Source organism: Thunnus albacares, chromosome 13 (genome assembly GCF_914725855.1).
Source record: "Thunnus albacares chromosome 13, fThuAlb1.1, whole genome shotgun sequence".
In the NCBI taxonomy this organism is placed as follows: domain Eukaryota; kingdom Metazoa; phylum Chordata; class Actinopteri; order Scombriformes; family Scombridae; genus Thunnus; species Thunnus albacares.
In genome coordinates, this window is record NC_058118.1 from 30,795,237 (window position 1) to 30,858,221 (window position 62,985).

The 62,985-nt window shown below is 39.6% G+C and overlaps 9 protein-coding genes across 9 annotated transcripts in view; 7 read left to right on the forward strand and 2 right to left on the reverse strand.

Annotated features, from left to right (window-relative positions):
• Window positions 1-252, reverse strand: part of LOC122995712 (odorant receptor 131-2-like) — a 2,157-nt gene extending 1,905 nt beyond the window's left edge. Inside the window, exon 1 of the mRNA XM_044371052.1 lies at window positions 1-252. This exon is cut by the window's left edge and continues 1,905 nt beyond it. The gene's annotated coding sequence lies outside the window, so the exon portion shown is untranslated.
• Window positions 253-2,076: 1,824 nt separating this feature from the next.
• On the reverse strand, window positions 2,077-3,057 carry LOC122995842 (odorant receptor 131-2-like). Its single transcript, XM_044371222.1, has one exon. The coding sequence runs from the start codon at window positions 3,055-3,057 to the stop codon at window positions 2,077-2,079; it is 981 nt and encodes a 326-aa protein (XP_044227157.1).
• Window positions 3,058-17,557: 14,500 nt separating this feature from the next.
• On the forward strand, window positions 17,558-18,445 carry LOC122995843 (odorant receptor 131-2-like). Its single transcript, XM_044371223.1, has one exon. It carries the CDS (start codon window positions 17,558-17,560, stop codon window positions 18,443-18,445), a length of 888 nt encoding a protein of 295 aa, XP_044227158.1.
• Window positions 18,446-21,639: 3,194 nt separating this feature from the next.
• On the forward strand, window positions 21,640-22,527 carry LOC122995844 (odorant receptor 131-2-like). The gene has a single exon (XM_044371224.1). It carries the CDS (start codon window positions 21,640-21,642, stop codon window positions 22,525-22,527), a length of 888 nt encoding a protein of 295 aa, XP_044227159.1.
• An 8,046-nt stretch (window positions 22,528-30,573) lies between these two features.
• Window positions 30,574-31,563, forward strand: LOC122995848 (odorant receptor 131-2-like). Its single transcript, XM_044371230.1, has one exon. It carries the CDS (start codon window positions 30,574-30,576, stop codon window positions 31,561-31,563), a length of 990 nt encoding a protein of 329 aa, XP_044227165.1.
• A 7,206-nt stretch (window positions 31,564-38,769) lies between these two features.
• On the forward strand, window positions 38,770-39,750 carry LOC122995849 (odorant receptor 131-2-like). The gene has a single exon (XM_044371231.1). The coding sequence runs from the start codon at window positions 38,770-38,772 to the stop codon at window positions 39,748-39,750; it is 981 nt and encodes a 326-aa protein (XP_044227166.1).
• A 9,214-nt stretch (window positions 39,751-48,964) lies between these two features.
• LOC122995851 (odorant receptor 131-2-like) lies at window positions 48,965-49,954 on the forward strand. The gene has a single exon (XM_044371233.1). It carries the CDS (start codon window positions 48,965-48,967, stop codon window positions 49,952-49,954), a length of 990 nt encoding a protein of 329 aa, XP_044227168.1.
• Window positions 49,955-51,890: 1,936 nt separating this feature from the next.
• LOC122995852 (odorant receptor 131-2-like) lies at window positions 51,891-52,874 on the forward strand. Its single transcript, XM_044371234.1, has one exon. It carries the CDS (start codon window positions 51,894-51,896, stop codon window positions 52,872-52,874), a length of 981 nt encoding a protein of 326 aa, XP_044227169.1. The 5' UTR covers window positions 51,891-51,893.
• A 6,721-nt stretch (window positions 52,875-59,595) lies between these two features.
• Window positions 59,596-60,585, forward strand: LOC122995854 (odorant receptor 131-2-like). The gene has a single exon (XM_044371235.1). It carries the CDS (start codon window positions 59,596-59,598, stop codon window positions 60,583-60,585), a length of 990 nt encoding a protein of 329 aa, XP_044227170.1.
• The last annotated feature ends 2,400 nt before the right edge of the window (window positions 60,586-62,985 follow it).

The following is a 62,985-nucleotide window of genomic DNA, read 5'->3' on the forward strand; positions in this document are numbered from 1 at the left end:
CTGTCCTGAAGGTCTATTTCCTGCAAAATAAGAACACAAACAGATGTCCAAATTTAGTGTATTCTGAACAGTGTTGGGCAAGTTACTTTAAAAAAAAAAAATTAATTAGTGATTACACATTACTCATTGTAAAAGCAATTATATTAATTTACTCATTGCTCAGCAGTAACAGTAACATGTTATATTACTCATCAGTTAACTTTTGTTACTCAGCCATCAACTCCATCAAAATTGCCTTTAAACAGCTCCGAATCCTCCACAGCTACACGCTGCACTTTTTGTATTAATTTTAATTGTTTAACAAGCAGGCAGGAGACAGTTTGGAAGGATTTACTGACCATCCAACAGCTAGTGTTAGCGTAGCCTCAGTAACGGTGTTTCCATTAATGTATTTTTATGCACATTTTGAAGTATTGTATTAGAAAAGGTTGATGAAAATGTCAAAATTCAAAAATAAAACTTCCTTAATTTCGGAAAAAAAAGTTTTTGGCCTGCTTTGTTGGTCTTTGCCTTTTACAACAGAGTTAATGCGCTAAATGGGAAATGGAAACACCTTTGCTGAAGTAACTCTGATGTAGCAAACATGTAACTCACATGAGTGACCAGCTGTTTCTGCTTGTTGGCATCTTCCCGGATATTATTATAAAGATCTCCAGACATGCTTTCAGATGTATTAAAATATTCTAATTTGTACTATACTAATACTAATAATTGGTGTCTCTTATGGTTTTTCCATAAATAAAGTTCAGATATTAGGGATGCATGATATTGGATTTTTTGCCGATATCCTATATGCCGATATTTCCAACTCATTGTGGCCGATTGCCGATACCGATATATGCACATGTTTTTTTCCAGCTGGCTGAGGAGACTATTATGCATGCAGGCATAAATTGTACTAAGTATGATCAAGAAAGACAATATATGAAGGAAGAATTTAGGAAGACTGGAGTTCAGGAGCTCAGTGTTAAAACTTTAATGAACCTGCCAAGTGGGAGCAGCAGTAGAGTTTTCTTAATCTCACATCTCTACACATACAAGGAATTTGCCTTGGTGTTGTGGTGCATAACAGTCAAAAAGTAGAAGGTAAAGAGAAAAATACCACTACCATGAAAGATAGGTGATACAACTATATAAATAAAAACATACAGTTTAAATGTGAAATATTGTAAATATTGTAAAAATATATTCTAAGTGAAAAGAGCTATGGAATTGTACAAGATATTGACTGGCAATGTGTAAAAGTTCACATAATAAAAACAGCATAAACAGGTAAAATTGCAGTAAATCAAAAAAGTATCGTCACTATAATCTTATAAAATAGTGTCAATCCTATCCTGATGTGCACTGGAATACTTTTTTGATTTACAGTAATTTGCCCTGCAGCTGGCACCCACGTGAGAGGCACTCCTGTGCACGGGTTATCGTCTTTACAAATAAGTTAATGTAACACATCTTAAAAAAAATCTGACAGGGAAGCTGACCAGGAACAGAAATTAACCACTGAGCCAGCAAAGATCCCTGACAGAGAAACTGAAATACACTTGAAATTGAAATGCATTAAAACACAAATGATCTCTGACACAGTCTCAACTAAATTTACAGTTTCACAAAAGATGTATTACAGGACCTTTTATCTAAAATACATTATTTCGAACAATTGTTAATAGTTTTGTGTTTACCACTATCTATCAATCCATCAGGATTGTAGAGAGCAGACACTGGCAGAGACCAGATGGTTACCTTTTTTCCCTCAACCTGCACTATATGTGTCATTAAATGTGGCAACAATCTGCAATGTTCTAAGTCTGTGAAATGGTATTTTCCCCTGTTCTGTGTCCGTTCGAAGGCCGTGAAGTGATGTTTGTCTTTGTCCTGACAGGTTGACCGTGATAGAAATAAGTTCTAGAGTCTTGTGTCATATTTGACAATATGAATGTTTTTTTTAAAAATATAATAAAAATATTTTTCAATTATGAATAATGTAATCTGAAAAGCTTTAATTATTTCAAGCCATATCATCTACTAGATTTGAATAAATTCAGATTGATACCAACATACGTTGATGTAGTGTATCTACTGAGAGAGAACGCTGACCTCAGCTTTGGCTGGGATGACTGAGAGTTTCAGTCGACAGCATAGATGGTACATAAGGACAGGTCTGATGGTCTGATCTCTGAGCCCATAGATAAGAGAACTCAGACATCTGGGGAAGAGGATAATACACACATAAATAACAATCTGGATACGCACAATTATTAACCTGCTTCCTATTTCTGAAATAGCTACAAGCAGTGGATTGTGCATAGTTGAGGAGAGACTGAGGCCCAGCTGCACCAGGTGCAGCAGCAGTGTGTTACGAGCTTTACGGGCCGAAGCTTCATTTGTGGAGGCTGACCTGGCTGCTACTATCACACCAATATAGGAGGAAGTGATTGCCACACCAGCTGAAACAAACAGAAAACTAGTGTAGGCTTTGTCATAATAATCAGACAATGCACCAAGCCTCATAGCTATGTCAGAGCAATAGTCTTTCATCTGCAGGCTCTCCAGATCTTCAAATGGAAAATTTAGTAGTAAAAGAACACGAGTGAGGACATTTAATGAACAAAAGGCCCAAATTACAACAATAGCCACACCTGTGTTTCTGATAGTGATGATGGTAGCATGCCTCAGTGGGTAGCACACAGCTACATATCTCTCCAGAGACATCAACACCAGTGTGAGAGGAGAGATTTCATTTGTGAGATAAGCAAGCATAGTAAGAACACCACATACAGGATATGACATCCTTAATCTAAAAGCAGCAATGATGTACAGTAACTGGCTCTGTGCCAGCAATACAGTGTCTGCAAAAAGTAGGTTATACAGAAGAATGTAACGGGAGGTCTCACGAAATACTGGTTTACTCCTCAAAGTGAATAACATGATCCCATTAATGGAAAGAAACACACAGCATGGCAGGGTTGTCAGAATGGAGAACATCACTATACCAAGTAGCCCCTGATACTGTGGTCCAACAGTGATATTGGTCTGATACTGATTTGCATATGACATCTTAGAGAAACAGGTGAGACATGAACAATGTCTTGTTGATGTAACTGTAAAAGCAAACAACAAAGCAACAAATCTTCTCCAGTTTGTATTCCTAAAACAGTGAACAGTCCTCTTTAGAGCTAAACCCCAAATCATCCACATATATGCTTTTCAGTGCAGAAAGTTTGCAGGTTTGAGTCCATGCTTGTCTCCATGTGGGCAGAGCTGTTCTGCAAGGTTTCCCTACCCTCACATATTGTTTATGAACTCTGTTCTCATACCAAGGTCATGTGACACCATCACATGTCAGCAGATCAGTAGTGGAAGAGAAAAGCTTACTACAGCAGACTAATGACTAATGGAGAATCAGGTATATACAGTGTATATTTCTGTCTCCTCACCTTGTTTCTATCTGGTCAGCCATCATACTGGAGATGAAGAGAGGAAGACCAAATTCTGTCTAAACCTTCCCAACAGATCCACAATGACACTCCTCTCTTCACCCTTAATATTTAAAAATACTGTTAGAGACATAGTACCATGTTAAAGAACATAATCAAAATAAGTTTGTGATGCAGGCAACTATAAGCCTACTTTAGGCTAAATGTGGAGCTGTAGGTAAATATAAATATATGATCAGACATTCTGGTTCTTATCTACAATCCTTTTATGCAATGTTTTAGTGCAAAAATGCACCTTTGTATTGTTTTTCTAGAAATTGCTAATGAAGCACAACCACTTTTCAACTTTCTCCGCAGCCACTTCCTCGAGTCTGTCCTGGGCCAGATGTTATGTACAGTATAATCTCAACGTAATGTGGACCTTCCCCGGCATCTCCTCTCAATCTCCACATGGTGTAATCCAGGAGGCTGTTTGAATGTCTCCTTTGTTTTTTGGTCTAGAGTAAAGTCAGAAGAGCTGTATTAGAGGATGTCAGGGAATGAGCCGGCACATATGAGGTTAAAAGGTCTGAGATGTAGATGGGGATCTGGGCTTTAAAATAAGCACAATTTTCAAATCTATCCTAAAACTAACTGGCAATCAGTGCAAATATGCTAGAATGGGTGTGATATGCTCTTGTTTTTTTGGAACCAGTTAAAATCCTGGTGGGAAAGCGTTCCCGTGTCTTCCATCTCTGCTCCATCCACACTGGGTGTTTAGGTTCAGGAGTTCCTGAACATTTTCCTTCCACCGTCCATCTCCAGTCAGGGTCGATAGTTCTCCGCCCCTCCCTTAGTCCCCAATAGTTTTCCAGAACGTCTTTGAGGCCAAACAAACATGGCCTCCAACAACCACATGTTTTCACATAAGTGAGGGCCATGAGTGCTGGGACCAGAAAGACTGTACAGTTGAACAGACTAGCTGATGACAAACACTCTGTTTAGCAAGGCCACAAAGGAGCTAATCTAATGTTAGCTCGCTAATGTTGAACTAAACTGAATCTGCATTAAAAGACCATACCAGTATTTTTCAATCAATCAATAGCTTGTTTCCATCAACATGTTTTTAGGCTTTTTTATTTTGAAGTATTGCATTAGAAAAAGTTGTTGGGAACAGTTAATTAGAAAAAACGTCCTCAATTTTGTAAAAAAAAAAATTATGCAGGTTTTTTGCCTTTTTCAAAAAAGAGTTAATGCACTAAATGGGAGATGGAAACACCTTCGCTGAGTAAGTTCTGACGTAGTGAACATTTAACTCACATGACTGATGTTTCATCTGTATGAGCGTGATTCCGATGTTTTCTACACTGTGCATGTTGACACTTTGAAATAAAGATTAAGAAAAACTTATGTTTCCGCCCCAATGAAGAGATGAAAAATGACGGCAGATAAAAACAATCGATCAGTGTGGAGCGATGAGGAGACTAACGCTCCCAAAATTACTACTTGAAACAAAAGAAATATCATATTTCCATCATGTTTTTTACGTTATTATTCACTGTTTGAGGTTTGACTGGTGCTTGTGTTTCTTGTTGAGCCCTGTTCTTCTGCAGTGGTATAACTGGAACCTGATTGGAGGATTAGCACCGCCTGCTGCTTATCTTGATGAACCAACTCCTAATATTCACATGACAGTGGTGGATGTAAATGCGCATAAATTGGCATTTTCTTTTGCTGATTTTCTGAAATTTCGGTTAAAATTTCCAATACATTTGGATGGAATCCCAGCTAATCAATCTTTGTTATACCCAAGTTTAGGTTTGGTCGCTGCAAATCAATTCACAGTTGTGAGTGATCACCTTTATCCTATGATGAAACATTTCTATCCAGATGGGAGTGGTCTCTTCCAGGATGACAATTCCCCAATTTATACGAGGGGTCACTGAATGGTTTGATGAGTATGAAAATGATGTTAATCATATGCTATGGCCTTCACAGTCACCAGATCTCAACCCAACTGAGCACCTATGGGAGACTTTGGACCGTGTTAGACAGCGCTCTTCACCACCATCATCAAAACACCAAATGAGGGAACATCTTTTGGAAGAATGGTGTTCATCCCTTCAGTAGAGCTCAGGGACTGTAGAATCAATGCCAAGGCACATTGAAGCTGTTCTGGCAGCACGTGGCGGCCCAACACCTTACTAAGAAACTTTATGTTGGTTTTTCCTTTAATTTGTCACCCGTCTGCACCTTCCTACCTTGGAAGAATCTCCTCAACCTACCTTGGATTATATAACACCCAAAGTCTAAAACCTTTCTGCAGTCCTTACAACGGTAATCTACCCTAAAACAACCAGATGGAAGTAATTCAGTTGATCTGGGCAAGCCAGAATAGCTTCAGCCTTCCTAAGAATATGTTTATTATAGATATCAGAGAGCTGAACCTGCCACACAAAGTAATTTTACTGGACACATTGACAAGACTGTTTAATCTATTTTTGTTGGCTAAGGTAACCATACCACACCACAATGCAAACAGAGCAGATTGAACGCAACTTTGATCGAGAGTTAACTTTTCTATGAAAATACAGACGCAGTTAAGCTTTCTCATAAACCTAATCAACATGTGATTAAAAATGTATGACAGTTAATGCTGGACTAGGAGGAGATTTCCTGAAATCAACAATCATGTCCTTTGTTTTGAATTTTGGACCCCATATATTTTTATTTTGCATTGCTGTGTAAAATATATCTAACTATGCAAACGGGAGAAGGAACATTCTCAGGTAGTGGCAACTTTAGATTCATAAAAACACACAAAAATCTTGTCAAGTGCGCCTTGAAATGGGCAAGCACAGTTTTAACTTTACAAATTTTAAGTTTAGACATTCAATGAAGATCGAAAATAAGTTTTCTCTATTTACTTTGTTTTAACTTGTTCAACTTTGCCATAATTTTTCTCCACAGAGGAACCCCATCATCCCCTTTCCATTAAGATTCCTGATCAACCCTCACAGGAATCATTAACCATGACAATATTTACTGAAAACATTAATTAGTAAGGCTTTGAATATTTAATGTGTCTAAATTAGCTATCAGGGGACCAGGTCAGATGGGAGGGATTTCTCTTTGTGACACTGCAGAAAAACAACATTTACACTCAAGAAATCAGCAAAAGTAATTTATTTACATTTATTTAAATGAAAATATTTGAAACTATCACTTTGATCGATTTAAGTACTCAAACTCAAACAGATTCCAAACTTTAGTTAGGAATATGTCTTCCCAAGAAATACAGAATCAATTGTTTCAGTAACCTCCCTAAAATGACATGTTTATGTTCAAGTGACAGTGCATTAACATCAGTTCTTTCTGTTATTTTCCTTCATGCTTTTTATATACTTTTTTACTTCTGTCTCTGGATAACCATAATTTTACAGCGCAAATCAAAACATTCTCAGCTCAGGTGAACAAGTCTTTCTGTCACCTAGACAGAATCCACGTCTACTTGCCTCCATTCCCATCTTTCCATATGACATTGTGACACCTCTAAAATTAAGTTTGGGTCAGTGTGGAAATGATTTAAACTCAAGAACAGGTCTTGAACTCTTGTGTCTCAGCCAAACACCCACCTCCTGAGTGAAACGTGCTTGAGAGTGACACTGTGACCTGACAACATCAAACAGTAGGGGCTGATCATTTTTGTCTTAAAAAGACATTTAAAAAGAAAGTCTAGCACAAGGTCTCGTCCATGTCATTCTTAATACATAAAGATATATGTGATCTCATAACTTAAGTGTCAGATATTGATAGTACAAAGAGAACAATAAGGGTCTTTCGCAAACACCTTTTCTGGGGACATTTCTAAGATTAACCGAGGCAGCTCCATTAGTACAAACTGGGCCTATTTCAAGCATCATTTCCCCAAAACTTGCAACTGACTTGGATTGCCATCTTTTGATGCATTCTAGAAAAGAGCAAGAGCCTTACGCTTTGAGAGACTTTTTTCAGAGCCCCTGCAAACCTCATATTTGCAATTTGAATGTTCAAAGACTTTTGCATGAGTAATAGTCATAATTGCAATTGCTCAAATGAATCTCTACAATGCACTTTTATGACTCATTCTAGAGGACGCAGAAAACTCAGCTTAAGCTCTGAAACCTTAAAGTGCTCGCTACACCAACCAAAAATTGACCTCACAAATTCCCTGTAACCCTAGGCCCCCAAGATAGTTTTGTTCAACTTTGGAGAAGGAGGTAGCAAGATTTATGTCTATTTAATTAACAATTTAATTAACAGCGGGAATAACTCTGTAATGACTTTAGACAACTACTTTTCGAAAATACCCAACTCCATTCTCAGAACCACGAAGTAACTGACCAAGACTGTTCACCACAATGAGGAGCAAAATGAGGACGCTTTCTACAGGCAATGGACAGAATAACTGATAATGCAGATGCAATGTATGCTTGGTTGTTGTACCTGAGGTTACAGAAGGAATGGATCTTGTGAATTTTTTCAGGCAGTGGTTACCTGATCTTACAATAACAACCAAGACAGGAAGCATCAAGTTGGACCGTGCACACTGCTTCCTAGCCCAAAAAACGGTCCCAAACAACACCCCCGACCGATCATTATGAAGTTTCACAACATCACCAACAAACAATGTGTCACGAATGCAGTTCATTGTTTTGCTGCAGGAACGGACCATCCCACACACTGGACCAAGGATTTCTTTCTTCAGTGATTGCTCAGCAGCAGTCGTCAAGAAACGCAAAGCCTTGATGTGATCAATCAATCAATCAATTTTATTTAAAGTGCAGAATCACCATGCAACATGGTCCCAATACACTTTACAGTTAAAAATGACAACATACAGCAATCAGTTTACAACAATAACAATTAAAAGTGAAACAACCATATTAAAGACATCAATGTTAAATAGATATTGAAAGGTGATAGGCTTGGCTAAGTTGTAGTGAATGCACTTTACAGTAACTGATGCAACACTTAAGATGTCGGTCAACAGCACAGAGAGGAGGTTTTGAACACTGGAGAGCATTTGTGGACTTGCTTGTATTTTGTTTTGTTTTTATGTTTTTACACAGCTCAGTGTATTTTTCAGTGTATTTTTGGGTCTGTACTTGGAATATAGAAGGGATTCATAATCCCATAGAATGTATGAAAATACTTATCTTCTTGAAAAAGAAAATATAGAAATTGCACTGGTGCAAGAAACTCATCTTGATGACATGGAACAAAACAAGTTACAACAGGGGATATTTGGACAAGTATTCTTTGTGTCATTTACAACCAGAATTAGGGGTGTTGCTATTAGGTGGACTCTGCCTTTAAAGGTGCTTAATTGTGTTAAACATAAAATACATACAAGGGCAAGGTATTCTAATAATAAATGTTTATCATCCACCAGCTTACCCATCAGATTTTCTTACTAAAGTGCTCTTGGACCTTGCAGAAATGACAGATGACACAGTTATTTGGGGTGATGATTTTAATTGTATATTAAATTCACTTATATATAGATTTCATCATGGCACTATGGCTCCTTCCCCCCAAGCAAATGTTCTTCATGCTATTTGTGAAAATCTTGGATTTGATGAATGGAGAAGTCTTCACCCCTGTAACAAAGGGTATACTTTCTTTTCTGCACCACATGGGTGCCAGACTAGAGTCAATTATTTTTTTCAACCCAGAACTGAATTACACTCAGTTTTGTCTTGTAGTATAGGCAGTATAATCATCTCTGACAATGCCTGTGTGTTTATGGATGTAAAACTGCCAGTGGAGACTTAACACAGTTATTCTTAAAGATAATACTTTTACATCTTATTTTTCCACTGAATTGAAGGCATTTTTGTCCATTAATTTACAATCAATGGATAATCCCTCACTTTTATAGGAAACTTGCAAAGCCTATGCAAGAGGGTTGATCATATCATAATCTGCCACCAGGAGGCACCAACAAATGGAAAAACAAAAGTCTTTAGAGGGTAAGACAGAGTGTCAGATAAAGAAAAAGCTTACATTACCTCTCCATCACCTACTTTATGGAAAGAAATATCTGCTCTCAGATCAGTTATAAATTGTGTCTTTACTAAAGATACAGAGAAAAAAATTAAGTATACCAAACATCGCTTTTATGAATATGGAGATAAGATAGGGAAAGGTCTTGCATACCTTGCTAAAAAAAAAAAAGTAGAGTCCCAGTCTATAGCAGCTATTGTTAATGCTGAGGGCAACAGAGTATATGAAAATAGGTTGATAGATGACCACTTCATTAAATTTTACACAAATTTGTACTCTTCTGAAGAGAAGTGATGTACCTCAATTATTGGAAGACTTATTTGCTCAGATCAAGCTCCCAATAATATCAGAAGAACAGAAAAGTCTTCTCAATGGCCCCATTAGAGGAGATTAAGTAATTAATGCCATGAGGAATCTCAGAGTGGAAAGTAACTTGCTTTTAGAGCCATTACTTGATATGTTTAATCATTCATTCTCTACTGCAGAATTACTACAGACTCTTAAGGAGGCTGATATATCACTTATATTTAAAAAAAGGGAAACACCCTGAGTCTTGTTCCTCCTATAGACTGATAGCTATTTTAAATGTAGACCAAAAGTTGCTTTCTAAAATTCTAGCTACTCATTTATAGCACCTTTTGCCTATACTAATTAAAGATCAGACTGGTTTTTTTTTACATTTTTTTTTTTATAAAAGGCCAAAATTCAACTAACAATGTTAGATCTCTCTTTAATGTTATTCAGGCCTTAGAACAAAAATCTGTAGATGATCTAATGCTTTATGCTCTGCAAAACACATTATGTTCTGCAAACATTGATGCATAGATACTTTTTATGACAGAAATTCAAAAAAATTAAATGAAAAATATCATGTGCACAAGTTTGGGCACCATAAAGTCCCTGAAGTCTTTTTTTACAAGGTCTCAGACCTTAATCAACCCGTTAGGCCTGAGGCATGTCAACAACTGTCATTAGGAAATGTGAGCTGCTGCCAGTTTCAAAGCTTTACAAATACTCTACTACTCAAATAGTACTGTTCAAACCTTGAGCAAACATTCAGCACCCATGAGTTCCTCTAAGCATTTGTGTAAGACGCTGAAAATGAAAGTTATTGATGCCCACACTGCAGGGGAAGGCTGCAAGAAGATAGCAAAGCCTTGTCAGCTTGCAGTTTCCACAGTGTGAAATGTAATTAAGAGATGGTAGTTTAGGGCAACTGTAGAGGTCAAGATGAGATCTGGAAGATCAAGAAAACTCTAGGAGAGAACTGTTGATATGCTGGTCAGAGAGGCAAATTAAAACCCACATTTGACTGCAAAAAACCTGCAGGAAGATTTAGCAGACTCAGGAGTGGTGGTGCAGCAATGCACAAACAAGACCTTCATGGAAGAGTCAGTAGAAGAAAACCTTACTTGTGTCCTCATCGTAAAATCCAACATCAGAAGTGAAACTGAACATCTACAGAGGCCTGATGCCTTTTGACAACAAGTGCTGTGCTGTTTAAATAAAACTCTCTCTCTCAATCAGAAAAAGTATGTTTGGAGAAAAAAACGGAGCAGCATTTCATTAAGTATTAAGTTGTATTTGTGCTGGTTCCTTTGGAATATCTTACAAGTATTCTACACACCAAAACAGATCAGTTCTACAAAGTCTGGCAGCCCTATCTGAATTATCTTGGACCTGATTTTTCTTCCATTATTTTACAAGAAGTCTCTTGTAACCTGCGACTTACTTGCAATATATGCTACTTCCTGTAACCTCCTGTATGTTTGTGAACGAAACTGTTTTTGTTTGTTTGCATGTTTTATTATTGCTTATATGTTTGTCTTATTATTATTATTATTGTTCTTGTTGAAAAACATGAAAATCCATTAAATGTACTGTTAAAAAACTATGCTCTACTATATGTTGGCAAACAGGGAGAATGAACAGTCTGAGGCTGTGGCAACAGAGAAATTGCTCTTTGTTATAGTCACACTTTAGCCTGAAATGTGAAATGACACAGTTGTTTATTTACAACTTTGTGCGAACTTATACTTATTTACAAGTTCAGTCATTTAAGATTCAAGTTAACTTTGAGGATAGACATTGAAAAGTTTTCTTCATTCACTTTGGACTTACACATCACCCCCTCTCCATTGAGATTACTGATAAACACCCATAGGAGGCATTAATTATGTCAATATTTACTGAAAACATTAATGAGTAAGGGTTTGAATATTTAATGTGTCTAAATGAGTTATCAGGGGAGCAGGTCAGATGTGGGGATTTCTCTCTATGATACCTCAGAGTCTTTCAGCAAACTAAAAACATCATTGCTGTAACAACAATAACACACCTCATTACTTGGTTAGAAGAAATCCAACTTTTACTGACTTGCATCTAATTACTGTTTTACACTTTGTTGTAGGCATTAGATATTAAAGTGGAACCATATGAAACCTCATATAAAATATAATAGACAACCAACAATAAAGTTTTTAGATTGTAGGGATACAACACATGGCCATCAGAAGTCAAATCCAAATTTGGAGGAAGTGAAAGAACTTAAATGGTATACTGAGGTAGCTGTCAATCAAACAAGCATGTTATTCATATTCAGGGTGGTGTGAAGAGAACTTGTGAATTGTGAATTAGTTTCTGAAAGTGCACAAGTGTTTGGCTGAAACTACAAAACTAAATGGCTCAAGTGTTTTCCTTATAACAGAAGCGATAAAACAAAACCTACAGACAGGAGAGGTTGTGGCATGGCATGGTGTGGCGTGGCGTGGCGTGGCGTGGCGTGGTGTGGCAAGTTAAGACTGCAGTGAAATAAATCAATAATTAGTGGAAAGTGCCAAGCTAACATATTGGTAACTCCAGAAATAACATTGTAGCAATATTATGCCAACATCGCTTTCAGAAACTATATCATTGTGTTGCTGTCCGCCGCAATTCAACAAAGATGTTGTACAACAACTCATCCCTCATATTAAGAAGTATGGTGGGGAATCAGCATTGAAAAAGCTAAAATCAAATGCAATGGGACAATAAATATTGGACACTGCCATCTGTACAATAACTTCATATTGCCACACTACCGTGAGCTTCAAAAATGAAACAAAGGACAAGGGAAGCAGCAAAAAACCACAGCGGGAAGGCTTGTAAATTCAAACCAGCTTACTGTCACTCTGAGTCTGCTGCTGTGCAGGGACGTTCATCATTGCTCTGGTCCACCCTCTGCTAGAGTGGTGAAGTGTCCGTGCATTTACTGTGGAAAGACAATGAGAGCGAACGCAGAGGCGGTTGCCTGTGATCTGTGCGACGAATTTGTTCACATCAAATGTGGAAATATCAGCCTAAAGACCTATGAACTGGCTGCTAGAAATCACTATAATATACAACTGGTATGTAACAGTTGTTAAGTGCTAAGGAAATGTGCGCCCCCGATGTGCTGGATTACAGCTGGGAGGGGGTATGCTTTGTGTAGGGGGCAGAGGACAGACTAGACATACCCATTGTAGCAAGTGTCCAGACCACCGAAGCAAAGTGACTTTTATGAACTTTTAGAGATGGCTTGTGTTGAGAGTAATGTGTTGATGGAGAGGGAGTGAATTACTCTAGGTGATTTTAACACAGATGTATTGTTGGCTCCTAGCAAAAGCTGCCTGGTTAAAAATTCTCAAACATTTGTAGAGTTTTTGGGCTGAAACAACTTATATCTGAACCAACCAGAGAAGGTGTAAATAGTCAGTCTATTCTGGACCTGGTAGTGGCCACGGACTATGAGCTCTGCCAGTCACGTGTCTGGACATTAGTCTCAGTGACCATAAAATAATATTCTGCACCTGCAAGGTTACTAAATCCCAGATTAATCCTGGAAATCACCGCTCTGTTAAGTTATGATGTACTAGACAATACAATAAGGAGGTTTCTGAGCATAAGCTTGCTGAACAAGATTGGACTGTTGTTTTTGAAAGTAATGATGTTGTCAAGGCATGAGATTTGTTTGAAGGAAGGTTTTTAGCTGTGCTGGATGTAGTTGCACCAGTGAAAGAGGTAAAATAAAAGAGAAGTGCCAAATAGATGACAGCTGAGATTCTGGATCTCATTAGACAGAGGGATTGTTATTTGATGAAGTTTAAGAAGTCTAATCTGCATACTGACTATGACAGATATGTACAGTGCAGAAATCAAGCTAGATGTAAAATACAGAAAGCCGAGGTCCAGTATTACATGGATGCTGTTGTGGAGAATGTTCATCAACCCAAACAACTGTGGAAAGTCCTTAAAGACATGAGCTCAACAGGGAAATGTAATACAAAATCATGTAATTTTGGAATAGATATTGAAAATACCATGTGTTTTGATAAACAAAGGATTTCTGGACATTTCAATACATTTATTTATAACCACTGCCGCTAGTCTGGTTTCTAAACTACCAAATGGCTCTGGGAGATATGAACTCCCATTTCTGAACACTTTTTATCAAAACAAAAATGTTATTCCTGACACCTTTGAGATGGTAAAAGTAATGGAAATGCTATCCTCACCATGTACAAACAAAGCAACTGGCTGGATCTAATTCCAGCCAGATTTTTGAGGGACAGCACCAGTGTCACTTGTGGGGTCATTGCTCATATTTTGAATCTTGTTAAAGCAGGGAAAAGTTCCAAGTCAGTTGATTAGGCCAGAGTCCTCCCCCTGTTTAAGAAGAAGAGTGGGGAAACTATAGGCCAGTATCAATCCTACCAACCATATTGAAGTTATTGGAGAGGATAGTGTTTGATCAGGATGAAGAATATCTGATCCAGCACCTTCTGGATGAGTGTCAGTCCGGTTTTAGAGCAGCCTACTCCACCAATACCTGCCTCACTCACCTTTGCGATTACATCAGATCTAGGTATGTATGTTGAAGGTACCTTGTCAGAACCAAGGGATATAACATGCAGTGTGCCGTAAGGCTCAATATCAAGGCCTCTTTTATTCCTCATTTATGTAAATGACATGCCACCAAATCAAGGTCACTCTTAGGAGAGAGTGGCTCATAGACAACAAGCTGTCATGTATGTTACTTGATTATGATACCTGCTCTATTAGCACCATTTAGCAAAAGTAGCTAACGTTCAACCAAATGGGTCTGAGGAAGCGGGATGTGTTTCCAGAGCGTGAAAGGCAACACCCTGCACTCCTTATTTAGAAGGTCCTGGTTCTAAAATGGAAGAGATGGCTCTGACCAGAAGCTGCAATGGCTTCATACTGGCTGCAATGCAAACCAACAGGTGACGTCATACCTCTGTACCTCCATCTTTATATAGTCTATGGTCTAGACCTAATCTGTATTCTGGCCCTATCTAAGGTTAGCTAACATAACTAGAAGTTATGAAGTACCCCATTTACTCCAAATAATATATATACTTCACTGCATTACATTACATCACTGTATAAAGTACATCTAACTATGCTCTACTATATGTTGGCAAACAGAGATTGCTCTTTGTTATAGTCACACTTTGGCCTGAAATGTGAAATGACACAGTTGTCTATTTACAACTTTGTGCAAACTTATACTTATTTACAAGTTCAGTCATTTAAGATTCAAGTTAACTTTGAGGATAGACATTGAAAAGTTTTCTTCATTCACTTTGCACTTACACATCACCCCCTCTCCATTGAGATTACTGATAAACACCCATAGGAGGCATTAATTATGTCAATATTTACTGAAAACATTAATGAGTAAGGGTTTGAATATTTAATGTGTCTAAATGAGTTATCAGGGGAGCAGGTCAGATGTGGGGATTTCTCTCTGTGATACCTCAGAGTCTTTCAGCAAACTAAAAACATCATTGCTCTAACAACAATAACACACCTCATTACTTGGTTAGAAGTACAACTTTTACTGACTTGCATCTAATTACTGTTTTACACTTTGTTGTAGGCATTAGATATTAAAGTGGAACCATATGAAACCTCATAAAAAATATAATAGATGACCAACAATAAAGTTTTTTAGATTGTAGGGATATAACACATGGCCATCAGAAGTCAAATCCAAATTTGGAGGAAGTTAAAGAACTTAAATGGTATACTGAGGTAGCTGTCAATCAAACAAGCATGCACTAAAACAATATTGCCTTTACAACGCAATTTTTAAAAATTGAATATTTAACCCATAAGTTTTCACACACTTAACTCCCTGTAGCGCTGAAAAGTGTTTTGCTGTAAAAAGTTTGTATTTTGCTCTTTTGAAGAGGGCAGTGACTGTAGCCAACTTGTATTCAGTGAATTCTGGCAATATAGATAAAACATAGTGAAATTCCTCAAAATACTCTACATAAGATCAGTATGCTCCTTATATTCAGCATGGTGTGAAGAGAACTTGTGAGGTTGTGAATTATTTCAAATTGCTCTTTGATTTCTTTTGATCAGTTTCTGAAAGCGAACAAATATTTGGCTAAAACTACAAACCTTAATGGCTCAAGTGTTTTCCTTATAATGGAAGCAGTAAAACATGATTTGATGGCTGCCAAAACTCCAAAAACACATTGCAAAAAAAACTTCAAAACTGATCAGCTGACATAACAACATAGAGTATTAATAACTTGTATTTTTTTGCATAGAGGCCTCCGCAGAAGCCAAGTAACACTTTGTGTTTGTTTGTATCTGTGCCTCGGAGACAAGAGACATACAAAAGAGGAACCCCATAAACTACGTAGCTAAAGCTTTGTCCTACACAGAGATGAATCCACAGCAAGTTAAGACTAAGACTCCTGTCTCACCATCCTTGTGGAGCCGTGAGGTGACTTTTGCCCTGATTTGCATAATGCTAACATTCTTCATCGTTTGACTCCTCCATTTTTTTCATGTTTTTGATCAGTTCTACGCCACCTGGAGTCCCACAATGTCTTGAAAAATGATATGCTTGCAATATGTTTATAGTTGTTCTGAACAGCCAACTTCAAAGGCATACTAAAAAGCTGACAGTCATATAGGGGAGGGGCGACATGATACTGTTTAAATACAGGGATAATGGCGCATATTTTCAGTCTCTGCTAAATGTCATCCATAGTGTTGTTGTGCTGTGTTGTTTACATGAAAAGTGACAGAAATAAGAATAAGGATAAAAAAGAAGAGCTAGAGACAGAAGTTCAAACCCTGGCTCCTTTCTCACCTCTGCACAGCTGACCAATCACAAGTGGGTATGAATGTCGGTGCGTCAATTTCAGAAAGTAACAGAAAGTTACAGAAATGGCTCTACACAACCCCTTTTGGAATTGTAGACACAGGCACAAGTGAAATAGGTAAAACTACAAGTAGTAAATAACATCTGTAGTTAGGCCAACATTGTACTTGAGTAAAAAACAGCCTTTTCTCTGGCGATGCTGGAAACAGGACAGTGGCGTGGAGTGTTTGAACTGCCGGTGTGGGGGTTGTACATAGATTTTTCTGTTTTTTGGCCTTCACACAACAGTTACTTTTAGGAAATTATTGAAACAACCTAATATGCTAATGTTAGGTCTAGTACGCAAAACTACACACTGAAAATGAAGTATTTTCTGTCAGTAATCAGTAATTAGTAATTTCATGTAAAAATCAAAACTACTTGAATGTCTGAGTTTGGATACGTTAACTGGAAACTAAACTAAACTAACTAAAAATAAACTGAAAAAGTGAGTGGAAGCAGTGAAAAATGGAAAAGTTTTGAGGAGACAGTAGTAGAGATGACATCATTAATTTCTAATATGATGATGATGAAGTTCATGTAACAGTGTCCTGTGAAGTGGGTGTAATGAAAAACTATATATACTGTATGTTGCTGGAAAAAACAGCTCCAGACCAGTTCTTCCTTCCTGGTGGAAACGAACACCGTCTGACTGCTCAACACTGATGGATAATTTGGGTTTCTACACTCAACAGCTGTTTGTGCTGATGGGTCATTTTTAACTGCTTTGTCATGATGAACTTTAGTTTGTATGTTATGAAGTTTACTAGTACAACTACAGCAAGCCAAAGAAGCCTTTTTTCTTCACATATGTATAATGTTGTCTTTGCTGCAGCCTAAGGCCAATATCACTGCTGGTCTCCACTATCAAACTTCACAGGAGGTAATGATGTTTGGCATGTTATCCATGGGATCAAGCTGCTCTTTTCTCTACATTAACAGTGTTTTGCTGTTCACCCTGAGGAGTAAGCAGGTGTTTTGTGAGACATCCCGTTACATCCTGCTGTACAACATGCTCTTTGCAGACACTGTTCACATGGCAGCAAACCTCCTGCTTTACTTTTTGGCTTCCTTACGGATAAAAATTACTTATTACGCGTGTGGTGCCCTCGTCCTGCTCTCAGTTTTCACAGCCACAATCTCCCCTCTCTCCCTGGCTGTGATGTCACTTGAGAGATATGTGGCTGTATGCTATCCACTGAGACATGCTACGATCTTCAACATGAGAAGCACAGGCATGGCCATTGCTCTGGTGTGGGGCTTCAGTTTTATCCACATCCTCATTCGAGGTTTTATGTTGTTATATTTGTTCACAAAACTCTCCCTAAAGCAGATGGGTGACTTTTGCTCAAAAGAGGCCGTCTTTTTTGCACCAATGTTTAATGATTTTGAAGAAGCTTACGCCAGCACTCTCTTTCTGTCAATAGGTGTAGTAATCATCGCCTCCTACATTGGTGTAGCACTCGTAGCCAGGTCTGTCTCAACAGACAAAGCCTCAGCCAGAAAGGCTCTTCAAACTCTCCTTCTTCACCTGATTCAGCTAAGCCTGATTCTCATCTCCACCTTCATCTCCACCATCCTCATGGCCATTGCTAGAACAGTGGGAAGATTAGTCCTTATGCGTATTTACAATGTATGCTTTGTGTGCTTGAATATCCTTCCAAGGTGTCTGAGTGCTCTCATTTATGGACTCAGGGATCAAACTATCAGAGCCATCTTCATGCAGAATCTCTGCTGTCTTTTGAGATGCTCAGTTTTCCTCAACAAGAACCAGTGAGAAAATTTAAATTTTTTGTTTGTTCTCTGACATATATTTAAAATGACGATAATAATACAGAGCCGTGTTTACCATTTAAAGAGGCTTAGATGGAAAGAAAAGCATAAATGTCCCTTAATTCAGCATATAATAAATCAGACAACATGTATGTGTTGTTCTTTCACAATGTCTCAGTGGTTTACTCATTTCTGTCTGAGAGCTGTCTCCAGATAGTTACGACCATGACAAGCAGTGAAGCTATACTGTATGATGAACTCCTTGTCTTGTCACTGCATATTAAGTCAGTTCTTTATATATTTCATACTTTTTCACAAAAAATACATATATATATATATATATATATATATATATATATATATATATATATATATGAATGTGTATGAATGAATATATATATATATATATATATAGTATATATTAACTACTTTCTTGTTTCTAAAACGTTTTATTGTTAACATCATCAGAGGTGCAAATAATTTCTCTTACAAAAGAACAAACAAGCAGGAATTAAACTTTGCACGACTAATATACAAGATGTGTATATGCCAATAAACAGTAGGAACAAGATTATTCAATGATAGTTAGGAGCTATACTCATTGATAAACTCATGTAGAAGATTAAAATGGCTTTCCTTTCTGTTAATAATTTGTGGTTTTATGTTTGTAAGTAACACATTAAAGCACTTATATACAATTGACATTTCAACCCCTAAAATGTGTCAATGGTTAATTTATTAGTACTGCAATAAATAGAAATGTATCTCATGTTGGTGCCCGGAAATTGACATTTCACAGGTTGTTTAATGCGTAATAAAGCTTGAAACCAAAGAGAAAATTGCAGAATGATGTTTTTTATTGATGAAAAGCCAAATCAAACAGATGTAGACACAAAATTTATGCCTACACAGACCATATGCATTCACTGCATGTTTGAATTTGTCCACCTATGCAGACTCAGCCAACTTTGCCTCAGCAAGTCATCCCTGGACCGTCTACAAATGGTCCAGAATGCTGCTGCAAGGCTTTTGACCAGGTCCAACTCACATAACACCCATCTAATCTAGAAGGCCAAAAGCTATGGCCTTCACAGTCACCAGATCTCAACCTAACTAAACAACTATCAACAACAACAACCATCACCAAGGCTGAAGAACAGCATTCCTCAAAAAGATATTCCAAACATTTCCTACAGTTGCTACTTCACATTAAAAGCTTCTCACTGGTGTACAACTGTGTGGCTTTTATTATGAAGCATGTACAGACTGCACTATTGGTCAGCAAATATTGGTCTACACAGCAACATGCTTTGTGCTGTTTGGTCAGCAGATCAGTTTTAAATATTGCAAAGGAGGATGGGTAAAAGAGGAAATAGCCACAGTGAGCTGGTAGATGAAGAGCAGCAGGCCACAGGCTCTTTTAATACAGTTGTGGGAACCAGTGAACATGTAATATGTCATAAAGGTAAACAACTTCTGTCCTGTCTGAAGGAAAACCATTTGCACTGTGCATCACAGATATAATTGCAGCAGTTCACTATTCAGCGTGAGCATTTCTGTCATATGGAAGAAGGCCATTCAATTGCAAATCCTTGTGGAGCCGCGAGGTGACTTTTGCCCTGATTTGCATAATGCTAACATTCTTCATCATTTGACCCTTCCATTTTTTCATGTTTCTGGTCAGTCCTACGCCACCTGGAATCCCACAATGTCTTGAAAAATGATTTACTTGCATCCCATAGAAAGTGAATGAGGGCAAACATTTTTGTAATTGTGAAACACCGACAGTGTAGTTTGTGTTAACAGAAGGTTAATGTTCCAGACTTCATTATAACTCTGAGGACAGAAGATTACATATTTTGTATGCCTTACTAGATATATATTTGAGAGTAGTTTTCTTAAAACCATTGTTTAGGCTATTAAGTAACACCAAACATGGTATGTTATAGTTGCAGTGATATTGAGTATTACTGCTGTAATAAACGTCACTACGTTAATATGACATGTTGGAAATGAAATGTGTTTATAGTTGTTCTGAACAGCCAACTTCAAAGGCGTACTAAAAAGCTGACCGTCATATAGGGGAGGGGTGACATGACACTGTTTAAATACAGGGATAATGGCGCATATTTTCAGTCTCTGCTAAATGTCATCCATAGTGTTGTTGTGCTGTGTTGTTTACATGAAAAGTGACAGAAATAAGAATAAGGATAAAAAAGAAGAGCTAGAGACAGAAGTTCAAACCCTGGCTCCTTTCTCACCTCTGCACAGCTGACCAATCACAAGTGGGTATGAATGTCGGTGCGTCAATTTCGGAAAGTAACAGAAAGTTACAGAAATGGCTCTACACAACCCCTTTTGGAATTGTAGACACAGGCACAAGTGAAATAGGTAAAACTACAAGTAGTAAATAACATCTGTAGTTAGGCCAACATTGTACTTGAGTAAAAAACAGCCTTTTCTCTGACGATGCTGGAAACAGGACAGTGGCGTGGAGTGTTTGAAGCCTAGCCACTGCCGGTGTGGGGGTTGTACATAGATTTCTCTGTTTTTTGGCCTTCACACAACAGTTACTTTTAGGAAATTGTTGAAACAACCTAATATGCTAATGTTAGGTCTAGTACGCAAAACTACACACTGAAAATGAAGTATTTTCTGTCAGTAATCAGTAATTAGTAATTTCATGTAAAAATCAAAACTACTTGAATGTCTGAGTTTGGATACGTTAACTGGAAACTAAACTAAACTAACTAAAAAGTGAGTGGAAGCAGTGAAAAATGGAAAAGTTTTGAGGAGACAGTAGTAGAGATGACATCATTAATTTCTAATATGATGATGATGAAGTTCATGTAACAGTGTCCTGTGAAGTGGGTGTAATGAAAAACTATATATACTGTATGTTGCTGGAAAAAACAGCTCCAGACCAGTTCTTCCTTCCTGGTGGAAACGAACACCGTCTGACTGCTCAACACTGATGGATAATTTGGGTTTCTACACTCAACAGCTGTTTGTGCTGATGGGTCATTTTTAACTGCTTTGTCATGATGAACTTTAGTTTGTATGTTATGAAGTTTACTAGTACAACTACAGCAAGCCAAAGAAGTCTTTTTTCCTCACATATGTATAATGTTGTCTTTGCTGCAGCCTAAGGCCAATATCACTGCTGGTCTCCACTATCAAACTTCACAGGAGGTAATGATGTTTGGCATGTTATCCATGGGATCAAGCTGCTCTTTTCTCTACATTAACAGTGTTTTGCTGTTCACCCTGAGGAGTAAGCAGGTGTTTTGTGAGACATCCCGTTACATCCTGCTGTACAACATGCTCTTTGCAGACACTGTTCACATGGCATCAAACCTCCTGCTTTACTTTTTGGCTTCCTTACGGATAAAAATTACTTATTACGCGTGTGGTGCCCTCGTCCTGCTCTCAGTTTTCACAATCACAATCTCCCCTCTCTCCCTGGCTGTGATGTCACTTGAGAGATATGTGGCTGTATGCTATCCACTGAGACATGCTACGATCTTCAACATGAGAAGCACAGGCATGGCCATTGCTCTGGTGTGGGGCTTCAGTTTTATCCACATCCTCATTCGAGGTTTTATGTTGTTATATTTGTTCACAAAACTCTCCCTAAAGCAGATGGGTGACTTTTGCTCAAAAGAGGCCGTCTTTTTTGCACCAATGTTTAATGATTTTGAAGAAGCTTACGCCAGCACTCTCTTTCTGTCAATAGGTGTAGTAATCATCGCCTCCTACATTGGTGTAGCACTCGTAGCCAGGTCTGTCTCAACAGACAAAGCCTCGGCCAGAAAGGCTCTTCAAACTCTCCTTCTTCACCTGATTCAGCTAAGCCTGATTCTCATCTCCACCTTCATCTCCACCATCCTCATGGCCATTGCTAGAACAGTGGGGAGATTAGTCCTAATGCGTATTTACAATGTATGCTTTGTGTGCTTGAATATCCTTCCAAGGTGTCTGAGTGCTCTCATTTATGGACTCAGGGATCAAACTATCAGAGCCATCTTCATGCAGAATCTCTGCTGTCATTTGAGATGCTCAGTTTTCCTCAACAAGAACCAGTGAGAAAATTTAAATTTTTTGTTTGTTTTCTGACATATATTTAAAATCACGACAATAATACAGAGCCGTGCTTACCATTTAAAGAGGCTTAGATGCAAAGAAAAGCATAAATGTCCCTTAATTCAGCATATAATAAATCAGACAACATGTATGTGTTCTTTCACAATGTCTCAGTAGTTTACTCATTTCTGTCTGAGAGCTGTCTCCAGATAGTTACGACCATGACAAGCAGTGAAGCTATACTGTATGATGAACTCCTTGTCTTGTCACTGCATATTAAGTCAGTTCTTTATATATTTCATACTTTTTCACAAAAATTACATATATATATATATATATATATATATATATATATATATATATATATATATATATGAATGTATATGAATGAATATATATATATAGTATATATTAACTACTTTCTTGTTTCTAAAACGTTTTATTGTTAACATCATCAGAGGTGCAAATAATTTCTCTTACAAAAGAACAAACAAGCAGGAATTAAACTTTGCACGACTAATATACAAGATGTGTATATGCCAATAAACAGTAGGAACAAGATTATTCAATGATAGTTAGGAGCTATACTCATTGATAAACTCATGTAGAAGATTAAAATGGCTTTCCTTTCTGTTAATAATTTGTGGTTTTATGTTTGTAAGTAGCACATTAAAGCACTTATATACAATTGACATTTCAACCCCTAAAATGTGTCAATGGTTAATTTATTAGTACTGCAATAAATAGAAATATATCTCATGTTGGTGCCTGGAAATTGACATTTCACAGGTTGTTTAATGCGTAATAAAGCTTGAAACCAAAGAGAAAATTGCAGAATGATGTTTTTTATTGATGAAAAGCCAAATCAAACAGATGTAGACACAAAATTTATGCCTACACAGACCATATGCATTCACTGCATGTTTGAATGTGTCCACCTATGCAGACTCAGCCAACTTTGCCTCAGCAAGTCATCCCTGGACCGTCTACAAATGGTCCAGAATGCTGCTGCAAGGCTTTTGACCAGGTCCAACTCACATAACACCCATCTAATCTAGAAGGCCAAAAGCTATGGCCTTCACAGTCACCAGATCTCAACCCAACTAAACAACTATCAACAACAACAACCATCACCAAGGCTGAAGAACAGCATTCCTCAAAAAGATATTCCAAACATTTTCTGCTGTTGCTACTTCACATTAAAAGCTTCTCGCTGGTGTACAACTGTGTGGCTTTTATTATGAAGCATGTACAGACTGCACTATTGGTCAGCAAATATTGGTCTACACAGCAACATCTTTTGTGCTGTTTGGTCAGCAGATCAGTTTTAAATATTGCAAAGGAGGATGGCTAAAAGAGGAAATAGCCACAGTGAGCTGGTAGATGAAGAGCAGCAGGCCACAGGCTCTTTTAATACAGTTGTGGGAACCAGTGAACATGTAATATGTCATAAAGGTAAACAACTTTGTTTTGCTGTCCTGTCTGAAGGAAAACCATTTGCACTGTGCATCACAGATATAATTGCAGCAGTTCACTATTCAGCGTGAGCATTTCTGTCATATGGAAGAAGGCCATTAAATTTTGTAAACATGCACAATCCCTTACCTTGTGAGACAGCTGGATTCGCAAGATCACAACATCACAAGACCACGTGAAAACCAACTAAACCAATTTAACACTTGTAATCTTGTTAGGCTACAAGTTATGTGACTGTGTCCAAACCACTCGTGGTTTGGATCAATCAGCGTCTTAAATCCAGCTGCCTCGCAAGGTAAGACGGTGATAGACGGTGATAGATGGTTCATCCAATGATGAACTGTAAAATAGTAACTTACTGTAAAATAAATTACAGTAAGTTACTTGTCAATTGCTGCCAGTTATTTAAAGTAGGTTTCTTACAGTGTGTTTATACCTATACTGAGTAAGTTGAATACTGACTTACTGGTTATCGTTTACTGTTATTGTTTCCAGAACCACACAAGTCCTGCACCTGGTTACATATAAATATAACAGTGATACAGCATTAGTGGAAATTGGTTGACCAGTAAGGGGCTAAACTGTGCACCTGTTCCTGTGATTTTCTGACCACATTCACACACACATAAACTTCACCTACTAAAACCAGTAACCTGATTGAAGGATCCTTCATCCTTCGTTATAAACATTTCAATTGGTCAGGTCATGCACTATCCATCGACAGGCATTCTTGTTGCTACTGCATCGCAACTTTTACAACATGAAAATATTTAAAGTCATATGCTTTCATGCCCACGTTAAATATAAAAGAACAAAAATAAACAATACTGGACCAGGGAATTGGTACATAATGGTGAAGGAATTACATTACTTAATGCTAATACAGTATGTTAGAGGGTAACATATTAGCAATTGGTGATGTAATTCCTCTCACATTATTTACCAATTCCCTGGTTCATGTCATCATGTCTTCCATAACGGCACTCAGCATTTTTGTTTTTACAATACTATTACTTACATGTGAAGGTGTCAGGTGAAGTGGGTGTGAGGACTGAGCTCATATAGTCTGTGAACGCAGGCAAACGCTGCAGAGCAGCACTGCTGACACTGAAACAGACAAGGCCTCTAACCTACTAACTGTCTGCACAGGATAAATGTATGTGGACGATTCGGAGTTTTGCATGTGATCTCAACAACATCTGTGCTCAAAATTCGAGGGATCTTCATTCTAATGGGAACACAAACTGTACAAGATTCATTGTGCCTTTGTGCTTCAATAAAATCAACAGTTTCATACTTTTATTACAGGATTCTCTAATATGTTGTATGCAAATCAGTCTCAGCAGTATCAGGAGTTACTGGGAACAGTAGTAGAACATTTGTGTCACATCCCCAAATTTAATCCAGGGGATGAAAGAGCCATACATAAAACAAAATGAGCCCGGGAGAAAGGAATAAAAGGAAACTGATGCTTTCATGAAATAAAGAATTTACAATATAACAATAGCAGTAACTTGAAGCTGGCCTCTTCTCAAAAAAGGGGGAGGCTGGTCCACCTATAACAGAGAATCAAAAAATATTTAAATTAAGTTAGGCCAAACCAAAAATGATCACCACCCTCCCTTCCAAATAGCAGTAAAATCTACCAAACTGAGTACACAACCTTTCGCATTTGATTAACCACACACACACACACACACACACAGAACAGTGTGTCAACTACTACATTGTCTATCCCTCTCTTGTGCCTGATCTCAATGTTGAGACCCTGCACCAAGCATGTGGTTGAACATTCAAGACAAAAAGACAAGAGGGTTGTGGTCAGTGTCCATGATCACTGGGGATGGAACCAACATACACTTCAAAGTGCTGGGTGGCAAGGACCACGGCTAATGTCTCCTTCTCAATAGTGGAATGGTTCAGTTGATGGCGTTTGAACTTGATAGAGAAGTAACACACTGGGTGGCTCTCCTCACCCTCTCTGTCCTGCAGCAGCACAGGACCGGCTCCAGAAGCACTGGCATCCACTTTTAGCTTAAAGGGAAGAGAGAAGTTAGGAACAACCAAGACAGGACCACTGCAGAGGAGGGACTTAGCAGGATTAAAGGCATGGTCATATTCATCATCCCACACAAAAGGAAGGACTACACAGCTTAGTAAGCGGAGCAGCCACCACAGAGAAACTTCTGCAAAAACACCAATAGTAACCAGCCATGCCCAAGAAAGTCAAAGTTCATGTTTGGTAGTAGGAGCTAGATAGACCAACATAGCTGTGACCTTGACATCTGCCAGATGGACTTGTCCATGACCAACCTGTTTCCCTAGGTATGTAATGGTAGCCTTACCAAACTCATATTTAGCGAGACTGGGGGTCAACAACGCCTCAGCAAGTCATTTGAACACCTCTGCCAGATGGGAAAGATGGTCCCCCCCGGTGTTAGTGTACATCACCACATCATCAAGATGCATATTACAATGTGGGATCTCCTAACACCAAGTGCATCAGGCACTGAAAAGTGGGTGCATTGCTCATACCAAATGCCATCACTGTATACTGCAAAAAGTAGACAGGTGTTACAAATGCAGAGATGTCAGAAGCTCTGGGGCTCAAAGGAAACTGCCAGTATACTTTGTGTAGATCTAGCATGGCGATGAACACAGCTGAACCAATGCTGTTGATGTAGTCGTCTGTGCAAGGTGAGGGGAAGGAATCTGGTACAGTTACTGCGTTAACTTTACAGAAGTCTTACAGAAACAAGGGGTGCCATCAGATTTAGGAGTTAGTAAACACAGGGAACTCCAGGGATTAGAACTAGGCTTGGCTTCACAGTTTTCCAGCAAGCATTCAGCCTCTTTCTTCATTATCTCTCTTTCCTAAAATGTTTCCAAGCATGTTGTTGAATAAAAGCAGCAGAACTGACATCAATGTCATGCTGTAACACATTGATACAAGATGGCACATCACTTAACAGAGTGGGGTACGAATGGAGTAAATGGACTACTTCATCGTGCTGACGTTCAGGCAGGTAAGAGAGTTGTGACTCAATATTTGAGAGAAACTCAAACAACCTACCAAACTGCTGACCATCAGTAAGCTCTACCAAACCATCATCAGGCAAAGATCCAGCACAAACCAAAAGAGCAGATCTTTCACTGGGGGCAGCAGTCTCTGCAGATTTTCCTGCTTTCCCTGAACAACTTCTTGGGAATAATAGGACTTTAACATGTTAAAATGGCATAAGTGTGTTTTTCTTCTCCGTCCAGGTGTGTGGATGACATAATTGGTATTGGAGACTTTGCTTTCTACCACATGGGGACCTGAAAAGCTGGCAGTGAGGGCAGAGCCAGGCACTGGTAGTAAGACCAAAACCTGATTCCCAGACTGAACTGTTGCTCAACCACTTTCCTCTCAAACCACTTCTTCATACTACTCTGGGAGGAAGAGAGAGCTTCTCTTGCCGATTAGGAGGCACAATGCAGCTGTTCCCTAAACTAGGAGACAAAATCCAACACATTAGTCTTTGAAGAAGAACCAGAAATGAACTGCTCTTTGAACACTTTCTTAGGGCCCAAAAGACCCCTGTTTAGTATCATGGATGGCAAAGAGAACAAATGGGTACCCTTCATCCCAGCTTCATCTTGTATCATGACAGTACTTTCTAAACACTGACTTCAGGGTTTAATGCCAATGTTCAAATGTGCCTTGTGACCCTAGGTGGTACACACTGGACACTGAGTGAGAGACACCTAAAGACTGTAAAGTCTGTTTGAAAGTTGAAGAGAGAAAATTAGTTCCTTTTCTGGTGAGGGTCTGCACAACTTTTTGTAGCCCAAAGGTAGTAAAGAACTTTGTTAGAGCTCTAGTTATGGCTGATTCAGTGATCTTCCACAAAGAGATTACTTCAGGGAACTGGATGGAAGCACAATTACAGACAGCAGAACAGACAGGACAGGAATACTGTCAAACTCAGCGCTAACACACACATTCTTTTTCCTGCAATAATAAAATTGACTGAAAGTAGGATTAGCCAAAAACTCATCCAAGTTAAATGTTGCCATTCTCATTCTCAAGCAAACACATGGACACACACAGGACAACACCATAGCTTTCACCAGGCTAAACTAGGCTAGGCTATGCTAGGCTAGATCCCCACCACTACAACTCACCCATATAACTACGGTCCACGTTCACCACATCTACCAATGGTGAATACAATGATCCTGATACTGGATGCCACACACACAATGGTCAAATACTCTGCCCGACCTTACAAAAACAAATTCCCCCGAATCCTGCCTAACCCAAACTTTACCTACCTATCTTCTAGAGCATGCCGGGCCTGAGGTGACTTAAAAGGCTGAAACTTCAGTGGCCAGAGCCCTGAAACACCTAACTCCACCAGGGAACTTTATCCCTGCCTAGGGTTTACTTTACAAAAATAAGAAAGGCAAAATAAAAAAGGAATGCCCGATAGAAAGACTGATACAGCCCAGCTGGACACTCACCTATCTAACTGAGGGAGCCGTTGTAATGCTTAGTGAAGGCTAGACAATGGACACCTGACACCAATACCCACTGCGACATCCACCAGAGACAACACACCACACAAAAAACAATAAAACAATAAATAAACTTAATTAATAAACTTAAAACAATAAATAAATTTATTGGTCTTCTTTCGATTCTGGACGAGCCCCCAAATGTGTTACGTCCCCAAATTTAAATTCAGGGGATGAAACAGAGCAACACATTAAACAAAATCAGCCCAGGAGAAAGGAAGAAAGGGAAACTGATGTTTTCATGAAATAAAGCAAAAAAAAGGGGGAGGCTGGTCCAGCTACAACAGAGACCACAAACAGTAGGCCAAACCAAAAATGATCACCACCCTCCCTTCCAAACAGGAGTAAAACCTACTGAACCTGGTACATGACCACTTGCATATGATTAATCACACACACACAGCGCAAATGCTGCCAAATGACCCACTGGCCCCGTTTATACCTCTCCTCAGGCTTTTTTAAGCTCCAGGCCTTCATCATCATCATTGCTCACAGGTATGATCCACCACCCACAGCAGAGTAGGAAGGGGGGAGGTGGAATCTGGAGAAACACGAGAGGAAAAACACACACATATAGACACCTACGAAACTAAGGCCGTAAGAATTTGTCATTTCCAGTTGACATTGTGGATGCATGTGATGTGCTACTGTGTGTAACTTTGTATTATTTGTCCTGTGTTTTTGTTTTTGTTTTTTTGCTTTGTATTGTTTTGTTATTGTGCATATGTTTTAATTATGGGATTGCAAATGAAATTTTGCTGTAAGGTATCTCTGGTACAGTATGTAAAGTAATAATATATATGTTTAATACTGTACATGATCACTCACAAATAAAATAAATAAATAAACTAGTATCCTTTAGGATGAGGGGTTGACATTTCTTGTAATGTTTATGTTGAAAATAAAAGTATATGTAGTTATAGTATCTCTTCATTCAGTTAAACTTGAATGGATTAAAAGTTGTTTTTCCTTGTCTCCCTGAATCTCTACAACTAAAGTGGCAAGTACAAAGTTACGATGACCCATAAAGTCACAATGGCAACATTTATGAGAAAAATACACCAGTTTAAAAAAATACCAGGACTTTCCTATAACATGTTGTTATAATGTCTGTGTGTTTCAGGTCTGCCATGCTCATCTCTGCATGTTTGGATTGCCCGCACCTGAACTGTGTCCGATAGTCAGTGAAGTTGTATATCAAACCTCTGAACCAATGCTTCGGCCATTTTGCCACTGAGCTGCTGGTTGGGCTGGTGCTGTCGAGTTTGCTGTTCATACTGTGTTGCTGTCAGCACCTTGGATATAGCTCTGTGTAACTTGCTGATGATTTTCAGGAAGCCTTGTAGGGGTTCTCTGGCTTTTTTTTTTGCTCTCCCTTTTTTCTCCTGTTTTGTGGCTAGCCAGGCAGCGTAGCATCATCCTTTTTTCCATTCTGTAACAAGTGAGACTTTTCTTTTCTAGTTAGAGAGGGATTTTGTTTGGTGTTTTGGCCTTGGAGACCCTGACATCGAAGTTGCTTCCTTTTCGTTTAATATATCAGTTAGTCTGTCAATAATCCTTGTTGTTAATAAATGGTGCTCCCTGTTACACTTTGAAATTGTTTTAGTGGCCTCTCTCTCACAGTTTTTGCATAGGGTTTTGGGTCACCTAATTATGTTACTCCTTGTGTCCCCCTCTAGACAGTAAAGGTCGTAACACATGTCCAAGTAGAATCCCAAACCACATCTGTTAATGGTGCTGACGTAATGTCACATGAACAAGGTGGAAAGACATAGTTCATAAACAACATGTGAGAGCAGGCAAACCCTGCAGACCAGCTCTGCATACATGGAAACAAGCTGCTTACTGTCTGCACAGGGTAAAAGCATATCAATGATTGTGGGTTTTAGATGTGAACTAAGAGGTCTTCACTGCTTTAAAGATGGGATGTTGTCACTGTTAGAGATACAAACTAGACAGCATTTATATATATCAACAGGTTAATCTTTTTGATGTTTATAGTGTTTCTTTAAGATGTTGCATGCAAATCAGTCGCAGACCAACATCACTGTTGGACTGCAGTATCAGGAGTTACTGGGATTAGTGATGTTTTCCATTCTGACGTCAGTGCCATGCTGTGTGTTTCTCTTCATTAATGGGACCATGCTATTCACCATGAGGAGTAAACCTGTGTTTCGAGAGACCTCCCGTTACATTCTTCTGTATAACCTCCTTTTGGGAGACACTGTACATATGGCACAGAGTCAGTTAATGTACATTCTAGGTGCTTGTAGATTAAGGCTGACCTATGCTGTATGTGGTGTTCTTGTTATGCTCGCCGAGCTCACAAACAAAATCTCTCCTCTCACACTGGTGTTGATGTCTCTGGAGAGATATGTAGCTGTGTGCTACCCACTGAGGCACACTACCATCATCACTGTCAGAAACACTGGGGTGGCCATATGTGTGATCTGGACCTTCAGTTCAGTAAATGTCCTCACTCAAGTTTTATTGATGTTAAATTTTCAGTTTGAAGACCTTGTGAGCATGCAGATGGCAGACTTTTGTGGCAAAGACAGTATGATGCTTGATCAAATATCAGATCTTTATGAAAAAGCCTACACTTGTTTTCTGTTTGTTTCAGCCGGTATGGTAGTCGCTTGTTCCTATGTTGGTGTGATGATAGCAGCCAGATCAGCTTCCACAGACCAAAGTTCAGCCAGTAAAGCTCGTAAAACACTGCTGCTGCATCTGGTGCAGCTGGGCCTCAGTCTGTCTTCAGCTATACACAACCCATTACTGTTCTTTATCTCCAAAAACCTAAAAAGGGTCATATTTGTGCGCATCCAGATTGTTATTTATTTTTGTATTATCATCCTTCCCAGATGTCTGAGTGCTCTTATCTATGGAATCAGAGACCAGACCATCAGACCTGTTCTCATGTACCATCTATGCTGCCAGTGGAGATGCTTACCTTTGCTCTCAGTTGTCCCAACCAAGGCTAAAATCATACTTGTCACTTAATAAATCTCCATATATTCAACTACATAGAGAATAGAAAAGTCAAGTGAGTTCCTGATGCTATTGTGATCTGTTACATATAAATGTACACTGAAATAAAATAATGTGGCTTATGGTATTATGCCCCGCTCTACTTGAATTGTATAGTAATCACATAGTTTCTTCTTACTTGAACTGAGTGCAGACTGCACTCCCATAGCTGTAACATTACAGACAGTAGGTAGTTAGAGGGTCAGTCAAAGCACATCATTGAAATTACTGCAACCTTGAATTTTCATTCAAGAGATAAAGCCTACTTAGAGAATTAGAAGGTTTTTTATGTAAGAAAATGTAATCAAGCAGAAGAGTAAGTGAAACAGGACGTGCAATAATTAAATCACAAGAAGATATGACATAACATCTGACTTCTAACAACTTATTTTCTAATATTGACAACAGGATAGTTTTTCAGTCATAGCTTATACACACAATTGAAAAGTTCTTTACTCCTCAGCCATGACATGAGTTTACATGGCTAGTAACAACTGTAGAGGGCATTCAAATTAAGTGCAGCCCATAAAGTTAAAATACAAGTGTGTTTGTATTTGTCTGTTGATATTTAGTCGTTTGCATGAACTGAGTCCAAATTGTTAGCAAAGCTGTGCACAAACTAGTTAACAACACTAATATCTGCCGTTACAAAATATGTAAAAATGATTTCCTTGCACAGTATCAGAAAATTAAACCACTAGAGCAGCTGTCCTCCTGATAAATCCTGAGCTCCATCAGAGCTGTCTAAAAAATTTTATTTCAGAAAATAAAGTTTAATTCTATTTCTCCTAGAGAGTTCCTCACACTGCTTGACATTATTTAAAAAGCAATACAGCCTACAAGGACTGGAAGAGGTAGAGTTTAATGTCCACAGTAAGCGGCTGTGTTGCGTTCCAGCACTGTTGGATATGCCTGTTTTTTTTCCCCACTCTTCTATCTTTACGCATAGGGTCGATTTTTGTCGGTCCGGCATGCACATGATAGAAAAAAAAATATTATTGCAACAACACAAATGGGCCTATAGGTTGCCAGCTACCTGGAAGCAGTGGTGCAGCATCCCCAGCACCCCTACTTTCCAAGGCTATGGATATAGACAAGGCCAATATGTTCTTAAGCTCTTAATACTTATGGGTCATATTTGCAGTTCTTTACAAGTTGGTGAATCAAAGACTATAAGCCTTCATAAGTTTTCTCAGCTGGTTGTGCATTCCTAGCACAAAGAATATGACTGTTTCACCGTCAAGAGTCACTCAGTAGTGAAGTTGTTCTCTACTGGGGTCTCTTGGACGAGGTCCTTATTTCAATCAATCAATCAATCAATCAATCAATCAATTTTTATTTATATAGCGCCAAATCACAACAAAAGTCATCTCAAGGCACTTTTCACATAGAGCAGGTCAAGACCGTACTCTTTAATTTACAGAGACCCAACAATTCCCCCATGAGCAGCACTTGGTGACAGCGGTAAGGACAAACTCCCCTTTAACGGGTAGAAACCTCCAGCAGAACCCAGCTCTTGGTGGGCGGCCATCTGCTTTGACCGGTTGGGTTGAGAGAGAAAAAGAAAGAGGGAAAGGGGGAGGGGGGACACAGAATAACAACAATCATAACAACAATCATAACAATAATGACAATGACAGAGCAGCAGCCAGGGAAGGATGCCAACAGGACTGTGAAGGACCGCGAAGGCTCGGCCCAGAACCCAGGGTTTCCTGTGAGATGAGAAAGCACAAAAAACTCCGGGGAAGAAGCAAAGTTAGTGACATGCATTGATGTTACATGAATGCATACAGATGGAGAGGAGGAGGAGGAGAGAGGAGCTCAGTACATCATGGGAAGTCCCCCAGCAGTCCAGGCCTATAGCAGCATAACTAAGGGCTGATCCAAGGCGAGCCTGGTCGGCCCTAACTATAAGCTTTATCAAAAGGAAAGTTTTAAGCCTACTCTTAAACATAGAAAGGGTGTCTGCACCCTCGAACGAATCTGGAAGATGGTTCCACAAGAGAGGAGCCTGATAGCTGAAGGCTCTGCTTCCCATTCTACTTTTAAAGACTGTAGGGACCACCAGTAAGCTGCATTCTGGGAGCACAGTGTTCTAGTGGGATAATACGGTATTATGAGCTCTTTAAGATATGATGGTGTCTGACCATTAAGGGCTTTGTAAGTTAGGAGAAGGATTTTACATTTTATTCTAGATTTTACAGGAAGCCAATGTAGCAAAGCTAAAATGGGAGAAATGTGATCTTTTTTTCTAGTTTTAGTCAGTACACATGCAGCTGCATTCTGGACCAGCTGGAGAGTTTTTAGAGACTTGTTAGGGCAGCCTGATAATAAGGAATTGCAATAATCTAGCCTAGAAGTAACAAATGCAAGGACTAGTTTTTCTGCATCTTGTTGAGACAGGATGTGCCTGATTTTTGCGATATTACTGAAGTGAAAAAAAGGCAGTCTTTGAAATTTGATTTATGTGGGAGTTAAAGGACATATTCTGATCAAAAATAACTCCCAGATTCCTTATGGTGGAGCTGGAGGCCAGGGTAATGCCATCCCGAGTAGCTATATCATTAGATAATGTGTTTCTAAGGTGTTTAGGGCCAGGCAACAATAACTTCAGTTTTATCTGAGTTTAATAGTAGAAAATTGCAGGTCATCCAGGTCTTTATGTCCTTAAGGCATGCTTGGAGATTAAGGCTGACCTATCCTGTATGTGGTTTTCTTGTCATGCTCATCAATCTTGCAATTGAAATAGCTCCTCTCACACTGGTGGTGATGGCTCTGGAGAGATATGTCGCTGTGTGCTACCCACTAAGGCACGCTACCATCATCACCATCAGAAACACAGGCATGGCTATTATTGTGGTTTGGGCATTTAGTTCACTAAAGTGAAAACTGTTTCCTGTCTTCTTACAGCGTCTGGGTCCTCATTGTCTGCTCTTGTCGCAGGCTGTGGTGGCTGTCCACATCCAATACAGAGGACCATTCTTTAGTGAAGATAGGGGTAGTGATCTACCATTCATGCACAATTAAGTGTTCACATCACATGGGTCACATGGTGACACCTGAACTGGTTCCATTTGCTGAAGCAGCTGGGAAGTGAACATTGAATTTAGAATATATTATCACAGAACTTCTGTACAGCTGAATTCACACAGTAAGAAAGCAATGCATGCAACTCAACTGTATAACCATTGACTCTACATGTTATTGGTCGTCTCATGTACGCAAATTATCTTGCTTTTCGTTTGTCAAGCATACATTTGTGTCACATCCCCAAATTTAATCCAGGGGACGAAAGAGAGCAATACATAAAACAAAATGAGCCTGGGAGAAAGGAAGAAAAGGAAGCTGATGCTTTCATGAAATAAAGAATTTACAATATAACAATAGTGGTAACTTAAAGCTGGCCTTTTCTGAAAAAAGGGGGAGGCTGGTCCCCCTATAACAGAGAAAACGGTCCAGGTATCAGCGGATAATTCGTAATTCATTTGTAATTCAAAAACCAAAAAACGGTAAATCTGTTATTTGTTTCAAAACAAAAAAAAAAAAAAAATTTTTGGTTGCAGAATCAAATACTGAAAAACCAATCAACAAATTGGTTTTTGCCAATTCATTTTATCATTATTCCTTTTTGGATTGAATATCCAACAGATCTGCAGACATTCAGCCAATTCGTTTTTGCATTTGAAACCAAAAACGGAAGTCACGTCATGTTTTTTTCGTAATTTTCATCAAAGTGTACATATGTAGTGTACACCACCACATCATCAAGATACATATTACAATGTGGGATCTCCTAACACCAAGTGCATCTGGCACTGAAAAGTGGGTGCATTGCTCATACCAAATGCCATCACTGTATACTGCAAAAAGTAGACAGGTGTTACAAATGCAGAGATGTCAGAAGCTCTGGGGGCTCAAAGGAAACTGCCAGTATCCCTTGAGCAGATCTAGCTTGGCAATGAACACAGCTGAACCAATGCTGTCAATGTCTGAACTGTTGCTCAACCACTTTCCTGTCAAACCACTTCTTCATACTACTCTGGGAGGAAGAGAGAGCTTCTCTTGCCGATTAGGAGGCACAATGCAGCTGTTCCCTAAACTAGGAGACAAAATCCAACACATTAGTCTTTGAAGAAGAACCAGAAATTAACTGCTCTTTGAACACTTTCTTAGGGCCCAAGAGACTCCTGTTTAGCATCATGGATGGCAAAGAGAACAAATGGGTACCCTTCATCCCAGCTTCATCTTGTATCATGACAGTACTTTCTCAACACTGACTTCAGGGTTTAATGCCAATGTTCAAATGTGCCTGGTGACTCTAGTTGGTACACACTGGACACTGAGTGAGAGACACCTAAAAACTGTAAAGTCTGTTTGAAAGTTGTAGAGAGAAAATTAGTTCCTTTTCTGGTGAGAGTCTGCACAACTTTTTGTAGCCCAAAGGTAGTAAAGAACTTTGTTAGAGCTCTAGTTATGGCTGATTCAGTGATCTTCCACAAAGAGATTACTTCAGGGAACTGGATGGAAGCACAATTACAGACAGCAGAACAGACAGGACAGGAATACTGTCAAACTCAGCGCTAACACACACATCTTTTTTCCTGCAATAATTGACTGAAAGTAGGATTAGCCAAAAACTCATCCAAGTTAAATGTTGCCATTCTCATTCTCAAGCAAACACATGGATACACACAGGACAACACCATAGCTTTCACCAGGCTAAACTAGGCTAGGCTATGCTAGGCTAACATGAGATCCCCACCACTACAACTCACCCATATAACTACGGTCCACATTCACCACATCTACCAGTGGTGAATACAATGATCCTGATACTGGATGCCACACACACAATGGTCAAATACTCTGCCTGACCTTACAAAAACAAATTCCCCCAGATCCTGCCTAACCCAAACTTTACCTACCTATCTTCTAGAGCATGCCGGGCCTGAGGTGACTTAAAAGGCTGAAACTTCAGTGGCCAGAGCCCTGAAACACCTACCTCCACCAGGAAACTTAATCCCTGCCTAGGGTTTACTTTACAAAAATAAGAAAGGCAAAATAAAAAAGGAATGCCCGATAGAAAGACTGATACAGCCCAGCTGGACACTCACCTATCTAACTGAGGGAGCCGTTGTAATGCTTAGTGAAGGCTAGACAATGGACACCCGACACCAATACCCACTGTGACATCCACCGGAGACAACACACAAAAAACAATAAAACAATAAATAAACTTAATTGATAAACTTAAAACAATAAATAAATTTACTGATCTTCTTTCGATTCTGGACGAGCCCCCAAATGTGTTACGTCCCCAAATTTAAATTCAGGGGATGAAACAGAGCAACGCATTAAACAAAATCAGCCCAGGAGAAAGGAAGAAAGGGAAACTGATGTTTTCATGAAATAAAGCAAAAAAAAAGGGGGAGGCCGGTCCAGCTACAACAGAGACCACAAACAGTAGGCCAAACCAAAAATGATCACCACCCTCCCTCCCAAACAGGAGTAAAACCTACTGAACCTGGTACATGACCACTTGCATATGATTAATCACACACACACAGCGCAAATGCTGCCAAATGACCCACTGGCCCCGTTTATAACTCTCCTCAGGCTTTTTTAAGCTCCAGGCCTTCATCATCATCATTGCTCACAGGTATGATCCACCACCCACAGCAGAGTAGGAAGGGGGGAGGTGGAACCTGGAGAAACACAATAGGAAAAACACACACATAGACACCTACGAAACTAAGGCCATAATTTCCACTTTGTCATTGCCAGTTGACATTGTGGATGCATGTGATGTGCTACTGTGTGTAACTTTGTATTATTTGTCCTGTGTTTTTGTTGTTTTTTTTTTGCTTTGTATTGTTTTGTTATTGTGCATATGTTTTAATTATGGGATTGCAAATGAAATTTTGCTGTAAGGTATCTCTGGTACAGTATGTAAAGCAATAACATTTATGTTTGATACTATACATGGTCACTCACAAATAAAATAAATAAATAAACTTGTATCCTATAGGGTGAGGGGTTGACATTTCTTGCAGTGCTTATGTTGAAAATAAAACTATATGTAGTTATACTATCTCTTCATTCAGTTAAACTTGAATGGATTAAAAGTTGTTTTTCCTTGTCTCCCTGAATCTCTACAACTAAAGTCGCAAGTACAAAGTTACGATGACCCATAGAGTCACAATAGCAACATTTATGAGAAAAATACACCGGTTTAAAAAAATACCAGAACTTTCCTATAACATGTTGTTATAATGTCTGTGTTTCAGGTCTGCCACGCTCCTCTCTGCATGTTTGGATTGCCTGCACCTGAACTGTGTCCGATAGTCAGTGAAGTTGTATATCAAACCCCCTGAACCAGTGCTTCGGCCATTTTGCCACTGAGCTGCTGGTTGGGCTGGTGCTGTCGAGTTTGCTGTTCATACTGTGTTGCTGTCAGCACCTTGGATATAGCTCTGTGTAACTTGCTGATGATTTTCAGGAAGCTTTGTAGGGGTTCTCTGCCTTTTTTTGCTCTCCCTTTTTTCTCCTGTTTTGTGGCTAGCCAGGCAGCGTAGCATCGTCCTTTTTTCCATTCTGTAACAAGTGAGACTTTTCTTTTCTAGTTAGAGAGGGATTTTGTTTGGTGTTTTGGCCTTGGAGACCCTGACACCTGAGTTGCTTCCTTTTCTTTTACTATATCAGTCAGTTTATCTGTCAATAATCCTTTTTGTTAATAAATGGTGCTCCCTGTTACACTTTGCAATTGTTTTAGTGGCCTCTCTCTCACAGTTTTTGCATAGGGTTTTGGGTCACCTAATTATGTTACTCCTTGTGTCCCCCTCTAGACAGTAAAGGTCGTAACACATGTCCAAGTAGAATCCCAAACCACATCTGTTAACAGTGCTGACGTAATGTCACATAAACAAGGTGGGAAGACATAGTTCATAAACAACATGTGAGAGCAGGCAAACCCTGCAGACCAGCTCTGCATACATGGAAACAAGCTGCTTACTGTCTGCACAGGGTAAAAGCATATCAATGATTGTGGGTTTTAGATGTGAACTAAGAGGTCTTCCCTGCTTTAAAGATGGGATGTTGTCACTGTTAGAGATACAAACTAGACAGCATTTATATATATCAACAGGTTAATCTTTTTGATGTTTATAGTGTTTCTTTAAGATGTTGTACGCAAATCAGTCACAGACCAACATCACTGTTGGACTGCAGTATCAGGAGTTACTGGGATTAGTGATGTTTTCCATTCTGACGTCAGTGCCATGCTGTGTGTTTCTCTTCATTAATGGGACCATGCTATTCACCATGAGGAGTAAACCTGTGTTTCGAGAGACCTCCCGTTACATTCTTCTGTATAACCTCCTTTTTGGAGACACTGTACAGATGGCACAGAGTCAGTTAATGTACATTCTGGCTGCTTGTAGATTAAGGCTGACCTATGCTGTATGTGGTGTTCTTGTTATGCTTGCCGAGCTCACAAACAAAATCTCTCCTCTCACACTGGTGTTGATGTCTCTGGAGAGATATGTAGCTGTGTGCTACCCACTGAGGCACACTGCTATCATCACTATCAGAAACACAGGGGTGGCCATATGTGTGATCTGGACCTTCAGTTCAGTAAATGTCCTCACTCAAGTTTTATTGATGTTAAATTTTCAGTTTGAAGACTTTGTGAGCATGCAGATGGCAGACTTTTGTGGCAAAGAAAGTTTGATGCTTGATCAAATATCAGATCTTTATGAAAAAGCCTACACTTGTTTTCTGTTTGTTTCAGCCGGTTTGGCAGTCACTTTCTCCTATGTTGGTGTGATGATAGCAGCCAGATCAGCTTCCACAGACCAAAGTTCAGCCAGTAAAGCTCGTAAAACACTGCTGCTGCATCTGGTGCAGCTGGGCCTCAGTCTCTCTTCAACTATACACAACCCATTACTGTTCTTCATCTCCAAAATCTTCGACAGGATCATATTTGTGCGTATCCAGAATGTTCTTTATTTTTGTATTACCATCCTTCCCAGATGTCTGAGTGCTCTTATCTATGGAATCAGAGACCAGACCATCAGACCTGTTCTCATGTACCATCTATGCTGCCAGTGGAGATGCTTACCTTTGCTCTCAGTTGTCCCAACCAAGGCTAATGTCACTTAATAAATCTCCATATATTCAACTACATAGAGAATAGAAAAGTCAAGTGAGTTCCTGATGCTATTGTGATCTGTTATATATAAATGTACACTGAAATAAAATAATGTGGCTTATGGTATTATGCCCCGCTCTACTTGAATTGTACATAGTAATCACATAGTTTCTTCTTACTTGAACTGAATGCAGACTTCTAACAACTTATTTTCTAATATTGACAACAGGATAGTTTTTCAGTCATAGCTTATACACACAATTGAAAAGTTCTTTACTCCTCAGCCATGACATGAGTTTACATGGCTAGTAACAACTGTAGAGGGCATTCAAATTAAGTGCAGCCCATGAAGTTAAAATACAAGTGTGTTTGTATTTGTCTGTTGATATTTAGTCATTTGCATGAACTGAGTCCAAATTGTTAGCAAACCTGTGCACAAACTAGTTAACAACACTAATATCTGCTGTTACAAAATATGTAAAAATGATTTCCTTGCACAGTATCAGAAAATTAAACCACTAGAGCAGCTGTCCTCCTGATAAATCCTGAGCTCCATCAGAGCTGTCTAAAAAATTTTATTTCAGAAAATAAAGTTTAATTCTATTTCTCCTAGAGAGTTCCTCACACTGCTTGACATTATTTAAAAAGCAATACAGCCTACAAGGACTGGAAGAGGTAGTTTTTAATGTCCACAGTAAGTGGCTGTGTTGTGTTCCAGCACTGTTGGATATGCCTGTTTTTTTTCCCCACTCTTCTATCTTTACGCATAGGGTCGATTTTTGTCGGTCCGGCATGCACATGATAGAAAAAAAAATATTATTGCAACAACACAAATGGGCCTATAGGTTGCCAGCTACCTGGAAGCAGTGGTGCAGCATCCCCAGCACCCCTACTTTCCAAGGCTATGGATATAGACAAGGCCAATATGTTCTTAAGCTCTTAATACTTATGGGTCATATTTGCAGTTCTTTACAAGTTGGTGAATCAAAGACTATAAGCCTTCATAAGTTTTCTCAGCTGGTTGTGCATTCCTAGCACAAAGAATATGACTGTTTCACCGTCAAGAGTCACTCAGTAGTGAAGTTGTTCTCTACTGGGGTCTCTTGGACGAGGTCCTTATTTCAATCAATCAATCAATCAATCAATTTTTATTTATATAGCGCCAAATCACAACAAAAGTCATCTCAAGGCACTTTTCACATAGAGCAGGTCAAGACCGTACTCTTTAATTTACAGAGACCCAACAATTCCCCCATGAGCAGCACTTGGTGACAACGGTAAGGACAAACTCCCCTTTAACGGGTAGAAATCTTCAGCAGAACCCGGCTCTTGGTGGGCGGCCATCTGCTTTGACCGGTTGGGTTGAGAGAGAAAAAGAAAGAGGGAAAGGGGGAGGGGGGACACAGAATAACAACAATCATAACAACAATCATAACAATAATGACAATGACAGAGCAGCAGCCAGGGAAGGATGCCAACAGGACTGTGAAGAACTGCAAAGTCTTGGCCCAGAACCCAGGGTTTCCTGTGAGATGAGAAAGCACAAAAAAACTCTGGGGAAGAAGCAAAGTTAGTGACATGCATTGATGTTACATGAATGCATACAGATGGAGAGGAGGAGGAGGAGAGAGGAGCTCAGTGCATTATGGGAAGTCCCCCAGCAGTCTAGGCCTATAGCAGCATAACTAAGGGCTGATCCAAGGCGAGCCTGGTCGGCCCTAACTATAAGCTTTATCAAAAAGGAAAGTTTTAAGCCTACTCTTAAACATAGAAAGGGTGTCTGCACCCTCGACCGAATCTGGAAGATGGTTCCACAAGAGAGGAGCCTGATAGCTGAAGGCTCTGCTTCCCATTCTACTTTTAAAGACTGTAGGAACCACCAGTAAGCTGCATTCTGGGAGCGCAGTGTTCTAGTGGGATAATACGGTACTATGAGCTCTTCAAGATATGATGGTGCCTGACCGTTAAGGGCTTTGTAAGTTAGGAGAAGGATTTTAAATTTTATTCTAGATTTTACAGGAAGCCAATGTAGCGAAGCTAACATGGGAGAAATATGATCTCTTTTTCTAGTTTTAGTCAGTACACGTGCAGCTGCATTCTGGACCAGCTGGAGAGTCCTTAGAGACTTGTTAGGGCAGCCTGATAATAAGGAATTGCAATAATCCAGCCTAGAAGTAACAAATGCAAGGACTAGTTTTTCTGCATCTTGTTGAGACAGGATGTGCCTGAATTTTTGCGATATTACTTAAGTGAAAAAAAGGTAGTCTTTGAAATTTGATTTATGTGGGAGTTAAAGGACATATTCTGATCAAAAATAACTCCCAGATTCCTTACGGTGGAGCTGGAGGCCAGGGTAATGCCATCCCGAGTAGCTATATCATTAGATAATGTGTTTCTAAGGTGTTTAGGGCCAAGCACAATAACTTCAGCTTTATCTGAGTTTAATAGTAGAAAATTACAGGTCATCCAGGTCTTTATGTCCTTAAGGCATGCTTGGAGATTAAGGCTGACCTATCCTGTATGTGGTTTTCTCGTCATGCTCATCAATCTGGCAATTGAAATAGCTCCTCTCACACTGGTGGTGATGGCTCTGGAGAGATATGTCGCTGTGCGCTACCCACTAAGGCACGCTACCATCATCACCATCAGAAACACAGGCATGGCTATTATTGTGGTTTGGGCATTTAGTTCACTAAAGTGAAAACTGTTTCCTGTCTTCTTACAGCATCTGGGTCCTCATTGTCTGCTCTTGTCGCAGGCTGTGGTGGCTGTCCACATCCAATACAGAGGACCATTCTTTAGTAAAGATAGGGGTAGTGATCTACCATTCATGCACAATTAAGTGTTTACATCACATGGGTCACATGGTGACACCTGAACTGGTTCCATTTGCTGAAGCAGCTGGGAAGTGAACATTGAATTTAGAATATATTATCACAGAACTTCTGTACAGCTGAATTCACACAGTAAGAAAGCAATGCATGCAACTCAACTGTATAACCATTGACTCTACATGTTATTGGTCGTCTAATGTACGCAAATTATCTTGCTTTTCGTTTGTCAAGCATACATTTGTGTCACATCCCCAAATTTAATCCAGGGGATGAAAGAGAGCAATACATAAAACAAAATCAATCAATCAATCAATCAATCTTTATTTATATAGTGCCATATCACAACAGAAGTCATCTCAAGGCACTTTTCACATAGAGCAGGTCAAGACCGTACTCTTTAATTTACAGAGACCCAACAATTCCCCCATGAGCAAGCACTTGGCGACAGCGGTAAGGAAAAACTCCCCTTTAACGGGTAGAAACCTCAAGCAGACCCCGGCTCTTGGTGGGCGGCCATCTGCTTTGACCGGTTGGGTTGAGAGAGAGAAAGAGAGAGGGAAAGGGGGAGGGGGGACAGAAGAAAAACAATGACAACAACAAATAACAACAAGCACAAGCAGCAACAGCCAGGGAAGGAAGCCATCAGGACTGTGAAGGACCGCGAAGGTTCGGCCCAGGAGTCAGGTTTTTCTGTGAGATGAGAAAGCACAAAAAACTCCGGGGAAGAAGCAAAGTTAGTGACATGCATTGATGTTACATGAATGCATACAGATGGAGAGGAGGAGGAGGAGAGAGGAGCTCAGTGCATCATGGGAAGTCCCCCAGTAGTCTAGGCCTATAGCAGCATAACTAAGGGCTGATCAAAGGCGAGCCTGGTCGGCCCTAACTATAAGCTTTATCAAAAAGGAAAGTTTTAAGCCTACTCTTAAACATAGAAAGGGTGTCTGCACCCCGGACTGAATCCGGTAGATGGTTCCATAGAAGAGGAGCCTGATAGCTGAAGGCTCTGCCTCCCATTCTACTTTTAAAGACTGTAGGGACCACCAGTAAGCCTGCATACTGGGAGCGCAGTGTTCTAGTGGGATAATACAGTATTATGAGCTCTTCAAGATATGATGGTGCCTGACCATTAAGGGCTTTGTAAGTTAGGAGAAGGATTTTAAATTCTATTCTAGATTTTACAGGAAGCCAATGTAGTGAAGCTAAAATGGGAGAAATGTGGTCTCTTTTTCTAGTTTTAGTCAATACACGTGCAGTTGCGTTCTGGACCAGCTGGAGAGTCTTTAGAGACTTGTTAGGGCAGCCTGATAATAAGGAATTGCAATAATCTAGCCTAGAAGTAACAAATGCGTGAACTAGTTTTTCTGCATCTTTTAGGGACAGGATGTGCCTGATTTTTGTGATATTACGTAAGTGAAAAAAGGCAGTCCTTGAAATTTGATTTATGTGGGAGTTAAAGGACATAACCTGATCAAAGATAACTCCCAGATTCCTTATGGTGGTGCTGGAGGCCAGGGTAATGCCATCCAGAGCAGCTTTATCATTAGATAATGTGTTTCTAAGGTGTTTAGGGCCAAGCACAATAACTTCAGTTTTATCTGAATTTAGTAGTAGAAAATTGCAGGTCATCCAGGTCTTTATGTCGTTAAGGCATGTTTGGAGTTTGTTTAACTGATTGGGTTCATCTGGCTTCATTGATAAATATAATTAGGTATCGTCTGCGTAACAATGAAAATTTATGGAGTGTTTCCTAATAATATTACCTAAAGGAAGCATATATAAGGTGAATAGAATTGGTCCAAGTACAGAACCTTGTGGAACTCCGTGTCTAACTTTTGCCTTCACGGAGGATTCATCATTCACATGTACAAACTGAAATCGGTCTGATAAATAGGACTTAAACCAGGTTAATGCAGTTCCTTTAATGCCAATTAAATGTTCCAGTCTCTGCAAAAGGATTTGATGGTCAATTGTGTCAAATGCAGCACTAAGATCTAACAGGACAAGTATAGAGACAAATCCTTTGTCTGATGCAGTTATGCATCAGACAAAGGATGCATAACTGCATAATGAGCCTGGGAGAAAGGAAGAAAAGGAAACTGATGCTTTCATGAAATAAAGAATTTACAATATAACAATAGTGGTAACTTCTGAAAAAAGGGGGAGGCTGGTCCCCCTATAACAGAGAAAACGGCCCAGGTATCAGCGGATAATTCGTAATTCATTTGTAATTCAAAAACCAAAAAATGGTAAATCTGTTATTTGTTTCAAAACAAAAAAAAACGTTTTTGGTGTCAGAATCAAATAATGAAAAACCAATCAACAAATTGGTTTTTGCCAATTCATTTTATCATTATTCCTATTTGGATTGAATATTGAACAGATCTGCGGACATTCAGCCAATTCGTTTTTGCATTTGAAACCAGTCACATGTTTTTTCGTAATTTTCATCAAAGTGTACATATGTAGTGTACACCACCACATCATCAAGATACATATTACAATGTGGGATCTCCTAACACCAAGTGCATCAGGCACTGAAAAGTGGGTGCATTGCTCATACCAAATGCCATCACTGTATACTGCAAAAAGTAGACAGGTGTTACAAATGCAGAGATGTCAGAAGCTCTGGGGGCTCAAAGGAAACTGCCAGTATCCCTTGAGCAGATCTAGCTTGGCGATGAACACAGCTGAACCAATGCTGTTGATGTAGTCTTCTGTGCAAGGTGAGGGGAAGGAATCTGGTACAGTTACTTCGTTAACTTTACAGAAGTCTTACAGAAACAAGGGGTGCCATCAGATTTCGGAGTTAGTAAACACAGAGAACTCCAGGGATTATAACTAGGCTTGGCTTAACAGTTTTCCAGCAAGCATTCAGCCTCTTTCTTCATTATCTCTCTTTCCTAAAATGTTTCCAAGCATGTTGTTGAATAGAAGCAGCAGAACTGACATCAATGTCATGCTGTAACACATTGATACAAGATGGCACATCACTTAACAGAGTGGGGTAGGAATGGAGTAAATGGACTACTTCATCGCACTGACATTCAGGCAGGTAAGAGAGTTGTGACTCAATATTTCAGAGAAACTCAAACAACCTACCACACTGCTGACCATCAGTAAGCTCTACCAAACCATCATCAGGCAAAGATCCAGCACAAACCAAAAAAGCCGATCTTTCACTGGGGGCAGCAGTCTCTGCAGATTTTCCTGCTTCCCCTGAGCAGCTTCTTGGGAATGATAGGACTTTAACATGTTAAAATGGCATAAGTGTGTTTTCCTTCTCCGCCCAGGTGTGTGGATAACATAATCGGTATTGGAGACTTTGCTGTCTACCACATGGGGACCTGAAAAGCTGGCAGTGAGGGCAGAGCCAGGCACTGGTAGTAAGACCAAAACCTGATTCCCAGACTGAACTGTTGCTCAACCACTTTCCTGTCAAACCACTTCTTCATACTACTCTGGGAGGAAGAAAGAGTTTCTCTTGCATTGGGTTCAATGCCAATGTTCAAATGTGCCTTGTGACTCTAGGTGGTACACACTGGACACTGAGTGAGAGACACCTAAAAACTGTAAAGTCTGTTTGAAAGTTGTAGAGAGAAAATTAGTTCCTTTTCTGGTGAGAGTCTGCACAACTTTTTGTAGCCCAAAGGTAGTAAAGAACTTTGTTAGAGCTCTAGTTATGGCTGATTCAGTGATCTTCCACAAAGAGATTACTTCAGGGAACTGGATGGAAGCACAATTACAGACAGCAGAACAGAAAGGACAGGAATACTGTCAAACTCAGCGCTAACACACACATCTTTTTTCCTGCAATAATCAAATTGACTGAAAGTAGGATTAGCCAAAAACTCATCCAAGTTAAATGTTGCCATTCTCATTCTCAAGCAAACACATGGACACACACAGGACAACACCATAGCTTTCACCAGGCTAAACTAGGCTAGGCTATGCTAGGCTAACATGAGATCCCCACCACTACAACTCACCCATATAACCACGGTCCACATTCACCACATCTACCAGTGGTGAATACAATGATCCGGATACTGGATGCCACACACAATGGTCAAATACTCTGCCTGACCTTACAAAAACAAATTCCCCCAGATCCTGCCTAACCCAAACTTTACCTACCTATCTTCTAGAGCATGCCGGGCCTGAGGTGACTTAAAAGGCTGAAACTTCAGTGGCCAGAGCCCTGAAACACCTAACTCCACCAGGGAACTTTATCCCTGCCTAGGGTTTACTTTACAAAAATAAGAAAGGCAAAATAAAAAGGGAATGCCCGATAGAAAGACTGATACAGCCCAGCGGGACACTCACCTATCTAACTGAGGGAGCCGTTGTAATGCTTAGTGACGGCTAGACAATGGACACCCGACACCAATACCCACTGCGACATCCACCAGAGACAACACACAAAAAACAATAAAACAATAAATGAACTTAATTGATAAACTTAAAACAATAAATAAATTTATTGGTCTTCTTTCGATTCTGGACGAGCCCCCAAAAGTGTTACGTCCCCAAATTTAAATTCAGGGGATGAAGCAGAGCAACACATTAAACAAACTCAGCCCAGGAGAAAGGAAGAAAGGGAAACTGATGTTTTCATGAAATAAAGCAAAAAAAAAAAGGGGGAGGCCGGTCCAGCTACAACAGAGACCACAAACAGTAGGCCAAACCAAAAATGATCACCACCCTCCCTTCCAAACAGGAGTAAAACCTACTGAACCTGGTACACGACCACTTGCATATGATTAATCACACACAAACAGCGCAAATGCTGCCAAATGACCCACTGGCCCCATTTATACCTCTCCTCAGGCTTTTTTAAGCTCTAGTCCTTCATCATCATCATTGCTCACAGGTATGATCCACCACCCACAGCAGAGTAGGAAGGGGGGAGGTGGAATCTGGAGAAACACGAGAGGAAAAACGCACACACATAGACACCTATGACACTAAGGCCGTAAGAATTTGTCATTTCCAGTTGACATTGTGGATGCATGTGATGTGCTACTGTGTGTACTTTGTATTATTTGTCCTGTGTTATTGTTTGTTTTTTTTGCTTTGTATTGTTTTGTTATTGTGCATATGTTTTAATTATGGGATTGCAAATGAAATTTTGCTGTAAGGTATCTCTGGTACAGTATGTAAAGCAATAACATTTATGTTTGATACTGTACATGGTCACTCACAAATAAAATAAATAAATAAACTAGTATCCTTTAGGATGAGGGGTTGACATTTCTTGTCATGTTTATGTTGAAAATAAAACTATATGTAGTTATACTATCTCTTCATTCAGTTAAACTTGAATGGATTAAAAGTTGTTTTTCCTTGTCTCCCTGAATCTCTACAACTAAAGTGGCAAGTACAAAGTTACGATGACCCATAGAGTCACAATGGCAACATTTATGAGAAAAATACACCAGTTTAAAAAAATACCAGGACTTTCCTATAACATGTTGTTATAATGTCTGTGTGTTTCAGGTCTGCCACGCTCCTCTCTGCATTTTTGGATTGCCTGCACCTGAACTGTTTCTGATCATCAGTGAAGCTGTATATCAAACCTCTGAACCAATGCTTCGGCCATTTTGCCACTGAGCTGCTGGTTGGGCTGGTGCTGTCGAGTTTGCTGTTCATACTGTGTTGCTGTCAGCACCTTGGATATGGCTCTGTGTAACTTGCTGATGATTTTCAGGAAGCTTTGTAGGGGTTCTCTGCCTTTTTTATTCTCTCCTTTTTTTCTCCTGTTTTGTGGCTAGCCAGGCAGCGTAGCATCGTCCTTTTTTCCATTCTGTAACAAGTGAGACTTTTCTTTTCTAGTTAGAGAGGGATTTTGTTTGGTGTTTTGGCCTTGGAGACCCTGACACCGAAGTTGCTTCCTTTTCTTTTACTATATCAGTCAGTTTATCTGTCAATAATCCTTTTTGTTAATAAATGGTGCTCCCTGTTACACTTTGCAATTGTTTTAGTGGCCTCTCTCTCACAGTTTTTGCATAGGGTTTTGGGTCACCTAATTATGTTACTCCTTGTGTCCCCCTCTAGACAGTAAAGGTCGTAACACATGTCCAAGTAGAATCCCAAACCACATCTGTTAACGGTGCTGACGTAATGTCACATGAGCAAGGTGGGAAGACATAGTTCATAAACAACATGTGAGAGCAGGCAAACCCTGCAGACCAGCTCTGCATACATGGAAACAAGCTGCTTACTGTCTGCACAGGGTAAAAGCATATCAATGATTGTGGGTTTTAGATGTGAACTAAGAGGTCTTCACTGCTTTAAAGATGGGATGTTGTCACTGTTAGAGATACAAACTAGACAGCATTTATATATATCAACAGGTTAATCTTTTTGATGTTTATAGTGTTTCTTTAAGATGTTGTACGCAAATCAGTCGCAGACCAACATCACTGTTGGACTGCAGTATCAGGAGTTACTGGGATTAGTGATGTTTTCCATTCTGACGTCAGTGCCATGCTGTGTGTTTCTCTTCATTAATGGGACCATGCTATTCACCATGAGGAGTAAACCTGTGTTTCGAGAGACCTCCCGTTACATTCTTCTGTATAACCTCCTTTTTGGAGACACAGTACAGATGGCACAGAGTCAGTTAATGTACATTCTGGCTGCTTGTAGATTAAGGCTGACCTATCCTGTATGTGGTGTTCTTGTTATGCTCGCCGAGCTCACAAACAAAATCTCTCCTCTCACACTGGTGTTGATGTCTCTGGAGAGATATGTAGCTGTGTGCTACCCACTGAGGCACACTACCATCATCACTGTCAGAAACACTGGGGTGGCCATATGTGTGATCTGGACCTTCAGTTCAGTAAATGTCCTCACTCAAGTTTTATTGATGTTAAATTTTCGGTTTGAAGACCTTGTGAGCATGCAGATGGCAGACTTTTGTGGCAAAGAAAGTATGACGCTTGATCAAATATCAGATCTTTATGAAAAAGCCTACACTTGTTTTCTGTTTGTTTTAGCCGGTATGGTAGTCACTTGTTCCTATGTTGGTGTGATGATAGCAGCCAGATCAGCTTCCACAGACCAAAGTTCAGCCAGTAAAGCTCGTAAAACACTGCTGCTGCATCTGGTGCAGCTGGGCCTCGGTCTCTCTTCAACTATATACAACCCATTACTGTTCTTCATCTCCAAAATCCTCGACAGAATCATATTTGTGCGCATCCAGATTGTTATTTATTTTTGTATTATCATCCTTCCCAGATGTCTGAGTGCTCTTATCTATGGAATCAGAGACCAGACCATCAGACCTGTTCTCATGTACCATCTATGCTGCCAGTGGAGATGCTTACCTTTGCTCTCAGTTGTCCCAACCAAGGCTAACATCATACTTGTCACTTAATAAATCTCCATATATTCAACTACATAGAGAATAGAAAAGTCAAGTGAGTTCCTGATGCTATTGTTATCTGTTATATACAAATATATTGTGATCTGTTACATATAAATGTACACTGAAATAAAATTATGTGGCTTATGGTATTATGCCCCGCTCTACTTGAATTGTACATAGTAATCACATAGTTTCTTCTTACTTGAACTGAGTGCAGACTGCACTCCCATAGCTGTAACATTACAGACAGTAGGTAGTTAGAGGGTCAGTCAAAGCACACCATTGAAATTACTGCAACCTTGAATTTTCATTCAAGAGATAAAGTCTACTTAGAGAATTAGAAAGTTTTTTATGCAAGAAAATGTAATCAAGCAGAAGAGTAAGTGAAACAGGGCGTGCAATAATTAAGTCACAAGAAGATATGACATAACATCTGTCATACATATATTTGTGGGAGTGGGAGAAATCTTGTGCTACTGTTAATGTCCAACATGATGACGGAGACATTAGGTAACGTTAAGTCTGTTTATTTGCTGCGTCGCATGTAGTTTTAAGTGGAAAATCTGCAACTCTCATTTAAGGGCACAACGTCCAGTTCATAACAGGGCATAGCAAACCGGCCGTGTGGGTAATTAATTTTAGAAGGGGCTTTACAGCCACACTCCGGGACATCCATGGCACTGGCTGTTTGGCTGTGGTATAATTCCTGCTCTGTGATAGAGATATAGAACTTAAAACTGTTCCCTTCAAAGAGACTGTCATCCTTTGATGTCAGTGTACTGTTTGCCAGCATCTCCACTAGGGCCATGGAAGTGGATATTAAATAGCAGCTAACACAGGACCTCAGCTGGCAAATTAGAACCAACCTGAACTTGTGCCAGATCATCCGACTACTAAAGCTGTGCTGTGATAGCATGTTTGTGAACAAATGGGATTTTTATGAACAAACTATAGGAACAGCCCTTGTAGCCCTTGTAGCTAACTTGCACATAAAATATTTCCTTAACAACAGCTTCTCCTGCCCTGTAGTGCCATCTATAAGCCTGTTGTACTTGGATATAAACAGGGCCAATATGTCCTTAAGCTCTTCATAATTAATGTTTGCACTTCTTTACAAGTTGGTGAATCAAAGACTATAAACCTTCATAAGTTTTGTCAGCTGGTTGTGAATTCCTAGCACAAAGAATATGACTGTTTCACCGTCAAGAGTCACTCAGTGGTGAAGTTGTTCTCTACTGGGGTCCCTTGGATGAGGCCCTCATTTCTTACTCAGCTACCTTTTGGGATGTGCAACTGTTGTCAGATGGGTTGTGACAACCTCTTTCTATCCTGTAGAACTGATGGGGTTGAATTTTCTGTCCATCACAAAGGACAAGGGGGAAACTGTCTTTGTTGACTAACCTTTTTAAAGGAAGATCATCATGCCCTCACTCAGGTCATGAGTTATTCATCCACAGACCCTCTTTTTACAATTATTATAATAAAACATCAATAACAACAACAAAAATAAACAATACCACACTACTCATAATTCTATCATGTTGTATGATGTAATTCCTCTCACATTATTTACCAATTCCCTGGTCCATGTCATCATGTCTCCCATAACGGCACTCAGCATTTTTTACAACACTATTGCTTACATGTGAAGGTGTCAGGTGAAGTGGGTGTGAGGACTGAGCTCATATAGTCTGTGAAAGCAGGCAAACGCTGCAGAGCAGCACTGCCGACACTGAAACAGACAAGGCCTCTAACCTACTAACTGTCTGCACAGGATAAATGTATGTGGATGATTCAGATTTTTGCATGTGAACTCATCAACAGGTATCTGTGCTCCAAATACGAAGGATCTTCACTCTTATGGGAACACAAACTGTACAAGATTCATTGTGACTTTGTACTTCAATAACATCAACAGTTTCATATTTTTATTACAGGATTCTCTAATATGTTGTATGCAAATCAGTCTCAGACCAACATCACTGTCGGACTGCAGTATCAGGAGCTACTGGGAACAGTGTTGTTTGCCATTCTGACGTCAGTGACATGCTGTGTGTTTCTTTCCATTAATGGGACCATGTTATTCACTTTGAGGAGTAAACCTGTGTTTCGAGAGACCTCCCGTTACATTCTTCTGTATAACCTCCTTTTTGGAGACACTGTACTGCTGGCTCATAGCCAGTTAATGTACATTCTAGGTGCTTGTAGATTAAGGCTGACCTATCCTGTATGTGGTGTTCTTATTATGCTCGCCAGTCTCACAAACAAAATCTCTCCTCTCACACTGGTAGTGATGTCTCTGGAGAGATATGTAGCTGTATGCTACCCACTGAGGCACACTACCATCATCACTGTCAGAAACACTGGGGTGGCCATATGTGTGATCTGGACCTTCAGTTCAGTAAATGTCCTCACTCAAGTTTTATTGATGTTAAATTTTCAGTTTGAAGACCTTGTGAGCATGCAGATGGCAGACTTTTGTGGCAAAGACAGTATGATGCTTGATCAAATATCAGATCTTTATGAAAAAGCCTACACTTGTTTTCTGTTTGTTTCAGCCGGTATGGCAGTCGCTTTTTCCTATGTTGGTGTGATGATAGCAGCCAGATCAGCTTCCACAGACCAAAGTTCAGCCAGTAAAGCTCGTAAAACACTGCTGCTGCATCTGGTGCAGCTGGGCCTCAGTCTGTCTTCAACTATACACAACCCATTACTGTTCTTTATCTCCAAAAACGTAAACAGGATCATATTTGTGCGCATCCAGATTGTTATTTATTTTTGTATTATCATCCTTCCCAGATGTCTGAGTGCTCTTATCTATGGAATCAGAGACCAGACCATCAGACCTGTTCTCATGTACCATCTATGCTGCCAGTGGAGATGCTTACCTTTGCTCTCAGTTGTCCCAACCAAGGCTAATGTCACTTAATAAATCTCCATATATTCAACTACATAGAGAATAGAAAAGTCAAGTGAGTTCCTGATGCTATTGTTAACTGTTATATACATATATATTGTGATCTGTTACATATAAATGTACACTGAAATAAAATTATGTGGCTTATGGTATTATGCCCCGCTCTACTTGAATTGTACATAGTAATCACATAGTTTCTTCTTACTTGAACTGAGTGCAGACTGCACTCCCATAACTGTAACATTACAGACAGTAGGTAATTAGAGGGTCAGTCAAAGCACATAATTGAAATTACTGCAACCTTGAATTTTCATTCAAGAGACAAAGTCTACTTAGAGAATTAGAAAGTTTTTTATGTAAGAAAATGTAATCAAGCAGAAGAGTAAGTGAAACAGAGGACGTGCAATAATTAAGTCACAAGAAGATATGACATAACATCTGACTTCTAACAACTTATTTTCTAATATTGACAACAGGATAGTTTTTCAGTCATAGCTTATACACACAATTGAAAAGTTCTTTACTCCTCAGCCATGACATGAGTTTACATGGCTAGTAACAACTGTAGAGGGCATTCAAATTAAGTGCAGCCCATAAAGTTAAAATACAAGTGTGTTTGTATTTGTCTGTTGATATTTAGTCATTTGCATGAACTGAGTCCAAATTGTTAGCAAACCTGTGCACAAACTAGTTAACAACACTAATATCTGCCGTTACAAAATATGTAAAAATGATTTCCTTGCACAGTATCAGAAAATTAAACCACTAGAGCAGCTGTCCTACTGATAAATCCTGAGCTCCATCAGAGCTGTCTAAAAAATTTTATTTCAGAAAATAAAGTTTAATTTTATTTCTCCTAGAGAGTTCCTCACACTGCTTGACATATTTTAAAAAGCAATACAGCCTACAAGGACTGGAAGAGGTAGAGTTTAATGTCCACAGTAAGTGGCTGTGTCGTGTTCCAGCACTGTTGGACATGCCTGTTTTTTTCCCCCCACTCTTCTATCTTTACGCACAGGGTCGATTTTTGTTGGTCCAGTTTGCACATGATAGAAAAAAAAATATTATTGCAACAGCACAAATGGGCCTATAGGTTGCCAGCTACCTGGAAGCAGTGGTGCAGCATCCCCAGCACCCCTACTTTCCAAGGCTATGGATATAGACAAGGCCAATATGTTCTTAAGCTCTTAATACTTATGGGTCATATTTGCAGTTCTTTACAAGTTGGTGAATCAAAGACTATAAGCCTTCACAAGTTTTCTCAGCTGGTTGTGCATTCCTAGCACAAAGAATATGACTGTTTCACCGTCAAGAGTCACTCAGTAGTGAAGTTGTTCTCTACTGGGGTCTCTTGGACGAGGTCCTTATTTCAATCAATCAATCAATCAATCAATTTTTATTTATATAGCGCCAAATCACAACAAAAGTCATCTCAAGGCACTTTTCACATAGAGCAGTTCAAGACCGTACTCTTTAATTTACAGAGACCCAACATTCCCCCATGAGCAGCACTTGGTGACAGCGGTAAGGAAAAACTCCCCTTTAACAAAACCTCCAGCAGAACCCGGCTCTTGGTGGGCAGCCATCTGCTTTGACCGGTTAGGTTGAGAGAGAAAAAGAAAGAGGGAAAGGGGGAGGGGGGACACAGAATAACAACAATCATAACAACAATCATAACAATAATGACAATGACAGAGCAGCAGCCAGGGAAGGATGCCAACAGGACTGTGAAGGACCGCAAAGGTTTCGGCCCAGAACCCAGGGTTTCCTGTGAGATGAGAAAGCACAAAAAAACTCTGGGGAAGAAGCAAAGTTAGTGACATGCATTGATGTTACATGAATGCATACAGATGGAGAGGAGGAGGAGGAGAGAGGAGCTCAGTGCATTATGGGAAGTCCCCCAGCAGTCTAGGCCTATAGCAGCATAACTAAGGGCTGATCCAAGGCGAGCCTGGTCGGCCCTAACTATAAGCTTTATCAAAAAGGAAAGTTTTAAGCCTACTCTTAAACATAGAGAGGGTGTCTGCACCCCCAGACCAAATCTGGAAGATGATTCCACAAGAGAGGAGCCTGATAGCTGAAGGCTCTGCCTCCCATTCTACTTTTAAAGACTGTAGGAACCACCAGTAAGCTGCATACTGGGAGCAAAGTGTTCTAGTGGGATAATACGGTATTATGAGCTCTTCAAAATATGATGGTGCCTGACCATTAAGGGCTTTGTAAGTTAGGAGAAGGATTTTAAATTTTATTCTAGATTTTACAGGAAGCCAATGTAGCGAAGCTAAAATGGGAGAAATGTGATCTCTTTTTCTAGTTTTAGTCAGTACACGTGCAGCTGCATTCTGGACCAGCTGGAGAGTCCTTAGAGACTTGTTAGGGCAGCCTGATAATAAGGAATTGCAATAATCCAGCCTATAAGTAACAAATGCAAGGACTAGTTTTTCTGCATCTTGTTGAGACAGGATGTGCCTGAATTTTGCGATATTACTTAAGTGAAAAAAGGCAGTCTTTGAAATTTAAAGGACATATTCTGATCAAAAATAACTCCCAGATTCTTACGGTGGAGCTGGAGGCCAGGGTAATGCCATCCTGAGTAGCTATATCATTAGATAATGTGTTTCTAAGGTGTTTAGGGCCAAGCACAATAACTTCAGTTTTATCTGAGTTTAATAGTAGAAAATTGCAGGTCATCCAGGTCTTTATGTCCTTAAGGCATGCTTGGAGATTAAGGCTGACCTATCCTGTATGTGGTTTTCTCGTCATGCTCATCAATCTTGCAATTGAAATATCTCCTCTCACACTGGTGGTGATGGCTCTGGAGAGATATGTCGCTGTGTGCTACCCACTAAGGCACGCTACCATCATCACCATCAGAAACACAGGCATGGCTATTATTGTGGTTTGGGCATTTAGTTCACTAAAGTGAAAACTGTTTCCTGTCTTCTTACAGCATCTGGGTCCTCATTGTCTGCTCTTGTTGCAGGCTGTGGTGGCTGTCCACATCCAATACAGAGGACCATTCTTTAGTGACGATAGGGGTAGTGATCTACCATTCATGCACAATTAAGTTTTCACATCACATGGGTCACATGGTGACACCTGAACTGGTTCCATTTGCTGAAGCAGCTGGGAAGTGAACATTGAATTTAGAATATATTATCACAGAACTTCTGTACAGCTGAATTCACACAGTAAGAAAGCAATGCATGCAACTCAACTGTATAACCATTGACTCTACATGTTATTGGTCATCTCATGTACGCAAATTATCTTGCTTTTAGTTTGTCAAGCATACATTTGTGTCACATCCCCAAATTTAATCCAGGGGATGAAAGAGAGCAATACATAAAACAAAATGAGCCTGGGAGAAAGGAAGAAAAGGAAACTGATGCTTTCATGAAATAAAGAATTTACAATATAACAATAGTGGTAACTTAAAGCTGGCCTTTTCTGAAAAAAGGGGGAGGCTGGTCCCCATATAACAGAGAAAACGGTCCAGGTATCAGCGGATAATTCGTAATTCATTTGTAATTCAAAAACCAAAAAACGGTAAATCTGTTATTTGTTTAAAAACAAAAAAAAAAAACGTTTTTGGTGTCAGAATCAAATAATGAAAAACCAATCAACAAATTGGTTTTTGCCAATTCATTTTATCATTATTCCTTTTTGGATTGAATATCCAACAGATCTGCAGACATTCAGCCAATTCGTTTTTGCATTTGAAACCAAAAACGGAAGTCACATGTTTTTTTCGTAATTTTCATCAAAGTGTACATATGTAGTGTACACCACCACATCATCAAGATACATATTACAATGTGGGATCTCCTAACACCAAGTGCATCAGGCACTGAAAAGTGGGTGCATTGCTCATACCAAATGCTGTGTACTTCAAAAAGTAGACAGGTGTTACAAATGCAGAGATGTCAGAAGCTCTGGGGCTCAAAGGAAACTGCCAGTATCCCTTGAGCAGATCTAGCTTGGCAATGAACACAGCTGAACCAATGCTGTCAATGTCTGAACTGTTGCTCAACCACTTTACTGTCAAACCACTTCTTCATACTACTCTGGGAGGAAGAGAGAGCTTCTCTTGCCGATTCGGAGGCACAATGCAGCTGTTCCCTACACTAGGAGACAAAATCCAACACATTAGTCTTTGAAGAAGAACCAGAAATGAACTGCTCTTTGAACACTTTCTTAGGGCCCAAGAGACTCCTGTTTAGCATCATGGATGGCAAAGAGAACAAATGGGTACCCTTCATCCCAGCTTCTTCTTGTATCATGACAGTACTTTCTCAACACTGACTTCAGGGTTTAATGCCAATGTTCAAATGTGCCTTGTGACTCTAGGTGGTACACACTGGACACTGAGTGAGAGACACCTAAAAACTGTAAAGTCTGTTTGAAAGTTGTAGAGAGAAAATTAGTTCCTTTTCTAGTGAGGGTCTGCAAAACTTTTTGTAGCCCAAAGGTAGTAAAGAACTTTGTTAGAGCTCTAGTTATGGCTGATTCAGTGATCTTCCACAAAGAGATTACTTCAGGGAACTGGATGGAAGCACAATTACAGACAGCAGAACAGACAGGACAGGAATACTGTCAAACTCAGCGCTAACACACACATCCTTTTTCCTGCAATAATCAAATTGACTGACAGTAGGATTAGCCAAAAACTCATCCAAGTTAAATGTTGCCATTCTCATTCTCAAGCAAACACATGGACACACACAGGACAACACCATAGCTTTCATCAGGCCAAACTAGGCTAGGCTATGCTAGGCTAACATGAGATCCCCACCACTACAACTCACCCATATAACTACGGTCCACATTCACCACATCTACCAATGGTGAATACAATGATCCTGATACTGGATGCCACACACACAATGGTCAAATACTCTGCCTGACCTTACAAAAACAAATTCCCCCAGGTCCTGCCTAACCCAAACTTTACCTACCTATCTTCTAGAGCATGCCGGGCCTGAGGTGACTTAAAAGGCTGAAACTTCAGTGGCCAGAGCCCTGAAACACCTACCTCCACCAGGAAACTTTATCCCTGCCTAGGGTTTACTTTACAAAAATAAGAAAGGCAAAATAAAAAAGGAATGCCCGATAGAAAGACTGATACAGCCCAGCTGGACACTCACCTATCTAACTGAGGGAGCCGTTGTAATGCTTAGTGAAGGCTAGACAATGGACACCCCAACACCAATACCCACTGTGACATCCACGGGAGACAACACACAAAAAACAATAAAACAATAAATGAACTTAATTGATAAACTTAAAACAATAAATAAATTTACTGGTCTTCTTTCGATTCTGGACGAGCCCCCAAATGTGTTACGTCCCCAAATTTAAATTCAGGGGATGAAACAGAGCAACACATTAAACAAAATCAGCCCAGGAGAAAGGAAGAAAGGGAAACTGATGTTTTCATGAAATAAAGCAAAAAAAAGGGGGGAGGCTGGTCCAGCTACAACAGAGACCACAAACAGTAGGCCAAACCAAAAATGATCACCACCCTCCCTTCCAAACAGAAGTAAAACCTACTGAACCTGGTACACGACCACTTGCATATGATTAATCACACACACACAGCGCAAATGCTGCCAAATGACCCACTGGCCCCGTTTATACCTCTCCTCAGGCTTTTTTAAGCTCCAGGCCTTCATCATCATCATTGCTCACAGGTATGATCCACCACCCACAGCAGAGTAGGAAGGGGGGAGGTGGAACCTGGAGAAACACAATAGGAAAAACACACACATATAGACACCTACGAAACTAAGGCCGTAAGAATTTGTCATTTCCAGTTGACATTGTGGATGCATGTGATGTGCTACTGTGTGTAACTTTGTATTATTTGTCCTGTGTTATTGTTTGTTTTTTTTCTTCGTATTGTTTTGTTATTGTGCATATGTTTTAATTATGGAATTGCAAATGAAATTTTGCTGTAAGGTATCTCTGGTACAGTATGTAAAGCAATAACATTTATGTTTGATATTGTACATGGTCACTCACAAATAAAATAAATAAATAAACTAGTATCCTTTAGGATGAGGGGTTGACATTTCTTTTTTTGCTCTCCCTTTTTTCTCCTGTTTTGTGGCTAGCCAGGCAGCATAGCATTGCCCTTTTTTCCATTCTGTAACAAGTGAGACTTTTCTTTTCTAGTTAGAGAGGGATTTTGTTTGGTGTTTTGGCCTTGGAGACCCTGACACCGAAGTTGCTTCCTTTTCTTTTACTATATCAGTCAGTTTATCTGTCAATAATCCTTTTTGTTAATAAATGGTGCTCCCTGTTACACTTTGCAATTGTTTTAGTGGCCTCTCTCTCACAGTTTTTGCATAGGGTTTTGGGTCACCTAATTATGTTACTCCTTGTGTCCCCCTCTAGACAGTAAAGGTCATAACACATGTCCAAGTAGAATCCCAAACCACATCTGTTAACAGTGCTGACGTAATGTCACATGAGCAAGGTGGAAAGACATAGTTCATAAACAACATGTGAGAGCAGGCAAACCCTGCAGACCAGCTCTGCATACATGGAAACAAGCTGCTTACTGTCTGCACAGGGTAAAAGCATATCAATGATTGTGGGTTTTAGATGTGAACTAAGAGGTCTTCCCTGCTTTAAAGATGGGATGTTGTCACTGTTAGAGATACAAACTAGACAGCATTTATATATATCAACAGGTTAATCTTTTTGATGTTTATAGTGTTTCTTTAAGATGTTGTACGCAAATCAGTCGCAGACCAACATCACTGTCGGACTGCAGTATCAGGAGTTACTGGGATTAGTGATGTTTTCCATTCTGACGTCAGTGCCATGCTGTGTGTTTCTCTTCATTAATGGGACCATGCTATTCACCATGAGGAGTAAACCTGTGTTTCGAGAGACCTCCCGTTACATTCTTCTGTATAACCTCCTTTTTGGAGACACTGTACAGATGGCACAGAGTCAGTTAATGTACATTCTGGCTGCTTGTAGATTAAGGCTGACCTATGCTGTATGCGGTGTTCTTGTTATGCTCGCCGAGCTCACGAATAAAATCTCTCCTCTCACACTGGTGTTGATGTCTCTGGAGAGATATGTAGCTGTGTGCTACCCACTGAGGCACACTGCTATCATCACTATCAGAAACACTGGGGTGGCCATATGTGTGATCTGGACCTTCAGTTCAGTAAATGTCCTCACTCAAGTTTTATTGATGTTAAATTTTCAGTTTGAAGACCTTGTGAGCATGCAGATGGCAGACTTTTGTGGCAAAGAAAGTATGACGCTTGATCAAATATCAGATCTTTATGAAAAAGGCTACACTTGTTTTCTGTTTGTTTTAGCCGGTATGGCAGTCACTTTTTCCTATGTTGGTGTGATGATAGCAGCCAGATCAGCTTCCACAGACCAAAGTTCAGCCAGTAAAGCTCGTAAAACACTGCTGCTGCATCTGGTGCAGCTGGGCCTCAGTCTCTCTTCAGCTATACACAACCCATTACTGTTCTTCATCTCCAAAAACCTAAACAGGATCATATTTGTGCGCATCCAGATTGTTATTTATTTTTGTATTACCATCCTTCCCAGATGTCTGAGTGCTCTTATCTATGGAATCAGAGACCAGACCATCAGACCTGTTCTCATGTACCATCTATGCTGCCAGTGGAGATGTTTACCTTTGCTCTCAGTTGTCCCAACCAAGGCTAACATCATACTTGTCACTTAATAAATCTCCATATATTCAACTACATAGAGAATAGAAAAGTCAAGTGAGTTCCTGATGCTATTGTGATCTGTTATGTATAAATGTACACTGAAATAAAATAATGTGGCTTATGGTATTATGCCCCGCTCTACTTGAATTGTACATAGTAATCACATAGTTTCTTCTTACTTGAACTGAGTGCGGACTGCACTCCCATAGCTGTAACATTACAGACAGTAGGTAGTTAGAGGGTCAGTCAAAGCACATAATTGAAATTTCTGCAACTTTGAATTTTCATTCAAGAGATAAAGTCTACTTAGAGAATTATAAAGTTTTTTATGTAAGAAAATGTAATCAAGCAGAAGAGTCAGTGAAACAGAGGACGTGCAATAATCAAGTCACAAGAAGATATGACATAACATCTGACTTCTAACAACTTATTTTCTAATATTGACAACAGGATAGTTATACTTTTCAGTCATAGCTTATACACACAATTGAAAAGTTCTTTACTCCTCAGCCATGACATGAGTTTACATGGCTAGTAAGAGCTGTAGAGAGCATTCAAATTAAGTGAACTCTTATTTCAACATGCTTGTTACTGCAAATTGTCATTGCATGGCACTGCAGCCCATGAACTTCAAATATGAGTGTGTTTGTATTTGTCTGTTGATATTTAGTCATTTGCATGAATTGAATCCAAATTGTTAGCAAAGCTGTGCACAAACTAGTTAACAAGCAGAAGAGTGAGTGAAACAGAGGACATGCAATAATTAAGTCACAAGAAGATATGACATAACATCTGACTTCTAACAACTTATTTTCTAATATTGACAACAGGATAGTTTTTCAGTCATAGCTTATACACACAATTGAAAAGTTCTTTACTCCTCAGCCATGACATGAGTTTACATGGCTAGTAACAACTGTAGAGGGCATTCAAATTAAGTGAACTCTTATTTCAACATGCTTGTTACTGCAAATTTGCAATGTCATTGCATGGCACTGCAGCCCATGAACTTCAAATATGAGTGTGTTTGTATTTGTCTGTTGATATTTAGTCATTTGCATGAATTGAATCCAAATTGTTAGCAAGCCTGTGCACAAACTAGTTAACAAGCAGAAGAGTAAGTGAAACAGAGGACGTGCAATAATTAAGTCACAAGAAGATATGACATAACATCTGACTTCTAACAACTTATTTTCTAATATTGACAACAGGATAGTTTTTCAGTCATAGCTTATACACACAAATGAAAAGTTCTTTACTCCTCAGCCATGACATGAGTTTACATGGCTAGTAACAACTGTAGAGGGCATTCAAATTAAGTGCAGCCCATGAAGTTAAAATACAAGTGTGTTTGTATTTGTCTGTTGATATTTAGTCATTTGCATGAACTGAGTCCAAATTGTTAGCAAACCTGTGCACAAACTAGTTAACAACACTAATATCTGCTGTTACAAAATATGTAAAAATGATTTCCTTGCACAGTATCAGAAAATTAAACCACTAGAGCAGCTGTCCTCCTGATAAATCCTGAGCTCCATCAGAGCTGTCTAAAAAATTTTATTTCAGAAAATAAAGTTTAGTTCTATTTCTCCTAGAGAGTTCCTCACACTGCTTGACATTATTTAAAAAGCAATACAGCCTACAAGGACTGGAAGAGGTAGAGTTTAATGTCCACAGTAAGCGGCTGTGTCGCGTTCCAGCACTGTTGGACATGCCTGTTTTTTCCCCACTCTTCTATCTTTACGCACAGGGTCGATTTTTGTTGGTCCGGCTTGCACATGATAGAAAAAAAAATATTATTGCAACAACACAAATGGGCCTATAGGTTGCCAGCTACCTGGAAGCAGTGGTGCAGCATCCCCAACACCCCTACTTTCCAAGGCTATGGATATAGACAAGGCCAATATGTTCTTAAGCTCTTAATACTTATGGGTCATATTTGCAGTTCTTTACAAGTTGGTGAATCAAAGACTATAAACCTACATAAGTTTTCTCAGCTGGTTGTGCATTCCTAGCACAAAGAATATGACTGTTTCACCGTCAAGAGTCACTCAGTAGTGAAGTTGTTCTCTACTGGGGTCTCTTGGACAAGGTCCTTATTTCAATCAATCAATCAATCAATTTTTATTTATATAGCGCCAAATCACAACAAAAGTCATCTCAAGGCACTTTTTACATAGAGCAGGTCAAGACTGTACTCTTTAATTTACAGAGACCCAACAATTCCCCCATGAGCAGCACTTGGTGACAGAGGTTAGGACAAACTCCCCTTTAACGGGTAGAAACCTCCAGCAGAACCCGGCACTTGGTGGGCGGCCATCTGCTTTGACCGGTTGGGTTGAGAGAGAAAAAGAAAGAGGGAAAGGGGGAGGGGGGACACAGAATAACAACAATCATAACAACAATCATAA

What these genes read in the sequence shown, in the direction of transcription:
- LOC122995842 (XM_044371222.1), bottom strand. Translation starts at nt 3,057, where the DNA reads ATGTCATATGCAAATCAGTATCAGACCAATATCACTGTTGGACCACAG.
- LOC122995843 (XM_044371223.1), top strand. Translation starts at nt 17,558, where the DNA reads ATGTTTGGCATGTTATCCATGGGATCAAGCTGCTCTTTTCTCTACATT.
- LOC122995844 (XM_044371224.1), top strand. Translation starts at nt 21,640, where the DNA reads ATGTTTGGCATGTTATCCATGGGATCAAGCTGCTCTTTTCTCTACATT.
- LOC122995848 (XM_044371230.1), top strand. Translation starts at nt 30,574, where the DNA reads ATGTTGCATGCAAATCAGTCGCAGACCAACATCACTGTTGGACTGCAG.
- LOC122995849 (XM_044371231.1), top strand. Translation starts at nt 38,770, where the DNA reads ATGTTGTACGCAAATCAGTCACAGACCAACATCACTGTTGGACTGCAG.
- LOC122995851 (XM_044371233.1), top strand. Translation starts at nt 48,965, where the DNA reads ATGTTGTACGCAAATCAGTCGCAGACCAACATCACTGTTGGACTGCAG.
- LOC122995852 (XM_044371234.1), top strand. Translation starts at nt 51,894, where the DNA reads ATGTTGTATGCAAATCAGTCTCAGACCAACATCACTGTCGGACTGCAG.
- LOC122995854 (XM_044371235.1), top strand. Translation starts at nt 59,596, where the DNA reads ATGTTGTACGCAAATCAGTCGCAGACCAACATCACTGTCGGACTGCAG.